The following is a 72,089-nucleotide window of genomic DNA, read 5'->3' as shown; positions in this document are numbered from 1 at the left end:
GCAGAAGGAGATCCACCTCCCTAATGCAATAAACTGGGATTGGTTGGGAAAGATCGGGTCGGAGGAGGAATTGACGCCATATTTGGTAAAGGCTTGTGATGTGGGGGATTCTACCATCATTTGTGATGGATAGTTACAATTACTCAAGATCCAAGAGCCGGTTTTTACGGAGTTGAGTTGGGAATTGTTCTCTACCATCTCATTCTGGGGTGGTAATGAGTGTTATAATTCTAATACTATTTCATTTTCACTTGGTGGGGAGCTGCGACAATGCAGCATGACGGAGCTTGCATGGAGGATTGGCATTTACGATCAAAGTGCCATGTTAGATGAAGATTTTGAAACCTTTTTGGAGCAGTGCCCTAAAGACATCCCTGAAGAGGTAGTTGCTTCCACTTGGTGGAACACTATTGCTAACCAGGTATACATTCCATCTTCCACGCAGGAAGGCCACATCCCTTCACCAGTTCATCGTCTTATTCACCGCCTTATTGCCAACACAATCAACATGCAGAAGGACGATGACAAAGTCCCAACACTTGATATCTTCTACCTTTGGAGCATCATTACTCCCAATGCCTTTTGCAACCTTCCCTACTGCTTGGCCAAATATCTCGCAGATGGGGCGGTCAAAGAAAAAGTGACCTCCAAAATCAATGGAGGGATGTTCATTACTAGGCTCGCGAGATCATACGGGATCTTGGATTTGCAAAAGGCGAGGGAACTAACCGTCATTTATCCCCCTCCTTTCAACAATACTTTATATCGGAGGGCACAAATTGTAGAAAAATTTGGAGATTCTTATGCCATTTTGCATGAGGATGAGGCGGTTAGCAGCCGGGGTGATGGGTAAGTCAAAGGAGCGAGAGGGCCCGAGAAGACCCACCAGTTATTCCGGTGTAGGATGAGAATGATGGGTGGAACCAAGTTGAGTACCGAAGATACTTGGATGATATTGGGAGATCCGTCAATTACAATAATCAATCGTTTGAGTATCTCTTCCAACAAATGAATATCGCCCCGAGACCCAGGCCCGGTTATATCATGAATTGCGATGAAAGGATGCGTAGGAACAATGAATAAGGATGTAGTGGTGCTGGAGGAGCTAACATGGATGAGGAAGATTGAAGATTGGTTGCTTTGTGTTTTTATTTGTTTTTATTGTGTTTGGTTTTGGATTATTGTTGAACTTGGATGATTGTGTTTTTAGGACTTTTATTTGGTTTCTTTCACTCGGGGTTGCATTTTTTTTTTAAGGTTTGAAGGTTAGGATGAATTTAGAAGTCTAAAGGGTCAAGGTTCAAGTGAGGAATGTTTTAAAAGAAAGTGCGAAGATTTTCCATTAAGGTTGAGTCCGTTAGAGTTGGGAGTGATAGAGTGTGTTATTACTAAAGTAATTAGAAGAAGAGTCACTGAATTACCCCAATTCAGTACCTCAGTAGAGAAGTGAACAAGTAGGAAATCTTTCTGGACTCAGCGCCTACTCATCAAGTGCACATAGCCTACTTGGCGAGTACATGGGCAATTACACGACAATACTTCAAGTTGGCAATATACTCGCCGAGTCCATCGACATTTTTCGAACCCCAGAGTTGTTTTGGGCATATTTATTGCAGTCTTATCCATCTTTTTCGTAAAGATTCATTACTGAAGGTTTCTAGGAGCTTTATCCTATATATTTGAGTCGTTTGCAAGTCTACCACACGCGACATAACACATAAGAGATTAATGTGTGAGCTTGTTTGAGGAACCAACAAACAAGAGGTTAATTGAAACACCCACCTGATTAACCAATTTTAAATCTTATTTTATCCAAATAATTGAACTAGGGAATTAATTAGTTTAAACAATTGGCTACTGCTTGAATTAATTAATTGTCTAAGGGTTAGTATTAGTGAACATGAACCTAACCACTATAATTGGTAACCAATAACAATTAATATATCACATTATTATACAAATAACCATAGGAGTGAATTTGTTGGACCTAAACAGAAACTCTTTATCAAAATTTGGTGACTTTTTACTTGTTTTAGCTTTTAGTTAAATCACTTGTTAGGTGGTTTATTTAAGTTTCTAGTTTTATAAAACTAGAGAAAAACCTTTACTTTTATTACTTGCTTAGTGAAAATTAGTTCTTAGTTTAATTTCTGTTCCCTGAGTTCAACACTTTACTTATCCAACTATACCACTAAAAGACAGGTTCACTGTCTTTGTGTACTAAATTTATAATTTAAAAGTAGGATTCAAATCAGTGCATTTTACACACATCAATAACATTCTTCAAACACTTTAAAAAACGATTATTTATATATGTATCAATAAAACATGTTTCAGTTATAGATATATTCTTCTGATGGTGAAGCAATCGTGAAAGCGTTAAGAAGATGAAGCTTTTATAACTGACGAATGATTTAAGGGAATTTCCAGAAGTATTAAATTTTATTTTCGATTATTAAAAAAATTGTATGTAAAGTTCCAATAATACATTTAGATGGTCATTGGTCCACAATTGGTCACACATTCACACAATACTTAGTGTTTATATATGAACCTAACTCTCTCTCTCTCTCTCTCTATATATATATATATATATATATATATATATATATATATATATATATATATATATATATATATATATATATATAAAGGTTATATGGAAAACAAAAAATCCCTAAAAATTATAAAAATATACTTACAGATCACAAATCTTTTTTGTTTTTGATTTTATATTCTTAAAAATCGTAGCTTTTTTATCAATTCGCTGAAAAAAAAATTAAAAAACTGATTTTTTATTTTTTATTTTATTTATTTTATTTATTTTTTTGTCTTATTATTTAAAAAAAATTCAGCGAATTTATATAAAAAAATGTGATTTTAAAGAATATAAAGTCAAAAAAGGATTTGTGTTCTCTATGTATTTTTTTATGCATTTTTATGATTTTCAGGGTTTTTTGTTTTTCATAGAACGTAAACCTATATATATATATATATATATATATATATATATATATATATATATATATATATATATATATATATATATATATATATATATATATATATATATATGCTTGATTTATTGAATTTTAACTAATTATTGTGTGGATATAGATATGATTGTGGGTCAATCATTTTATTTATTTTAAGAAAGTGAATAATACATATTATTAAATTAAAGATAATTAAAAAATACCATCTAGTTTTATTCTAATGGTATTTTAGTCGATTAACATAAATTTAAAAAAGAAAAATTGCATATTTTAAAGGATAATAGATTCTATTAATTCTCTTGATATATATATATATATATATATATATATATATATATATATATATATATATATATATATATATTATTTCAATTTTAATTGTAATGTAATTTCTAAGCAAGACCGTTTTTTATTCTGTTAAAATGATATATATTTTTTCATTCAAAATGTTATTCTATCTAAATGAATATAATGTTAGTAATATACATTTTGATATAGTGAACTTTTAAAGAATAACAGAGCATCTGATTTGAAAACTAAAAATCAAGTCCAAATTCAAAACAAATCAACAATACTTTTATCGAAGGTCAAGATATTGGTTGAATAATTTTTGTAATTAACTTTTTCTCCGATGCAAAATCGTATGAAGTCTGTAACGCCCCGATTCTCAGGTATTGATTTATGTATGAACCTTTTTAGTTTTTGGGTTTACTCGACAAGTTGGCATCCCTACTCATCGTATAGTAGCGGGTTGGTCCGTATGTTTTAATGATCTACTTGCCGAGTCCAAGAGCGGACTCGACGAGTAGGAGTTGGCAGGTGAAACCCTATATTTCGGGGTATTTCAAACTATTTAAAGGATCATTGGCCTCCCCCAACCTCCCCTTTACTGCTTCTTGTCTCTCTCAAACCCTAAATCGCGTGTGTGTTATCTTTTGGTGTGTTCAAGCTTGGAGGAAGAGTTTCGGAAGAAGAACACTTTGGGAATCAAGCAAGTAGAAGCAAGAACTCGTGGGATTCAAGATCTACATTAGTGGACATCCTCTTGAAGGTATTAGACAGTTTTCCTTGGCTCATGTTCATCAAAAATCTATTTTGGATGGGTTTTATGAAAGGCTTTTTATGTTTGAGCTAAGATCTGAAGTTGTAACTTCAGATCTGGATTCCCTTTGACCTCTACATTGATAAAGTTATAAGCCTTGCCTAGTATGAGCTTTCCTTCAAGTGTGAGACTTCATTACAAGCTTAGTTTTGTCATTTAAGGGCTTTAACGCCTTGCGTTCATGTAAAGTTTGCACCTTTACGTGTTAAGCATGCCTAAGGAGGTTGGAGCTGCAATCGAACCTTTGCATGAATTAAAAAGCATCTGTATGGATAAACGATAGAAGGGACTCGGCGAGTCGCATGGTCGACTCGGCGATTCATATGAAGATGGTCTAGAACTCGACGAGTTGGATGAACAACTCGGCGAGTCCGATGAAGATTGTCGAAGACTCGACGAGTGAGTGGAGTGACTCGGTGAGTCGGTTAGGGTTTTCCCAACCGTTGGATGCGTGTGAGCTTGTCGTGTTGCAAGGGGAAAACTTGACAAGTGGATGTGGAGCTTCGACCGTGAGCCTTAAGAACTCGACGAGTCACTCTGGTAATTCGGTGAGTGGGTAAGTATTACAAGGAACTCGGCGAGTAGCTGAGGGTACTCGACGAGTTGAGGTCAACATGGACTGTTGACCTTGATAGTTGACTTTGACTTTGATAATGGGTTAACCAAATGACTTGTGCAGGACATTTTAGAAAGATTGGAAATTTATAAGTATGGTTTTCAATGAATATAGGGTGTGGAGTTCGTGGTAGTGATTCGGGAGTTCGAGCCTATCTTACGAGTTGACAGTTGGAAGGTGAGTGATCCTCACTATATTAACAGGGTCTAAGGCACCAAGACCGACCCTTTATGGATTTTATTTGGTTATGGCGTGATATGTTTATTGATTACATCCTGGTAGTTAAGATGGTGATATGCTTATGCGTAGTGACCTGGTTAGGTTAATGTTCTGGTAATAGGATGATGCTATGTTAGTGACCAGTTAGGTCTATACCCCAGTTAGTCGGGATGTTGCTATGATTAGTCATATGATAGATTGATTTGACTGTAATGTGATATGAGCTACCGTATGATATTTATGTGCACATGTTTGTTTGTTGATTGCGGTTGGGTTGAGGCGGTCATGCTTTATGTTGTAGGCCAACATACCCAATCAGCGGTCCAGATAGGCTGTAGGCCCTGCGAGGCAATCCAGTCTTGCCGAACGCTTGAGAGCATTCCAGATAGGCTGTAGGCCCTGCGAGGCGGTCCAGTCAGGCTGAAGGCTCATCATGCATGTTGTTATGTATTGTTATATGTTATGATTATATTGGTATGGAGTTGGTATTTTGCGGTAGCTCACTAAGCTTTCGGGCTTACAGTTCCAGTTTATTGTTTCAGGTACTTCTGGTGATCGAGGGAAGGCAAAGGCTTGATCGTACTGCTCCTCATGATTTGTTTATGTTTCTGGTGAAAACTGATATTTGTCATGTTTTTATAGATTGATACTAGGATACTCTGATGATTACTATTTTTAAAACAACCTTCGTAATTATGAATACTTTTTAAATGTTTTGAAAAAGTTATAATTTGGCATGAAATTTTTGGGTATTACAAAGCCTGACCTAAATACAAATTCTACGAAAATAATCGATTTTAGCACCCGCATTCATGGTCGTGGGGGATATGGCGTGGCAGAAATGGAACACTGTAGACGAAGCAAATAGAGGCTTTGATGACTTCCAATTTTGCAGATGATTATAGTCTGCGGCTAAGATTTGGTTTTTAGAGAAAGATGGGAACAAATTTAGATATAAATAAGGAGAAATTAGGTTAAAAGTCAATCTATTATACCATGATTATAGGGAGTATTTGTGGAAGTTATTATTCAAATTACTAAATTACCATTATTTACTTATTTAATTATTCAATTATTTATTTAATTTTGATTGGTCCACAATCATTCCAATATCCAAACAATAATTAGTTAGAATACTTGAACCAAACTCTCTCTCTCTCTCTCTCTCTCTCTCTGTATATACTATATATATATATATATATATATATATATATATATATATATATATGAATAAGTTCAAATGAAGACAGTAAATAAAGTGAGGACGTGAAGACACTACTTTTATGTTATTATTCTGCTATGGATCTTCTATATATTGTCTTATGTCTTTATTCGGTAATGAATATATGAATAATCATATTTTAATATTAACATTATAACTTACTACAAATAAATATAGGAATAATTTTACACCAAATATTCACATTAGAGTTACAACAATAGAACATATATGTAAAATTCTTAGCAAAATAATAACATAAAAGTAGTGTCTTCACGTCCGCACTTTATTTACTGTCTTCATTTGAACCATCCCATATATATATATATATATATATATATATATATATATATATATATATATATATATATATATATATATATAGAGAGAGAGAGAGAGAGAGAGAGAGAGAGTTAAGATCAAGTATGAACTTCAAATATTATATGAATGTATAATTAATCAACTGGATTAAAAGAAATGGAATGTTAGGATATTAGGTTATATGTTATTAATACGTGGCCGTATTTATTATATAATTGCATTTAATTAATTATAATAATTGTTAAAAGGTATATATGGAAGGTAAATTTTAATAGGATATCAATTTTAATTTTTATTTATGTACTGTAGTCGTTTTTATAAAGTACTCTAAAAACATGAAACATATTTTATTCTTTAAGAACTAGGTTCTTTCTTTTTCACCACTTATAATATTTGATTTTTTCTTGATCATGAAAAAAATTAAGATTTAACTGTTGTGACTTATTTTATATCATTTTTATGCATGTGAATTACAATCTTTTAACAATTCTCAGGGTTTATACAACATTAAGAATCATTGTTTTAAAAGTAAAACTTTTTCTATATCATCAAAATGGTTAAAAATCGGTTTATTAAGTAAAACTTTTTATATATCATCAAAAGTAAAACTTTTAACAATTCTCAGGGTGACATTTCTATAAGAAATTCATGTAAAATAAGACATTAATTAGATGTCATAATCAAGATTGTAAAACTTGTTACATGGTACCTGTTTGGCCGACTACCGAGTAGCGAGTACTCGGATTCGGTAATTCATGTAGAAATATTTTTAGGGAAATTATATATATCAAATCATAAGTTAAAATCAAAAGTTGATTGAAGTATTTAACAAAATTAGATACATGTGAATACACATACACACACATACAAAAAAAAAAAAAAACCCGCATAATAGTCTCACTTCATGAATAATTGTTGAAAATTTAAGATATATATGTAGTAATAATCACATGTGCATGTTAAATAATAAATTATTAAGTATATTATACATATTAATCACCGAGTTCACAGGGTTTTACAACACTACTCAGTACTGTAAGGGGCCGATCGGTGAGTACTCGAGATTCTGCAACTTGCCTCGGTAAGGGGCTAACTAGCGAGTACTCGAAGGAGATATCGTACAACTCGGCGAGTTTTACAATACTGGTCATAATTGACATTCTTAAAGAATAATTTAACATTTTTGACGAATAATGCATTAATTCCAAACGCATAACCAAAATTCTTGAAATAGTAAAAAATTTGTTAATATTTTTGAAAATTTACATTTGAAATCAAAATTGACATTTGGATCTCTAATCTTCAAAAACCACTTCAATTCTTCTTTCCATTCTTCAAGAATCGGTTTTGGTTAACATTTTAATTCTTCAGGAATTAGTTGTAATTCTACATTCCATTTAAAAGTTAGTTTTGACTCCACGCTTCATTCTTTATGCATAAAATTAAAAAACAAAAAAAAACATATAAAAAATATTATAGATGCCCAAAAGAAAAAGAAATTAAAAATAAACATATTCTAAAAGAATACGATTAGATTCTAAAAGAATGATACAAAAAAAATACCACATGGAAAAACAACATCCCTAAAATTATTATTTTAATTCTTGAAGTCCTTTTGTTTTTTTCTTAATTCATATGTAAAGGCAAATTAATTTAGACTCATGTATCTTTTCTATGTTAGTGGAATATGAAATTCTTTTACTTATATAAACAATTAATAAAAGAAAAGAATATATATATATATATATATATATATATATATGAGACTTATTTGATAATTATCATTCTAGCCTTATGAGTTTTAACCACCAGTATCCTTTTTCCTTCATAATATGATCGACTATTGATTTTCATATGGTTAACGAAGGATGATTGTAGTTCGATTGTAAATATCGATGGTGATGAAATTGATGTATGGTTATGAAACTGATATCCTTAATTTAAAAGGAAATTAAATGTTTCAATTATTTTCTATAATTAATTATAGCTATATTAATTAATAATTTTTTTTCTTAAATTGTAATTGATCCTTACATTCATATAATATTTGTTGGATCTATATGAACCTAGCTCACGCACATAGATACTCTCTCTCTCTCTCTCTCTCTCTCTCTCTCTCTCTCTCTCTATATATATATATATATATATATATATATATATATATATATATATATAGACACACATCCCTCACACTCCACCCTGCATCTTGTGCCATTGTCTCCATAAATATATATATATATATATATATATATATATATATATATATATATATATATATATACACACACTCACTTCACGTAAAATACATATCAAATAGGTACCAAATCCACTACAATATAGTAATAGCTAATCCATAAAAGATCCGTGTGCACAATAAGAATCTGATAACATGAGCAGTAGTCCATTAGAATTTCTAAATGTTCACTCATGTCCCTCCTACAAATAATCTCAACAAATAAAATCCAAATAATTTACAAAATAAACCTTGAACATTAACTAATAAATAAAAAAGGATATACTAAAAGGATATTATCTGTGATCGGTTTGAGACCAAGAATATTTTGTATATTTCAACACCCCACCTCAAACTGAATCAACGATACAACACAACTTTAACGTTTTCCTTGAAATAGATCAACAAGACCCATTCTCCCACTTAATACATTATGTTGCAAAACTGCTAAAGGCTTAGTAAAAATGTCTGAAATATTATGAACATAATCCACTCTAAGAAATTCCAACAACACCCTTTGAAACTTGATCTCAGATGAAATGAGTATCAACATCAAAGTGTTTAGTCTTTTCATGAAAGACTGGATTAAGAATCAGTTTGATAGCATATTCATTATCACAAAATATTGGAATAGGAATTGACTCCTTAATACCAAGATCAAATAGATTTTTTAGTATTCATATAGTTTCACAACATATAATACCAAGAGCACGATACTCTGATTCCATTGAAGAACGAGAAACAATTTCTTGTTTTTTTGCTCTTTCGTGAAATCAAAGTATCTCCAAGAAATAAAGCATAACATGTAACCGAATGACGAGATGCCAAACACTTGGCCCAATCTGCATCCACAAATCCCTTCAGTTTTAAACTTTTAGATTTTAGGACGTAAATACCTTCCTAGGATTAGATTTCAAATATCGAAGCAACCTTAGAGCAATGTTCAAGTATGACTTCCTAGGACTACACATAAACTGACTTAGAACTTGAATTGCATATGAAATATCAGGTCGAGTAATAATCAAATAAATCAATTTTACAATTATTTTTTGAAAAAGAGTTATATTCTATAAAGGAATATCATTATTATCGAGACCATCACTTTTAACAACACCATTGCATTCTAACGGAGTTTAAATCGGTTTTAACCCTAACATTCCAAACTCATGCAATAATTCCAAACAATATTTCATTTGACTCAAACAAATGCCATTTTCAATATCAACATCTTCAATTCCTGCAAAAAAAATTAGCTTCCAAGATCTTTAATAAAATTTTTTGACCTTAAAATAGCCTTTACATCATTAATCTTGTTAATAATGTTACCAGTAAGAATGATATCATCCATATAAACAATCAAAAAAACAAGACAATTGTTTTTACACTTAACAAATAAAGTAAAATCATTAATACTTTGAACAAAACCAAACTGAATTTTAAGGAAATCTAGACTCATGATTAGACATTCTAGAAGAAATAGAACTTTCCCTAGAACTTCTGAGAGTCTCAGAAGTTGCCATATCAGGTTGCAAATTATGCACATTACAATCCTCAGTACCATCTTGACCACAATTAGTTGCATCCATGACTACCATCCTGACTAGTTCCAGTTACATTTTGGGATTGTGCAACAATTAACTCACCATCTCGATTGCTACTATTTGTGTCTCTACTAAATTGATTATCAATAATATTTTTAGAAAGAAGTATATCATCATTTGAAAAATGTCCCATGAGTTATTATTTTTAGAAAAAAGGACTTATGAAACTCAAGAGTTTCATCAGTAAGAGAAGACATTTTGAAAGGAAACACAGTCTCATAAAATTTCACATCCCTAGAAAAGAATAAAACATTATTATCATTATTGAACACTTTATAACATTTTTAACATTTGAATAACCAACATAAATACTTTTTTAGATCTTTCAGAAAAATTTTCATGATTGTTTAATAGTGTTGCAAAACATAAAAATCCAAACACACATATCTTATCATAAACAGGAAGACACTTATATATATATATATATATATATATATATATATATATATATATATATATATATCATTTCCTAGGGAGTTTTTCCATAAAAAAACAGAAAGAATTTTATATGTTAAAAAAACAGCAGTTAACATAGCTTCATGCCAAAATTTCCATGGGTAAGTAGATTGAAACAATAAAGATCTAGACACATTAAGAAGATGTTGGTGTTTTCTCTTCACAACACCATTATGTTGTGGAGTATGAACACAAGAGGTTTGATGAATAATACCTTTATTAAAAAAAAACTTTTCATTCTAGTATTCTGAAAACTCAATACCATTATATGATCTAACAGTTCTAATACTTACCCTAAACTGATTTTCGAAAAAACATAGAAATCCATGAAAACATGAAAAGGCTGCTTCTTTATACTTTAAAACATAAACCCAAGTAAATTTAGTGAAATCATTTACATTATTAAGGAAAAACTAAAACCTCCTGAAGCAACAACCTTATAAAGGCCTTATACATCTAAATGAATTAAAACACCAAGAACACTATACTTATGTTCACTTAAAGGAAAAGGTGTTCTAGTTTGTTTAGCTTTATGACAAAATTTGCGTGGCATAACAGATTCATTCTCAAAATTAAGAACAATTTTTAGAACATTCCAAGCTTGATCAACACGATGTCCAAGTATATTGTTCCATGTGAGTTTATAAATAAAATATTTAGAATTATGATTAACAAATTTAGACCTAGCTATTGATTGGCATTTAAGATAGTATAGACCCCTTAATTTACCAGTCTCTGCAATCTCATGGACAATGAATCCTGAACAGTATAGTGATTTTCATCAAATATGACTTTACATTTGTTTTCCTTGCAAACTTTATGATCCAAAAGAAGATTAACATGAAAATTAGGTATAAAAAAATCAATTAAAGATACAGAATTAGAAAAATTCATGTCTCTAATTTAATTAATCTTAGCAGTTGACCATTCGGATGATCAACTTTAAGATTCAACCTTGAAAAATCAACATCAACAAGTTGTGATTCAAAAGCAGTCATATGTTGACTGACTCTTGAATCAACAACCCATTTTTTTATCTCTAGAAAAAACATTGTTACAAGTAATAGCTGCCATATTGGCATTCCCCGAAACATCTTCATAAAATATTTTTCATTAAGAAGGGCCATGAATTTAGTATATTGATCATTAGTCTGAACATGATGATTTGCCTTATTAGAGGGACCATCCAAAACTACAAGAATCATTAGAAAACAAAGCACTTCCAGAAATAGAACCCGATTTGTTAAATTCAGTTCTTGGTTTATACTCCTTAGGATAACCAATAAATTTATAACACTTTTAAATACTATGACCCTACAAGCCATATTTTTTATACTGAAGAATTAGATTCCTATTCTTGAATTTTTTTAGTATCACTTGTTTTACTAGCAAAAAGCAAAATATTGACTCTATTTGTTATAACATAAACATAACCATTTTTCTTATTAGACTCGTCTCTAGAAACTATATAAAAGCAAACTTAACATCAGGTAATGGTTCTATGATTAAAATATGACTCTTTGGTTGACTAAAAGAATCATCAAGACCACTTAGCAACTATATTAATTTCATTAACTTTGAATGATTATTTTGCTGAGTAGCAGCTTCACTAACATACTTAGTAGATTTAGTCAAATCATCAAATTCTTTCTAAAGAGCATCCAAATTATTTAAATAATCAGACACAGACAAACCACTTTGAGTTAAAAAATTTATACATTGATGCATATTATACACCACAGAACCATCAGCTTTATAAAAAGTTTCACAAAAATCATTCCAAATATCAACAACAAACTCAGAGCATACATGACCAATATAAATGGATTCAGATAGAGAACTAAGAATACAAGAACATCTAATAGCATTTACTCTATCCTATTTAGGAGATCTAACAATATAATTTTTATCTTTAATTTCAGTACCTTCACCAAATCCAAATATATTTCTAGCCTTCAAGTCTATGATCATATAACTCTTCCGTACTCAAATTCTCAGTACCAAGCAGTTTAAAACTAATAAAAGTGGTAATAGAATTATCAGATGGATGCAAATGTAAAGGATCATCAAAATCAACTATCTCATTCTTGTTATAAGATTCTGTTGGTGTTCCAGTCATGATTGATATCGAACACAAAACACAAATGAATCAGCAATCTGAAACCAAATCATGAAGATTCACAAATTAGTTTATATAGTTAAAACCAGATTCTTAGCACATATAAGGCAAGAGCAAGCTAAATTATACATGTGAAAAATCGTGATTAGTAGATAGCTGATAAATCAGGATCATCAAAAAAATAGAAAAGAAATGAACAAATAAGAGAAGTTGTGCGGGAATTACAGTGACCCATAAAAATGCACAACAAGCAACTATTTTATTAGGTGTCTAAGTCCATAACTATAATAGGTATGTACTTAACCTGATAGTAGCATGGTGCTTTTGGGTTGACTTCACCAGAAGAATATGATAGGACAAATATTTGAGAAAGAGATTATTTTGATTTATTAATATATTATGAGTATAATATATTAATGGATAAATCATATTATTTAACTACTATTGATAAAGAATTGTAACATACAAGGTTTAAAATCGTGTTTTGTAATGAATAAAATTGTGAAATATTATGTAAAATTTAGTGTTGAGTTCTAACAGATGGTTTTTACTAGAAATGAAGTAAAACTATGTTTAGAATCACTCAGAAAATATTGGAAGTCTTATGAGATTCCAATTAAAAGCCAAATAGTGAAATTTAGCAAAAATATGATATTTTAAATAATTAAAATTTTATTATTTGATGTTGTAGAGAATCTCGTTAGAAATTTGTAGGCGAAAACCTCGTCAAAATCCGAGTTATAACGAAGAAGTTATGACCAACCGAAGATCCGCGACAAAACCGGCACGGTGCCGAATGACGTAAAAAGTGACTTTTTTGATAAACTACTTTTTAGCCTTAGTAATGTAAATGAAAGTCGTAGTATTCATTAAACCGAGAAATTAGATAAAAAGAACGCCAAAATCTGACTTCATATGAGGAAGTTATGATTTTTCGAAGTTTCAACTTAGCAGTAGACAACTAAAAACTCGAATTTTAGATCGAGCGATATTTTACCGATACATCCTAAATGAGAATCGAAGGTCTCGTCATATCTAGTACAATGGTGAAAAGTCTGACAAAAACGGATGTCGGATGAAGAAGTTATGAATTTTTAACAGATTTTCCTGTCCCGGTCTGTTAAAAATAATAATATTAAAATTAAATTCAAAATTAGCCGACGAAGTCTAAATGAAAGTTGTAGAGCGTGATTTTAGCTATGCGTGCATATAAAGAACGTCAAAAATGGAGCTCATATGCAAAAGTTATGGATTTTAGAAGTTCGGGGCACGAAAATCGAAAATTTTCGCATGAATAGTAACCGGCCACATCACCTCGCACAAAGCAGGTGCATCACAGGAGACGTGGCCAAGACCGAGCTACCTCGCTGCTTTCTTTCGGAGTCCGACACGTGCCGCTCAGTGATTCGACCGAAATGCGAGCCAATCGGCTTCCGACGCGCCTCGCTGCGGTGTCCGAGTCTCGCCCCTCCACGTCCCTCGCATTCGCTCCTCCTGTCGCGCGTCCAAACTTCGTTGGAGCCACGTCCGAGCCACCCGAGCAACTTCGTCACTTCCTCCGGACCGAGCTTCGCAGCCTGCAACGTGGACACCTCCCAGCCCCAAATTCTGAACCTTCGCCCCTATAAATAAGAGGGTGCGAACCCTCCCGGCTAAAATGAGAAAATTTCCATTTTTCACCCCTAAATCCATATATTCACTATTTTGACTTTTCCCGAAGCCCCGGTATCATTTTTAAAGCCCGAAACACGTCCCGAGACCCCCAAGAAGCTCGTAAATTTTATCTTTTCGGTTTTGAAGCCCTACCTTCGTAGAGCCCGATTTTCAATCAAACTCCCGGTTTTCAACATAGAAAGGCATATTTAAAGCCGAAGTGCTGTCCAAATTACTATTTTAACCCCCGGTTAACTTAAGGTGAGTTCAATATATAGGAACAATTGTGTGTTATGTGTTATATGTGCTATGTGATTTTCATTATTATCATTATGAGTTATTTTCTCGTGTTATTCGCTATGTTTATAGCAATTGTAATACCTTTGACCATGTGATCACTGAAAGGGCTTAGATTCACATTGGTACTGGTACATAGCCTCTGGCCATGTAGAGCATGTCTCTGTAATAGAATGACTTCTATTCTATGGCATTGACAAATGGTTAGACAGGACTATAAGCCTGAAATCTAACAAGATGTTAATCAGAAATTGCATGTTTTCTATGCCATTTGGGCCAAAGCTTTATTGATGTATATCAAGAATTGAAAAGAATATCTTTGAATAATGTCTTTGATTGATATGAATGCTTGTCACATGATCTCACATACATCTTGTTGTTCCTCTTTTCTTTGCCATATTGAAGTATATATATGGCATAACATTATATTGTATCTATTTTTGAACTCACTAAGCGTCATCGCTTACCCTATCAATGTTTAACAATTGCAGGTAATAAATAACTTGTTTGTTTACATACTATTGAAAGATGTAGAATAGTTTGTAATAGTACTTTTGTACTACTTTTTATGTTTGTATAAATTACAATATCCTGGGTAGTTATGTAATATATATAACACTTTGTAATAGAAGGTTTGTATCCAATAGTTTGTAAATCCTTTATATCAATGTAAAATATTGCTTTTTATGAATATGCAAATAACATGTTTTGGAGTAATGATAATGTGAAATATGAAAGTTTGGATCTTTCAAAAATACCAAAGTTGGGGTCTCTCAACCATGGTATCAGAGCAGTAGTTTTAGCAAAGTAAATTCCACGAATTGGTATTTAGACTTAAACTATAGGAAGTTCAATATATGAACTTAATCACTGTAAGTATAGGGATACAAACCATAGGAAATATATAAGTAAAAGTATTAGGTAATAGTAAACCCTAATATTCTAAAATACTATCTTACTCCGTATTTCAGATCGATGGTTGAACAAGTAAAGTAGCCATACCCCAGATATTGGTGGAGATCCTCAACCCGAGGAAGTGAATACTCCAGTATCTCCTCGTGAGGAGCGACATCTAGGTAAACTTACCAGTGTTATTCGACAAACTCTCGAAGAACACAAAAAGAATGATGATAAAGGAAAAGAGAAAGTCACTGGAGAATCTTCAAGCGGAAAGGTGAAGCGTCCCTCATTCAAAGATTTGAAGAGTAGTGGTGCTATGGAGTTTTCTGGTGTCCTTAATCCTATAATTGTTCTAACTTGGATTTAGAACACCGAGAAAGTATTTCGTGTTTCTCATGTGGATGATGAATATAAGGCTATTTATGCTTCTACAATGCTCATTGGAGAAGCTTTAGTCTGGTGGGAAGCAACATATGAAGCTCTCGATGGATGTGACCATGAGAACTTATCCTGGGAGTTGTTCAAGACTCGTGTGCTGGAGAAGTATTGTCCTCTAGGTATGAGGAGAAGATTGGAGAAGGAATTCGTCGAGCTTAAATAAGGAGGAATGACTGTGAATGAGTATGAAACTCAATTTAATCAAAGAGCAAGGTTTGCTTCGAAGTATATTCCAACTGAAGACGAGAAAATTCAGTTATTCATGGAGGGACTACGACACGGAATCCATGATTTCGTTGTGAACAGGGATGTTCTGTCATTCGATAAAGCCGTTGAGTATGCTCAAAGGAGTGAGCATGACTTAGAAATACGTGGTGCCACTCTTACTATTCCAAAGCATCCATGTACTGAAAGAACTACTCCTGCTTCCACTATTCCACCAGCTCAATCTATTCGAACTCATCCTAACAAACAAGCACAATCTCAGAGTGCTATTCATGGTCGTGGTAGGTCACAATCTTTTTCTATTCAATCACCATCATGTCGCGTTTGTGGAAGGAATCATCCGGGTTAATGCAAAATAGACAAGGAATCCATTGTCTGTTATGGGTGTGGAGAAACAGGTCATATCAAGCCAGCTTGCCCAAGGAAGGATGTGACTTGTTATGCATGTGGTATTACTGGCCACAAGAAGCGTTTTTGCCCTACTCTTACCAGCCAAGTGACGGGAAGTCAAGCTTCTATTCAACAACTAGTGAGAAGTCAAGTCCCTGTCCAACAACCGAAGAATCCTCCAGCTAAAAAGGAGGAGGTGCCAAAAGCTAAGGGTCGTGCATTCCAGATTACCACAGAGGAAGCACGTGAGGACCCAAATGTCATGACGGGTACATTTCTTGTCAACTCTAGACCTGCTCGCATCTTATTTGATTCTGGTGCCTCGGATTCTTTCGTATCTTATGAATTTGCGCATTCTTTTCAAACTGTTTGCTATGCACTCGCGCAACCATTTCACGTAGATACTGCAGGAAGTATATCATTACTTGCTGATAAAATCTATAGGGATTGTGTCATAGAAATTGAAGGCTATAATTTTCTTGCTAACCTAATCCCTATCTCCTTGCCCAATTTCGATATTCACTACAAGAAAAAAGCCCTTTAATGACGCGCAAACAATGACACTCGTTGATAGAGGACGCACATTTGTAAGTGCCCTAAAAAATACTGTCAGTTTTGCAAAATTTGAAGGATAGAGGGCACGCATTTGTGCGCGCCCTAAAATTGGTGTTAGAAAAGAAAAATAAATAAATGCGGAGGGCGCCTTTCATAAATTGTGCGTCATGTAAGTGTGTCGCTTTATAATTTTTAAGTGAAACACGCGTTTTAGGCGGGAAATGAAATCGACTAAAATTACTGGCGCCTATTGTATCCCAAAAATTAATCGCCTGCCTCTTCTACTTAGCAAGCAAAAGCCCTAGGTCCTTCATCTTCATCTTCAGCGGTGGGAATACCTAGGTCGATTATTCAGGGTTCAACAACAAATTTGTAAACAACAACGTATACGATTCTGGATCTCGGCATGATCATGGCGCTTTGGAGCCGACGACGTGAACATCATTCATGAGAAAAGTTCATACAAAATTCAAGAATTTCAATGGTTTCGATTATTGAGTGGGGTACAGGGAGGTGTAATCATTTTGGAATCTTTACTAATTGAGTTGAAATTGAACCCAAAAAACTCAATCCACACTTCGAACATCTCTAATTCTTTCTTCTTTCGCTCCCCAATCTCCTTGGTGGCGCTCTTTCCATTTCCATTTCCAACCTCAAACCACCGTTAAATGGAACCCAACAATTCAATCAATCAATTCGGCAATCACATCGACGATGATGGTGATCAGAACTCATTTCCAAGCCACCGTTATCAGATCATCACCTATTCAAGAAAGAGAAAACACTCTCAATCTCAGGTAATCACACTAATCGATTCAACACAAGTAAACCCTCTTTCAGAATCATCAGTTCTTGGGCTTGTTCTCCTTGCTCATACGTTCTCATACAATATTCAAAACCTCACTAAGTCTCTCCTTCTCGAAATCCTCGCAAGATTGCCCCTGAAATCAATTTTTAGGTTCAAATGTGTTTGCAAACACTAGCTAGATTTAATTTCTCAGCCTTCATTTTCCTGTTTCTATTGCTTGCATATGCTCACAGCCAGCGCATCGTCATCATCCTTACCTCAAAATTCTCGATCCTTTGCTCTTTCAAAAAAAGTAAGCAGGTATTTTTGTATGTTCTTGTGGTCTCTTTACTTTCTGCTTGTATTGATAATATTGAACATATGTTTTGAGAATAAAATATTTAACCCTAGATTCTGGAAACTTGCAGAAAAGGAAGGAGATGAGCTATGCACTCCAAGTGTTCGAAGAAATGCTTAAAAGAAGAATCTTACCTAATTCATACCTTATAACATTACCTGATATACACAAGACCAAGTGATATGGTACCTAATCACACCTTGCACTCGAATGCATACAGGGCAAGCCTGTATTTATTCTTTTTCTTAATTTGTTGGAGATGGTAACTAAGGATCGTTCTTGTGAACATTCCTTCTTTTCAGGCTGTAGATTATCACAACTAAGAAATAGTTAAACTAAATTTTGTTAGGTGAAACTAGGTATGTTCTTAAATTTCTTTTTTATAAACTTGGTTACATTGGTTGATCTGGTTTTTTTTCATGATCTTATCTAATTTGTGCTCTTGTAGTGCCCATGCACTTCCACCTTCATATCGGTCACTCATGACAACTGATGATTCAAGGATTCTTGATTTCTATGTTGATGGTATGTCCCATTCTAAGCTGTCTAATAGATAAATTTTGTTGCTTAATATCATTATGAACACTATTGATTATATACATATGTTGTTGTTTATACTCAGATTTTGATGTCGACACAGATGGAAAAAGATTTATTTGGCAGGTTAGGGGATATGATTATTGTTCCAAACGCCTATGGATCCCTTCAACAACCATGTTTAATATGCCTATAATTTTCTTATGTTTAAAAAATATCTATTTTGTAGGGTATCTGCAAGTTTCCTTTTATTGATGAAGAGCGCCTTCTTGATTCAACAAAAATGATTAAGAAGGAACTGACTGTACGTAAGGCTGAATTATATACAGGACTTTCAAACATTTGACAAGGAATCTAATTAACATGGTCTTTTATCTTCAGGAGGAGGAAGCTAAAAGAAATCCTGAGAATGTCGATAAGTAGTTCCTACACATTTTAGAAACTCTTGCCTTGCAGATTATCACTTCCTTTAACAATGAAGGCTCCATCGAGCAAAATACATGCTTAAGGTTGTGTTCTCCATTGTTATAATGCAGTGATTATTCTTTTTCCTAATGTAAATATTTTCTTCTCTTGTTTCAATTTCAGTGGAGAATTAATATCATATGTTTGTTGGGGTTACATTGAGCAAAACAGTAGGCGGGAGGCTAATCACATCCACCCTAGTCCAAGTATCTTTTCCACACACACACACACACGCTAAACTTTAAAGATGACTAGAATTAATATTTCATGTAGATGACTTTTTTTTTTGTTAATTTGCCTTTTCTCAGGAAAGATCCCATCTCTCCAACGGATCAATGGATGACCACAATCGTGGTTCGGGGCAGGTTGTGCTTTTTACTTGTTTTTTTGGAAAGTTGATTACCCTTTCTATTTTTTCATTAATTTTCTGCTTTTGTTTTCTGTTGCTTGCAGATGATGGATGGAACCCAGATCAATATAGATGTAACTGCACTTGGGGCTATAATTGCTTTGGGTCTAATGTACTTAAAGGTAACTCTTTGGCAGGAAGGATGACTATATATATTTGTTTATGATTTTATGTCAGCTCTGTTCTCAAGATTTACAACTTTGAAAAAATATTCTAATGACAGACTAAATTGCAAGCGATTCTATCCAGGCTTTGTATCCCATAAACACATTTCGAATAGCAATATGTGAGGCCCCACTTCATAATGCTCCATGTCATTTCCAGTAATTTAATAATGTGGAGCAGGTACTGCTATTTAAAATTCATATGCTACATTAATATTCATGCTGGCTATATGTAAAGAGTAAGAGATCTCTTTAAACACCTTGCATGTGTTTTTAGGATTCATCCATCAGAAGATTGGATTCAGGGTTAGATACCCAAAGTAGTCTTGAATGGCATCAAAGGATTCATCCATCATAAGATTGTGAGTACATCTCATCAAGAGACTAGTGATTACTTTTCTGATGAATCAAGATGTATACATTGCACAAAATGTGACCTAATGCATATATGGAAGTTGAAAAGCTGCTGACTATGGCATACACTGTTGGCCTCCTTGGAATTGTAAAGCTGCTAACTGTGGCATAGACTGCTGAACACTTAGACTTTGAAAAGCTGACTGGTGGCCACATGGAAGTTGAAAAGCTGATTGTGGCAACTACTGCTGCTGCTGGACACCTGGAAGTTGAGAAGCTGATTGTGGCATAGATTGGTGTCCACCTAGAAGTTGAAAAGCTAACTGTGGCATAGGTTGCTGCTGCTGGACACCTTGAGGTGGAAAAGCTAACTGTGGCATAGGCTGCTTCTGCTGAAAGACTAGATGCTTGACCATTTTGAGAAGGAAAAGCAGTTTGCGAGGGTCCAGGTGGAGGCAATATATCAGCTAAAAATGTCAACAGTTGAATCAAAATCAAAAGTATCCCCAAATCCCCCTAACCCTGACATTGGGTCAACTGAAAATGATGGTGGTTCAGCAACAGTTGTAGTGAAGGGTGATGTTGGTGGTTAAGCCGAAAATCCATCAGTAGAAGGAACAGCTTTGAAAGGACCATCACCAAACGGATCATCAAATGCCTGCAATCAATGCATAAAGAGTGTAAATTTACAACATAAACAAACTATCAATATGTGTGTGTAGAATCCAACTTTTAAGACACTCACGCACCCGACTTGTCGATGAGGTATCGAAGGTGAGATAAGGATTAGTATTTGCTGGAGGATGAACTTCAGTGGTTATAGATGAACTAGATGTTACAATAGCCAGAGCATTTGAAGAAGAGAAAGACTCTGATAGAGAACCAAACAAATCCTCCATCTCTCCACCACCTGATCCTTGCAGGGCAAACGCAAGGGCAGGAGCAGGAACAACACCACGGGGATCAAAAACGTCAAACCCATCGTTTTCATTGTTGACTGTCACTGCAGGTGGTGGCGGCGTAGTGGTAACTGGAGGTGGTGTGGCGGCGGCAGCTGGTGGTGGTGGAGCAGTTGCTGCCGGAATTTCTTGATGGTTAATGTTCACCAGTCCTTAAAATGCTTACAAGTTAGACTAGATTCCATTACTTTATATATATATATATATATATATATATATATATATATATATATATATATATATATATATATATATATATATATATATATATATATATATATATATATATTACAATTTACAAGTAAATAAATCTTTTGACTTATTAATTAATTAATTTACCTCTTGGTATCAACAGGGCTATGACCGTCACTCACAGCATCTTCATAACTAGGAGGCCCACCAACATTTTGTCCAGATGACCTTGGTTCAAGCCCCCTGCCCTCACCACTAAAAAAGAAAATTTTAGTTCAATGTATTGTGTGTGTATATATATATATATATATATATATATATATATATATATATATATATATATATATATATATATATATATATAACGAGGGTATTTTGGTCTTTTAATCAAAAAGCAGATTCCTTCGACCCTCTAAATTACCTTCCATATGGAGAAGCATCCTTCAACTATAGCACCCACATAACCATTTCTTGCTATAACAGTAGCATAGTTATGATTCAATTCACGAATCCAAGAATTTAATCTAATTAAACTTTTATCAGATCAGAAGTTCCTGTAAGTTCAGGAGAGTAATGCAAACAATTGTCACACTTGGAAATGCTTTGAATCAAGGAACAACAAGAGGTCAATATTTTCATTTGTTTATTTTATGTTATTAAATATAATAATATTTTGTTATAGTTGATTTTGACTTTGACTTTGACTTTGATTAATTTGGTGTCATTTTAGGCGCTGCTATTTGGTTCAGATTTGATTAATATGTTGTATGGAAAATAATTAAATTTTAAAATAACAAGATAATGTTGTGGATAATTAATTAATTTTTGGTGCTTGTTGACAAACTACCTGAACTCCTTGATTTCTCCAAGGATCTTGACAGTTTGGAACCTACATCAAGGGTGGTGATCACAATTAATCTTATTCAAATATTTAGAAATTTAAAACATGTGTAAATGTAATTAAGAATTTATTGATTATTTATTATTTTTCAGGTACAATTAAAATATTTGGCAGAGGAAATGCAAGCTATTAGCAAAGGACTTGAAAAAGTTGTCCAGGAATTGTCAATGGCTGAAAATGATGGACTTGTCTTTGAAAAATTTCTCAAATTAAGAGTTATTAGTACACAACCGTTTATGTAGGCAACCTTAGCCCTGAAGAAGTACTTTTTCTACAAATATTGCTTAAGGTAGTGGAGGGCCTTTATGTAATGTGATGGATCAACCTCTTTTAAAGTTTCATCTACATCTAGTTTTATTCTTCTGACATGCTTTTTGTATTTGGTTTAACAGCTGAGGATCATAATCAAACAAAAGCCTTGTGTTGGTGTAGGGCCTTTATGTAATTCACAACAGGTTTCCATGATGGCATGAAAGTGATATTAAGTATTTGCATTTTTATTATACTATACCCCTCACATTTTCCTAAATTACCCCTTCCTCTACAATGTTTTTTTTTTTGTTTCTGTGTATTTTCTGCATTAGGTAAAGTTGATGGAAGAAAGGAATATGAAGCCACTTGATTTAAATCTTGCAGCATTATCAGTAAGATGCAGTAAAGACTTGGAGTTGAATTTGGCTAAGTCATTATTGAGTGCGATGGGCCAATGTACAATTGCATATCCATATAATCAGCTGTTTGGAACATTACTTTTAAAGAATTATGAAAGGCAAGATGCAACTTTACTTAGTTGGAACTTGATGTACATAGTAGATTAGATGCAAATTTATATATTGTAAGAAATAGAATTATATAACATTAAATTTATGCAATGGATTCTATTTTTTGTATATGATATTTTATTTTCTATTATGAAACATTAAATAAAAATTTAATTTGAAAATAATTAAATCTATAAATAATATTTTTTTTAAACATTTAAAATTATGATATGCAAAAATGTGTGTCATCTTCATTTATGACATGGCCTTTCTTGATAAGGGCTTTCTTGATACGCATTGCGTGTCATTAACACGCGCATCGTAAGGTTATGACACGCAAATGCGTGTCGTCTTCCTTTATGACAGGGCCTTCCTTGATACGCATTGCATGTCGTAAATGCGCGTCGTAATTGCACGTCATAAATGAGCGTCGTAAATGCGCGTCGTCTATAGATGACGCGCAAAAGCGCGTCGTCTTTCTTTATGACAGGGCCTTCCTTGACGCGCATTTGCGCGTCGTCTGAGTCTTTTACGACGCGTAATGAGCGCCGTAAAAGGCTGTTTTTCTAGTAGTGATTATTCTCGGCATGGATTGGTTGTCAAAGAACCATGCAGAACTCTTGTGTTATGAAAAGATTGTACGCATTCCTATTGAAGGGGAAGATCCTATTCATGTCTATGGAGAACAAAGAATCTTAAAAATAATCTCTTTCCTCAGAGCTCCTAAATTCATATCGAAAGGTTGTCCTATCTATCTTGCTTATACAATTGACATCTCAAGAAAGGAGAATAAAACTATAAATGATATTCCCACTGTTAACGAATATCCTGATGTTTTCCCCGATGATCTGCCTGGACTTCCTCCGGACAGACAAGTAGAATTCCGAATTGACCTTGTGCCCGGTGCTGCTCCGATCGCAAAGACTCCTTATCGTCTTGCACCAGCCGAGATGAAAGAAATGATGATCCAACTGCAGGAATTACTTGGCAAAGGCTTTTTTCGACCGAGTACCTCTCCTTGGGGTGCTCCAGTATTGTTTGTCAAGAAGAAGGATGGATCGATGCGAATGTGCATTGATTATCGTGAGCTAAATAAGGTGACTATCAAGAACAAGTACCCACTACCTCGCATCGATGATTTATTCGATCAACTTCAGGGTGTTAGCTATTTCTCAAAAATTGATTTGAGATCTGGATATCATCAGTTGAAAGTACAAGAGCAAGATGTACCGAAGACTGCTTTCCATACTCGTTATGGGCATTTCGAATTCCTTGTCATGCCATTCGGTTTGACAAATGCTCCTGCTGTATTCGTGGATATGATGAATCGAGTGTGCCGCCCAATGCTCGATAAGTCTATCATCATATTCATTGATGATATTCTAATCTATTCCAAGTCTGAAGCCGATCATGCCGTTCATATTCGTGAAATCTTAGAACTTCTTCGAAAGGAGAAACTTTATGCTAAATTCTCGAAATGTGAATTTTGGCTCCGTCAAGTTCAATTTCTCGGCCATATTATTTCTAGTAGCGGTGTATCTGTAGATCCCATCAAAATCGAAGCCATTCAAAATTGGGAAGTGCCCCGTAATGCTTCCGAAATTCGAAGTTTCTTAGGTCTCGAGGGATATTACCGGAGATTCATTAAAGACTTTTCTCGTATAGCCGTACCTCTCACAAGTCTTACACGGAAGGAAGTGAAGTTCGAATGGGGTGAAGATCAAGAAAAAGCTTTCTCAACTCTAAAAGATCTTTTGACTCATGCTCCCATCTTATCACTCCCAGAAGGTGATGATGATTTCTCCGTATATAGTGATGCTTCAAGATTGGGACTCGGTTGTGTGTTGATACAGCGTGGTAAAGTGATAGCCTATGCCTCAAGACAACTGAAATATTATGAAAAGAATTATCCCACTCATGATCTTGAACTCGACGCAGTAGTATGTGCCCTAAAACTTTGGAGACATTACCTTTTTGGTACAAAATGCCAATTATTTACCGACCACAAGAGTCTCAAGTATATATTCAGTCAGCAAACTCTGAATATGAGACAACAACGAGCCATGGAGCTGATCAAAGACTATGATTGTGAAATCCTGTACCATCCTGGAAAGGCTAATGTGGTTGCAGATGCACTTAGCTGGAAAATTTATCGTAATAGTATGTGTTATACTATTACTCACACTACGGTGAAGTTCACCATTCTTGATGAACTAGAGAAGTGGCAAGTTGAAGCCTTAAAGCCAAAAAATGTAAAGAAGGAAGGAATGGTACATTGTGCCGATGTTTTACTTGATGATCCACGAGGATTAAAAGTATTTAAGAATCGGCTATGGATTCCAAAGATTGGAGGATTAAGATAGAAGATTTTAGATGAAGCACATAAGTCTAAGCTATCAATACATCCTAGTACAAGTAAAATGTACTATGATGTAAGAGCTGATTATTAGTGGCCTGGATTAAAGAGAGACATAGGAAGATATGTACAGGAATGCTTAGTATGCTTACAAGTCAAAACAAAACACCAAAAGCCCTATGGAACTCCAGAAAGCCTTAGTGTTCCTGTATGGAAGTGGGAAGAGCTGTCCATGGATTTTATTACCAAATTGCCAAAGACTGCTAGACAGAATGATAGCATTTGGGTAATCGTCGACCGTCTGACTAAGAGTGCACATTTTCTCGCTATGCGTGAAACGGCTCCAATGGAGAAATACGCACATGTATATTTGGATGAAATTATTGCAAGACATGGTGTGCCACTAAAGATCATTTCCGATCGCGATACTCGTTTCACTTCTCACTTTTGGGAGAGTATGCAACACGAATTGGGATCTCGAGTTGCTCTCAGCACCGCTTATCATTCTCAAACAGATGGTCAGACAGAGAGAACAATCCAGACAGTAGAAGATATGCTTCGTGCATGTGTTTTGGAGTTCGGTGGTAACTGGGATAAATACTTACCGCTTGTCGAATTTTCGTATAATAACAGTTACCACACTTCAATCAAAATGCCACCATATGAAGCATTATATGGCTGCAAATGTCGTACGCCGTTATGTTGGCGTGATGTAGGACAGAAGATCCTTGGAGGCCCTGAAATGATTCAAGACACTACCGACAAGATTCAAATCGTACGAGAAAGAATGAAAGCGGCCCAGGATCGACAGAAGTCCTATACGGAAAAGAGAAGACGACCTATTGAATTCCAAGTGGGTGATTTCGTGATGCTGAAGGTATCCCCATGGAAAGGCCTTATGCGATTTGGGAAGAAAGGAAAGTTGAGTCCTAGATTTGTTGGTCCTTTCAAAATCATCCAGAGAATTGGAAAGCAAGCTTACCGCTTAGAATTGCCTGATGATTTGGCAGGTATTCATGATGTGTTTCATGTAAGTTATCTGCGCAAATGCTTGAGCATCTACGATGAGACAGTTCCATTATACGAAGTGAAATTGGATAATAAGTTAAGATATGTAGAAGAGCCTGAAGAAATCATGAATGAAAGAACAACTAAGCTACGCAATAAAGAAGTAGAATTGATGCTTGTCAAGTGGAAACACCATCGTGGCCCAAACTATACTTGGGAGAATAAGAATGAGATAAAAGCAAAATATCCCCATTTATTTTAATCGATGTAATTTCGGGGAGGAAATCCTCAAAAGGAGGAGGTATTTGTAACATACACGTTTTAAAGTCGTGTTTTGTAATGAATAAAATTCTGAAATATTATGTAAAATTGAGTGTTGAGTTCTAACAGATGGTTTTTACTAGAAATGAAGTAAAACTATGTTTAGAATCACTCAGAAAATATTGGAAGTCTTATGAGATTCCAATTAAAAGCCAAATAGTGAAATTTAGCGAAAATATGAAATTTTAAATAAGTAAAATTTTATTATTTGAAGTTGTAGAGAATCTCGTTAGAAGTTTTTAGGCGAAAACCTCGTCAAAATCCGAGTTATAACGAAGAAGTTATGACCAACCGAAGATCTGCAACAAAACCGACATGACGCCGAATGACGTAAAAAGTGAGTTTTTGATAAACTACTTTTTAGCCTTATTAATGTAAATGAAATTCGTAGTATTCGTTAAACCGAGAAATTCAATAAAAAGAACGCCAAAATCTGACTTCATATGAGGAAGTTATGATTTTTCGAAGTTTCAACTTAGTAGTAGACAACTAAAAACTTGAATTTTAGATCGAGCGATGTTTTACCGATACATCCTAAATGAGAATCGAAGGTCTCGTCATATGTAGTACAACGGTAAAAAGTCTGACGAAAACGGATGTCGGATGAAGAAGTTATGAATTTTTAACAGATTTTCCTGTCCCAGTCTGTTAAAAATAATAATATTAAAATTAAATTCAAAATTAGCCGATGAAGTCTAAATGAAAGTTGTAGAGCGTGATTTTGGCTATGCGTGCATATAACGAACGTAAAAAACGGAGCTCGTATGCGAAAGTTATGGATTTTAGAAGTTCGGGGCATGAAAATCGAAAATTTTCGCATTAATAGTAACCGACCACGTCACCTCGCACGAAGCAGGTGCGTCACCGGAGACGTGGCCCAGACCGAGCTACCTCGCTGCTTGCTTCCGGAGAACGACGTGTACCGCTCAGCAATTCGACCGAAATGCGACCCAATCAGCTTCCGACGCGCCTCGTTGCGGTGTCCGAGTCTCGCCCTTCCACATCCCTTGCCTTCGCTCCTCCTGCCGCGCGTCCAAACTTCGCTGGAGCCACGTCCAAGCCACCAAGCAGCTTCATCACTTCCTCCGGACCGAGCTTTGCAGCCTGCGACGTGGACGCCTCCCAGCCCCAGATTCCGAACCATCGCCCCTATAAATAAGAGGGTGCGAGCGCTCCCGGCTAAAATGAGAAAATTTCCATTTTTCAACCCTATATCCATATATTCACGATTTTGACTTTTCCCGAAGCCCCGATATCATTCTTAAAGCCCGAAACATGTCTCGAGATCCCCGAGAAGCTCGGAAGTTTTATCTTTTCGGTTTTGAAGCCCTACTGTAATGACCAAAAATTTCAACACAATTTAAACTTTTCAAAAACAATCCATTTTAATAACGTTGTTACAAAAAGGTTTTCAACACAATTATTATCAGAGTATTCCCAGAATCGTGCCATCAACATAAACACGAGGAGCGGTACGATCACGCCTTCGCCTTGCCACGGTCTCCTGAAGAACCTGAAAAACATTTAAACCACACTGTAAGCCCGAAAGCTTAGTGAGCTACCCCCAAAATACCAACCACATATACGCCCTTCCAGGCGACGACCTTCTGGTCCAAAACATATTGCCTTCCGACCCATAACATATTGCCTTCCGGACCATAACATAAATAGCATACATAATATAACAGAACATAGAACAGCCACGCATATCGGGTCTACTGTGTGACTGGTCCGCCGTATCGGCTTTCAGTCCACCCTCTGTGTCTAGTCACGTCCTTCGAGTCTGCAGTGTGGTTGGCCCGCCCGCACCGGGCCTTCAACCCACCTGGTCCACTCTCTGAGTCTACAGTATCACTGGTCTGCCCGCATCGGGCCTTCAGTCGGCCTGGTCCACTCTCCGAGCCTCGGCACGTCTGGTCCGCCCTCGTGGGGCCTACAGCCTATCTGGACCGCTCGCTGGACCTTCGGAACAACCGGTCCTCCATGGGTATCTTGGCCTACAACACAAAGTAGGACCCGCCTTAACCTAACTCGAGTCCAAACAACCATGTGCACATAACATACAATCATAAAACAGTTCATAGTCCACAAACCGATCAAGCAGATCACATAACATATCATTACCCTAACCAGGATACCAACCTAACCGGTCACTAGCATAGCATCACTCTACATATCGGGAAATCGACCTTAACCAGGTCTCTAGCATGTAGCATCCTAGCTACCAGGATGCAAACATATCAAGAAATAACATAACAACCATATTCGAATCTCAATCCAATAAAGGGCCGACCTTGGTGCCTTAGACCCTGTCGATATAGTGAGGATAACTCACCTCGCGAATGCCGATACTCTGAATGGAAGAAGCAGACTCTCGAACCACCAATTCACCGCAAATCCCGAACTAACCAACATAACAAGCATAAGCATTAGGTCAAACATACTTCCACTTATCGGGCCAAGGCCAAAGTCCAAATCTCACACAAAGTCCAACATTGGCCCAATTTACCAAATTGGGGCCACCTCACCAAATGGGCCTGGATCCAATTTCCATAACATTAATTGGGCCCAAAATACTCTATTTATAATTTCCAAACTTGGCCCAAACACCAACAACCCACAAATAGCCCAAACTCAAAAGGCCCGAAATTAAAGTCGACAGGAGGAGTATGTTGGGCGTACCCTCCTTGGTACGCTGGGCGTACTACAATGATCACCAAAAGAAAATAGGGCACTGGCCCGCTACGCGGGGCGTAACTACGAGATTCCTTAAGTCTTTCTACCCTCTTAATGGCTTAAGCTCTTAAGCCTAAACTTCAGATCCATAGGTCAAATATGATTAGAATTCATAAAGTCTCAGACTTTATCACTTGGGACGTCCTTAAGCTCTTAATCCAGGGTCGTAATCCATTAAGACCTATATATCTCATACATGGAACAACTACAACCCTTGGGACCTCATTTTTATCACTCAAGACCTCTCCAAAGGTCTGAAAGGATAGATAATCTTGACCAAATCGAAATATGCAACAAGGTGAGGACTTTTGGGACAAGAATGGTGACAAAGCTTCAAAATACATAGATCTATGCAATATGAAGGTCAAGCAAGAAGCTTTATACCTCAAACAAGCTCCAAAGGGTGGTATCTCTTCAGATCTACAAGCCCCACACGTTCTTCTTCTTCTTTGACAACTTCTCTTTTCTCCTTCAAGCCTTTCTTTAGCCAAAAAGAGTTTTCCAAGGTCAAACACACCCTACAATGGAGGAGTACGAGTCTTCTAGGGTTTTCTGAGGTTAAGGATGAGTGTAAGGAGGCTAAGGGGTGAACCAACATGTTCCTTATATAGTGGTTGACCCTAAATTAGGGTTTGGAGTTTCTGAGAGTACGCTAGGCGTACTCACCCGGCCAACCCGCATCATTCTGTTGGGTTATGAGCATTCTAACACTCCTAAGTGTACATGAAACCCTAAATACCTTGGATCTATGTTTTCTCTATTATACATGCAAATATTAACATCCAAGGTATTATCCTAATCTAGCATACAAAACTATCAATATAACAAGATAGAATACATACCTCTTTGATAGTGCTTGTCTTCATGAAGCTTGAGTGCCTAGTGCCCCAAGTGTAACACCTCAAATGGTTCACACAACACCATAAGCACTTGGAATAACTTAGAGAGAATTCTACACTTCATGAAATCGGCTAGCCCTTTCTTACTCTTTCTAGTGGCCGATTTTCCTCAAGAATAAGATGCTTATATAGTTATACAATTAGGGTAAACTCTAATTGACATGACTTTCCATTTCCTTGGATCCATGGGTTCAAATATACCATAGAGCATCCATGGAGCATCAATGGGTTTTGGCCCAACTAGATAATCCATGGAGCATTAGCCCACTATACAAGTATAGATGATTTACACAATCAACCCATATATTTAATTAGTCTTCTTTTGATCACTTAATTAATCCTAGATTAATTCTTGATCAATACTAATTAAATATTCTTATTATTCTTATTATTAATATACTAGAACTTATAATATATTAATAACCATAAGTGTCTTATTTCTCTCATTATAGTCTATCCAAGTGCATGATGCCATGCAACCCAAATGGACCATGCCGGGTTGGGTCAAGTCTTACCAATTATAGTTATGGACTTAGACATTAATCCAACAGTCTCCCACTTGGATAAGTCTAAAACTATTATTGCGTATGACTTCAGGAACCAACTGGCAATCGTAGCTCTCAAAAGCTTCTGTCGAACTCTGACCTTGTCGATAAACTCTGACCTTTGTCAATGACTTGTCCATTAGATAAGGGATCATATATTCCTCCATTCTAGATATCATATGGACTGAGACATGGATTGCAATCATTCTCTCTGTCCATTTGTTGTTTTCCCGATTTCCGATTTATGACGACTGACTAATTGAACAAATCAAATCAGTCCTGGCCCGGCCGAGCACTTCCATTTGTCATCATCAAATCATCGAGGGGCCCACAGATATCGCTTTTACCCCGAAGGTAAAAGGAATGGATAAACTTCGACTCATATGGCTTGTTCTACTACTTGTTGAATCATACACAATGACACGTTTTATAGCACCGAGTTACCAAATGTGGTTTCGTGCAATCAATGTACAACCAACTCATAGTAACAACTCATATCTCTAGGTTTGAAGAATATAAGATATTATCGTCTCATGATCACTCGTGATAAAATCCATGAAGTGATTCCAATGAGCGCGGGTTGAATCCAATACTCAGAACTTATGAGCACTCATGAGTGTTGTAGCCCTTTGTCCAACACCTTAGACCTCTACAAGCCAACCCATGACAGTCTTAATTCATATCTACTTCCAACATATGACCGACTGTGGATGGTTTGAATAACTTAGTCATTCCGGAAGAATAACCTAGTTTATTCGGGAAGTCAAAACATGCAAAGTGAAACACAATAATAATTGAATCCAATATGGTATCAAAACCTATGAACATAAATAAAACACCTTTTATTTATCACCATATGATTACACATTATTCATTGTATACTGTTTCAACTATCAACTTTATTCTTGAATTTAAAACAATAGTTGTCCCATGCTCCAAGCATGTACACTATGTTTTCTAAACACTAGTCATGCCATACACCAAGTATGCATACTATGTTTGTCTATGATCTTTACTTTGTGAACTAGATCAATTGAACATAACTTCAATGATTCTCTTTTCACACTCCCAAATCCTTACTGCAAATGCAAGAATTCCAAATTCATGTCATTTACTGAAATCTGTTAGATTCTAAACTTATATGCATTGATCCTCTTGTAATGATTATGCACAAAGTCATAAAGACTTGACAACAAACATTACAGAGCATTCCAAAGGAGATCAACTCCTTGGAAACATCCTTCTTGCATTAAGTTTCCTTAATCTTACGTAGATTGAAAAATCTAACTTTGAAACATTTCCAGATTCATTTTGACTATCACTTCTGAACAAGAGTTGCCTCCTTACAGATTATGTCAATATGGTCCTTCCAGAATTATCACTATACTTCCAGTTGTCCTTGAGCAACCAATCTTTGGTAAACCTTAGATTGTCCTCGACAATTGTTTAATCCTTTTAGTCATATCCAGTTCTAAACCTTTTCCTTTCTTAACGCCCCAGGCATTTGGAAAATTTTAGAAAGGATGAATATAGCACATGTAATCAATCCTATATCTGAAGCATATGGGACACGATTCATGATGTCTCACATAAAGACTAAACCAGTCTTTTGCTATAACATTTCCATTTCTATTTGCCAAGTTCTCATAATTCAGATTATGAAAAGGGATGTCGTAATCATAATCGAATTTTAGAACGCAAATAATGGACCCCTATACAGAATTTCCTTATGTTGAGCCATTCCAACATGAAATTCATATATATCCTTGACTAAATGATTAAAACCTCACGATCTAAGCTAATAGATTTGAGATGAAGTATAATTTCCTCTCCCTTAATTATAGCAAAACAACTTTTTCTCAATTGAAACCTTTTGTTTTCTATAATTAACATTGCTAACTTGCAATACTTATCATAATTATCATGATCCCACTAACATGATGATTATTAGCATAACACTTATGCTCCCACTAGCTTTGACATGTATTCAGAAAGCTCGACTTCTAGAAATCAATACTTTATTGACTTTCTTACCAAAGTTCAGATTTCTGATACTGGATTGTTTTGATAGAACTTTATCAAAATCATACACCTTCCCTTAGATAGCACACTTGTGTGTCTAAACAATTATGAAGAGGGATGCCGTAATCATAATGGTTAGACCTTTTTGCCACTTCTCACAAGTCAGTGTGCCGGTAAACCACACACGCTCCATTAACGACTTTGAGAATGCAAATATCACAATTGCTATCTAACTAAAATCTACTTAGTGAAAGTGTTTCCTCACCATCATTTTCATGAATCAGAGAGAAACCTTATGACACTTAGATTTAATGGTGTATGTGTTCTTATCCATGTGAATTGTCAAAACCATAGTCACAAGACAAGGATAATGACAAATCCAAACTCATATGGACTGAACTCAATCTTAATTTCTTGCCACCTGACAGCTCAAGGGCCTGCCATTGCTTCCAAGTTGTTGTGCAACCAATTGATAACTTTAAGACCTCATATGCAAAGCCAACTTTAATTGGAATGGGCACAGAATATGTCAACACGATAGGTTATAAACCTTAAGTCGTGTGCTAGAGAAGAACTTTAGGTTATATTCTTGATTAGTTCTTGAAACTTTCAAGACCTTTAAGACTCCCACTGTCCTCTTGACCTATAAGACTCCCTTGTCAAACATCCAAGAGATAGTTTGGATTCTAATCAAGACAAACACTTCACACAATTGGCCTAAGTTGGTCTTTGTTTTATCCAAAACATCACAACTTACCAATTTCAAATGTACAAGAGTAGAAAACTTTTACTCTTACATTTGACACGTGTTTTAAACCTTCTTAAAGACATGTCACTCAAATTACAATGTTGGAGTATGACTCTAAGACTTGTATTGGAACGAAGTATGACTCATCTTCTTGATTTAACCATTTCAACAATTCAAGATCCCTTCTTCTTAGTCATAAGAATGCACTAAGACTTCCTTAGAGAACTAATTTTGATATGGTTTCTTAATCATTAAGATGATCACAAAACTGATACTAAAGTACTCTCCCATCTTTTCAGATTGAGAAACTTTTATCCTTCTGCCTAATTTGATTCTTCTTATCCACTCTGCCATGCATTGGAACCTTTTTCCAATGTCTCAGAGTTACACTTAAGCTTGTAAGTATAATCATATTTACAGAGCTTTAGTAAACTATGACGAATAGCCTTATATCTTTTGTGGTGGACTTAATCAGTGCACATGACTATGTACTCGATCCCGTAGTCCATTACTTGACTCACACATCCATGTGAATAAGTAATTAGTCTTAATTTTTCCAATACTTGAAAGTTCTCATTCATCATGCTATACAACTTGCATGATTCCAAGTCCTGGTCCAATTGAGACTTTGGATGATGAGAATCTTTCCTTATTTGGTAAATTTAGACATTACCACAAATGAAGGAATCAATTTCATATTTCCACTCTTGCTATTAATGGAATCATATAAGCAACAATTTTTCCTCAAATGCCATTGTAAGGATATTTTAAAATAAATAAAATCAAAAAATTTTCTTTTATTTTAAAACTATGCGGAAAAACTTATCCTTACAATCCATATGAAAACTTGTTGTTATCTATTCCTAAGCAATACCTCATAACTCCTATGAAGTAGCTCAAGAATCCGATCTTCAAACTACGCAATAGAAATCCATCTATGAGATCAGATTCAGCATATCCTTTCTTTAAGTTCCATCACTTTTCTTTGATTCATAAAACATCAACATGTGACCCAGTCACATCATGTAATAAGAATCTCAGAATAGAAACTTAGAAGAGTTAGATAGTGGACTTTACATGAAGTAGAGTCAAACTTATTGACTTTAACATCCTTTGGCAATATAAACATATGGACCCTTTGATAATGGTACACGGGACTATCACAAACTTAGCTTTTCTCTTTACCATTTGGTCAACCTAGTTGACTATGTTCAATCCCTTTCCTTGGGAAGAGAATGCTTTTTCTGTATTTCCAGTGTCACCATTATCAATGTCCATAAAGTTTCAGGAAGTTGATCTTAGCAAATAGATAAGATCATTAAGGGTCTTGTCATAGTCTGTTTCATAGGTGTTCCAAAAGAACTCACTATGTGACTTAGAAAGTGATTGAACCACCAACTTTCCCAAGACTTTGACACCCAACTCTCTCGGCTTGTCAATATGTGACTACATCTCCAAGATGTGATCACACCTAGACCTTGCGTTGCCAACAGGGCTTGAGTGACCTTAAACTTTTCAACAACTTTTAGGGTAGGGAGAATAATTGGAGGAGGTGAAAGAAGTATGATTTCCATTGGAACATCATCTTCATTTGTTTCAAGAGATTTGGGAAGATCATAAATGTCTAAACCAGACATGTTTTGGGAGATATTCAAGATAGTTGATCTTAAAGTCCTTAATATAACACCCAATATGAAATATTAAGGCTAGGACCCATCAAACTATTTTATAACTTAGAAGAGGTATGCCGTAATCCAAGCTATCAAACAATTTGAAAGTAGGTGAATGACGATTCACCAATTTCCACCAAGATAAACGAAATGTATTATTAGGTTTTAATTGGTTTTGAAACTCCTAGATCTTTTGAGATTCATTGAACTGTTCAATGGCATGTTTCAATCTCGAGTGTGCCCTTCAGGTTTTGTGACTGGGATCCCGAGGATCACAAAACAAGGTGTGAAGTAACCATGCAAATTACTTGGTACCCTTAATAAATTACCCCGCAATCGATGTGCTAGTTAACCACACACGCTCCATCGATACTATGATAAATATTAAGTCACCCTTTACCTACCTTGTTAAATCCAAGTTAGTGTGTCAGTTAACCACACACGCTCCACTAACGACTTAGACAAAGTGTAAAGTGTAATTTCATGGATTAGCACCTTATTCACATTTTCCTAAATAACTAAGATTGAGAATTATTAAGAGTTTAGTTACTTAGTACTTATCATTAATACTGTTAATGAAGGGAGAATTCTAGTCCTGTCAAACCCGTTCGGCTAACGACCCTCCACCAGTCAAGTAAGCGGTGGGTGAGAGTGGACACCCATTAAGTTGCCATTTTATAGGAAACAACCTTATACCCACCTTATAGACCGGCTTCGTGAATGAGGCGTACTAGCGGTAAGACTGACTTTACTCTTATATATATATATATATATATATAAATATTATTAACTTATAATATTATAAAGTATAAGGGTTGAATTTTAACTTTTAAAATTCTAAGGGCTAACTTGGAATTAAAGTATTCATATGAGAAAACTTTACAAATTCCAAAACTTGAGGGCAAGTTTTGAAACTATTCAAAACTAATTAATTCCATAACTTATGTGTTTAAAGTAGTTTTAATCCAAAAACTCTTCAAGTTCCATAACTTGTGGAAGACTTTAAACTAATAAAAGAATTAACTTTTCTTTATTTTTATAACTTATGGAATTAATTAAGGTTACATTATTTTTTTTATTTATTTAATGAAGAGACTCTTGGTCCTCCATAACTTGAGGACAAATTATGGAGTCATAACTCCAATTAATTAGAACTAGACTCTTCATTGTTTGTAACCTTTGCCAATTTTATGAGTTTTATGAGTCTTTAATGTGACTCTTCATGTAACTTGAGGACAAGTTACACAAACACATTTTATAGTCAACTCTTAGATTAAAATGTATTGAAAACAACTATTTCAATTAACTTTTCTATTAATCTAAGCAACTCATAAGAACAAGATAATTCAAATCAAACTTTTTCATGTAATTAGTCTAACCTTTAAACTAATACAAAACATGAATCTATTGACAATTATCTTTGAAAATGGATTAGCATGAACATTACCACATTAAAAAAAACAAGTTTATAAGTTCAAAAAGAACTTAGGGTAATGTTCCTAGTCCATTTCTAGCCAAAAACCTCGAAAATATGCTGTATGGGGTCCAACTCGTCGAGTGCATGAACATAACTCGGCGAGTTGGATGCATTTTGCCTTGGACTCGTCGAGTCCCTTCATGGACTCGGCGAGTCTGCTGGGCTGATAGCACCAATTTCGATTTTTCAGCTTTTATTGTAGGTATAACAAGAAAACAAGCCTAGGCTCTGATACCACTGTTGGGTTATGAGCATTGTAACACTCCTAAGTGTACATGAAACCCTAAATACCTTGGATCTATGTTTTCTCTATTATACATGCAAATATTAACATCGAAGGTATTATCCTAATCTAGCATACAAAACTATCAATATAACAAGATAGAATACATACCTCTTTGATAGTGCTTGTCTTCATGAAGCTGGAGTGCCTAGTGCCCCAAGTGTGACACCTCAAATGGTTCACACAACACCATAAGCACTTGGAATAACTTAGAGAGAATTCTACACTTCATGAAATCGGCTAGCCCTTTCTTACTCTTTCTAGTGGCTGATTTTCCTCAAGAATAAGATGCTTATATAGTTATACAATTAGGGTAAACTCTAATTGTCATGACTTTCCATTTCCTTGGATCCATGGGTTCAAATATACCATAGAGCATCCATGGAGCATCATATGGGTTTTGGCCCAACTAGATAATCCATGGAGCATTAGCCCACTATACAAGTATGGATGATTTACACAATCAACCCATATATTTAATTAGTCTTCTTTTGATCACTTAATTAATCCTAGATTAATTCTTGATCAATACTAATTAAATATTCTTATTATTCTTATTATTAATATACTAGAACTTATAATATATTAATAACCATAAGTGTCTTATTTCTCTCATTATAGTCTATCCAAGTGCATGATGCCATGCAACCCAAATGGACCATGCCGGGTCGGGTCAAGTCTTACCAATTATAGTTATGGACTTAGACATTAATCCAACACATTCACCCTATTATGCTGGGCGTACATCCAACTTATGCTGGGTGTACCCAGCCAAACTTCACAATTAAAAAAAAAACATGCATGCATGGGACCATTTCCCTCTTATTCCACAAAGAGCTACAACAATGATCAACTTCAAAACACCGCAGCTCCTCCAATCTAAACCTGCTCCCAAACAACTTTACATTCATACGGGGGAGATGGAAGCCCAAAGCTTCTAACACATATACCAGCCCGAAACCTTCTCGGATGAAACTCATTTCTCGCAAAAGGACCAGAATTACCCTTTCTCTTAAATCTCAGGGACTTATAATTAAATCCTTAAAGAACGGGGTGTTACAATTCTCCCCCACTTAATTTAGGCTTCGTCCTCGAAGCCCACGACCATTCTACTGCGATACTACCCCTGCAATGCACCGACTAGGATTCACCAGACCAAGCTACCCAAGACTCGATCATCGAAATCCGCACCTAACTTTACCTTTCTTGCCGATAGGATGAAACAAGATTCAGCCCTAGAGCAACTCCCATGAGTTCTCCACCGCAATCTCATAACGACACCGAACTGGCTCTAGTGTCCTCGGGTTAGGAAAACCCCGATACACTGCTGACACTTCCAAACATCCTTCCGGATGCATTTTCACCACATAAACAAATCTATCTGGAATTCCGAAGTTCCATCCATGCATTCCTGTCAAGCCTCAACAACCATCCAGCCCGGATGGGCTCCCATACCATTGCTGCAATCACGCTGCTTAATGACCATAATTGGACCACTCCCATCATAACCCTACGCTGCTACTTCCACTTCTGTGGATTTACATTCCCTTAGCATGACCGCTAACCATGCGACACACATGACCTGAACCTGCTCGTAAGGACTATCGAGTCCATGCACCACCTCCACTAATCACAATCAATACCCGGGGCCAGACCTTCTAATGCTAACACATCAAAACATACCCAACCTATTTCCTCGAACCGATCCGATAATACCTGCAGAGTCTTCAGCATGACTGGGCCACCTCACCTGGTCTTCATTCAATCTGGACCACTCTCAAAACCTTCAGCCAATTTGGGCCGCCCACCAGGGCCTTCAGTCTGGCTGGACCGTCCCCCGAGCCTTCGGCCTGATTGGTATGCCTACCGGCCTTCAGTCTATACGGACCGCTCAACTAGCATTCATCATTCCGAGTTATCTCTCCGGGAAATCCTCCCATTCATACTGTTCTAGCCCTCTAGGGGTTCCAAACTCTATCTCCATCATACATACTCAATCCCGATCCCAGGCCCTTCACAATCAATTCCATAGGTCTGTATCCTGCTTCGCACGCCTGCTACTCACCCATACTGGCCAGCTCTCGGCTGAAAGAAATGTCTCTGAAACCCAAGCAACTAAACAATCTCTCAAGCCTATCGATCATCCGGAGAATTTCCAATTCTCCCCAACTTAGGGAACCGACTATCAACCACCAGTCGCTATCACTGACCTCCCAAAATAACCTTTCACAAAACCCAACACTTACACGCGAACTGATTCCCACTAGCACTAGCAACCTTCGCAAGAACACATTGCCACACTGATCAACCCGCTCGAAAGGAACCCAATCTTCAATTATCCACTCCTCAGACTGCAGATGCTACCCCACATTCAAACCAACGCCGCATCCACTAATAACCCTCACAAAAGATAACCAGCGAAAACCCGAAACACTAACCCATAACCATACCAAAACCTCAAGGAACAACGGATACCAAAACGAAAAACCCATACAATACGACTAGCAGAGAATTACACACCACATTAATCACAAGATAACAAGATAACAAGAAGGGAACATACCCGTAGTTGCATCCGACACTGCTCTGACCTCCTCTGCTGAAAGTTGAAAAGCACGGCCCTAAGCCCTTGGGGGCTCCGCTCCACCCTGACCTCCACCTGTGATCCTTAAATTGGCCGGTGCTGGAGCCTGCACCGGTACTGCAACAAGCTGTGGGCTGTTGACCCTCAAGTGGCCACCCTGATGACAATGATAACAAATTCTCAAATCCCGAACCGGCACTGATTGCCGACAATCCGTCGCATAGTGCCCCTGCTTTCCGCACTTGCGGCATGCACCACCGGACCGACAAACTCCGGCGTGACGCCTACCACACTTTCCACAAACGTGGCTGCCCTGATCTCCCATCTTGGAATCAACGGTCTTAGACCATTTCGTCGCCGGCTGCGACTGAACCGGAGCTTGCCTCAACTCACGCAACTGTAGCCCAATCTCTAACTCACGCCGCCTGGCAGCCTCTTGCAACTCCAACAACGTCTCGCACCTCTTCGCGGACACAAACTGTCTGATGTCTCTCTTTAGCATACTCAGATATCGGGACATCTGAGCCTGCTCCGAAGCGAACTCAGGGCAAAACATCGCCCTCTCAGTAAACATCCTGGTGATTTCCGTCACCGACTCCGAATCCTGCTTCAGCTCAAGGAACTCCTGAGCCAACCTCTCCCTCTCGGCCTGCGGAACATAACGAGTGCTAACATCTCTCTGAACTGATCCCATGAAACTGCAGCCCTCTGCACATCCGAGTATGACCCCGTGGTCAATCTCCACCAATCCTTTACCCTGAGCCTTAACAGGTTCAGAGCACACCTCACCCTCTGATCAGCAGGGCATGAACACGTGAAGAAACACCCCTCCACGTCTGATAACCATCTCATAGCAATGATCGGATCCTAAACTCTATCAAAGGTGGGAGGCTTCGTATTATCGAAGTCCCGATATTGAAAACCTCTACTAACTCCTCCCCCTACCGCTGCTAGAACCGCTGTAGCTGGCGCGGTAGCCGTCTCCTTGAGAGCCGCATAACGCTCATCAAAATATTCCACCATGGTGGTCTTGATCGACCCAAACAGTTCCGGCAGCTCGGCCCGGAACAATGCAGCAACCTCATCATGCAGGATCTCACGAATCCTCGCATCCAACTCGTGCGTACTCATCTGACCGATAACCTCGGGCGGTACTAACCCGTCCGAACCTCCCTCTCCTGCACCCGATCCTGACCCAGATCCGCTCCCTGCATGCCTCGAAATCTCCATACTGAAAATAAACCACAAAACCTCAGACACTTCCCACTATCCCGGGAACTAACTCTCAACCCAATTCAAGAGGTCATGGTTTCCCTGATACGCATATGGGTCATGTGCTTTCAGTAGTACGGGCCCATACTACCTTTCACACGTACCCATATTTGTATGAAGTACTACCGCAACACCCTAGCGACAAATATATATAGCAAGCACTCGATCCTCACTCCTAGAGGAACACTGGAAATCTTATACAGAGGAAAACCCTAAGCTAGCAGGCATCATAAAACAGGCAAGATTATCATGATATCCTGAAGATCCCTAGCCTAGTACTAGCATGCTGTTCTATCAAAGCTCGACAACAAATATCATGTATGGTAATCTAGGGTTACTTACTGGCTCCGGCTGATCGTACCTCCGCGTCCTGTTTTTACTTAATTTGACAACCATTTTTATTTCTCTTTTTAAAACTTTCCTTGATTTGAGACTGGATTCACAAGAATGTTCCTCCAATTCACTCAAACCAAGGCTCTGATACCAACTTGTAACGACCAAAAATTTCAACACAATTTAAACTTTTCAAAAACAATGCATTTTAATAACGTTTTTACAAAAAGGTTTTCAACACAATTATTATCAGAGTATTCCCAGAATCATGCCATAAATAGAAACACGAGGAGCGGTACGATCACGCCTTCGCCTTGCCACAGTCTCCTGAAGAACCTGAAAAACATTTAAACCAAAACTGTAAGCCCGAAAGCTTAGTGAGATACCCCCAAAATACCAACCACATATACGCCTTCCATGCTACGACCTTCCGGTCCAAAATATATTGCCTTCCGGCCCATAACATAAATAGCATACATAACATAACAGTGTTGGATAAGGTGTCTAAGTCCATAACTATTTCTGGTATGTACTTGACCCGACCCGGCATGGTCCATTTGGGTTGCATGGCACCATGCAATTGGATAGACTAAATGAGAGAAATAACACTTGGAGATTATTAATATATTATAAGTTCTAATATATTAATAATATTATTTGATTAGTTTGATCAAGAATTAATTTAGAATTAATTAAGTGATCAAAAGATAACTAATTAAATATATGGGTTGATTATGTAAATCATCCATATCTTGTATAGTGGGCTAAAAGGCTCCATGGACTATCAAGTTGGGTTCCACCCATAGGATGCTCCATGGATACTCCATGGGAGTTACAAACCCATGGGTCATGGAAATGAAGAGTCATGAAACATTAGGGTTTAACCCTAGATGTGTCAACACTATATAAGTAACATGTTCTCCACCCAAAATCGGCTACACTAAGAAACAAGAGGGCTTGGCCGATTTTGAAGAAGTGTGTGTTCTCTCATAAGTTCTTCCAAGAGCATTTGGTGTTGTGTGAAGCATTTGAGGCATCACACTTGGGGTGCTAGGCTCACAAGGTTTCAAGGAACACAAACAACAACAAGGTAAGTTATTCTATCTATACTTTATGTTAAAATTGTTCCCCATGTATGCTAGATAGGAATATAACCTTGGAATTCAACTTTGCATGACAATTAGAAAAACATAGATCGAAGGTTATTAGGGTTTCATGTACACTTAGGAAGTGTTAGAATGCTCAAAACCCATCAGTGGTATCAGAGCCTAGGCTTGTTTGCTCTTATTTGTGCTTAAAAGTTGAAAACAGAATCGAAAATCTTGCTGTCTGCGAATGGACTTGTCGAGTCTATAGGGGGGACTCGTCGAGTTCATGAGTATCTTCAACCAACTCGGCGAGTCAGTTCATGCACTTGGCGAGTAGGGTCGATTGATTGCAGAACTTCGATTCAGTTGCTGGAAATGAATTAGAAACATTACCCTAAACTGTTTTGGTAATTGAAAACTTGTTTTTTGGTGGTGTAATGTCTTTGCTAATTCATTTACAACAACTAGTTATCAAAATTACAAAGTTTTAAATGTAATTTTTGATTGTGTTCATATTCATGTTCTTGTTCTTATGATGTTTTAGATGATCATAGGAATTATTTGTAACCTATGTGGTAGATTAATTCTTGATCATAATGTGTTTTAATGGAGTCCATAACTTATCCTTAAGTTATGGAAAACCAAGAGTCACACTTGAGTTAAAACCATTAAAACAAATACAAGAGTTAGAAAAATGAAGAGTCTTCATTTTATTACTCTATTAAACTCATAAGTTTCAAGAAATGAAAAGTTTTGAAAGTTACAAAACTTGCCCTCAAGTTTTGGAACAAGTAAAGTTAAGTTAAAACTTTAAGTTCCAACCCCTAGAATTTTAAAAGTTAAAATTCAACCCTTATACTTATATTATGATGATTTAATAATTATATATATATATATATATATATATATATATATATATATATATATATATATATATATATATATATGTATGTATAAGAATAAAGTCGTCTTACCGCTAGTACGCCTCATTCACGAAGCCGGTCTATAAGGTGGGTATAAGGTTGTTGCCTATAAAATGGTGACTTAATGGGTGTCTACTCTCACCCACCGCTTGCTTGACTGGTAGAGGGTCGTTAGCCGAACGGATAAGACAAGGACTTATAAATTCTCATTCAAAGTATGATAAATATAATAAAGTAACTAAATGTTTATTAAATTCCCAATCTTAGTTACTTTAGGAAAATGTGAATAAGGTGCTAATCCATGAAATTACACTTTACACTTTGTCTAAGTCGGTGGTGGAGCGTGTGTGGTTAACCGGCACACTAACTTGGACTTAACAAGGTAGATAAAGGGTGACTTAAGGTTTATTATAGTATCGGTGGAGCGTGTGTGGTTTATCGGCACATCGATTGAGTGATAAATTTTAAGGGTACCAAGTGACTTGCATGGTTACTTCACACCTCGTTTTGTGATCCTCGGTATCCCAGTCACAAAACTTGGAGGGCACTCTCGAGATTGAAACATGCCTTTGAAAAGTTCATTGGATCTCAAAGAATCTAGGAATTTCTAAAACCAATAAAAACTAAATATCTAATATTTCGGTTTTTGTGGTGGAAATTGGTGAATCGTCATTCACCTACCTTTCAAATATGGTATAACTTAGATTACGGCATACCTCTTCTAATTTATATTATATTGTGATTGGATCCTAGCCTTAATATTACATTTGGGTGTTTTATTAAGGACTCTCTTAAATCTAAACTAAACTTGTTCTTCTCTTTCAGATGTCTTCAAATAATGCTTCTGGCTCGAATCCTAATGGCTCCTTTACTCTTATGAGTTTGTGTGGGAAAGTCACCTTTGACGGATCCAACTTCAATAAATGGATCAGAAACATCAGGATGATTACCCGCTACGAGGACAAAGAATATGTCCTTGACAAGGAGCTTAAGGAAATTGATGAGTCCACTGCAACTCCCCAGGAGATCGCTGACTTTCATACCCATGAAAGAGATGCAACCAAGGTGGCTTGCATCATGTTGGCCACAATGACAGCTGAACTCCAAAAGTCTTATGAAGATTTCTACCCTTATGAAATGCACCAAGATTTGATGGAAAGATACCATCAAAGTGCACGACAAGAGAGGTACGAAGTCATCTGCTCCATGATAACAACCATGATGAAGGACGGAGAGTCCGTCACGAGCCACATGCAGAAAATGCAAAGGTATGTGGATCGTTTGCTGAAGCTTAATGTGAACTTCCCTGAGGAGCTTGCAATAGATATCATTTTGCACTCCTTACCATCGTGCTATGATCAATTCCGCATGACATATCACATGAACAAGGAAGAGGTCACCCTCAGCTAACTTCAGGGACTTCTCAAGACCGCAGAAACAGGTCTTAAGGGGAAGTCGGTTGCTATCACTCCTACTCCAGACTCAACTCCGGTCTTGGCAATCGGGCAAAGTCGAGGGAGGAAGAGAAAGAGATCTTCAAAGGGTACCAAGGCTCGGACCCTTGATGGCTCTTCTTCAAGTGGAACCAAGAAAGGTTTCATTACTCCTTCTTCTGACCCAAAAGAGGCTGAATGCTTCTATTGCCATGAAAAAGCTCATTGGAAGCGGAACTGCCCAAAGTACCAGCAGGATGTGAAGGATGGGAAAGTCAAACCCAACCATGCAGGTATTTACACTATCATTTCTAATAACTCACCCCATTCGAAATCTTGGGTCCTTGATACCGGTTGCGGTATTCATATTTGTTGTGACTTGCAGGGACTAGGAAGAAGTGAGAATGTGGAGCAAGGAAGAATAAACTTAATCATGGGGAATAGGAAAGTTACACCTGTCACCAAGATTGGAGTTTATACTTTATCGCTAAGTAGTGGGTTAAATTTAGATTTGAATAAATGTTGTTATTCGCTAGAAATGGCAAGAAATATTATTTCCTTTCATGCATTGTACAAACAAGGTTTCACCTCTTCGTTTGATAATGAAGTTGGTTCGATTAATGCTTTCTTTAATAATGTACTTTATTTTAAAGCATTACCTTGTGATGGTGTGTATGAAGCTGTATCTGTTGTAGATAACTTAGGAAATAATGTTTTTTGTATTGATTCTACTAATAATAATAACTTGGATAAAGCATCATTATGGCATTGTCGTCTTGGACATATAAGCAAGAAACGCATAGGCCAACTCCAAAAGGATGGAGTCTTGGAGTCGTTTGACCTAAAGTCAAATGATAGTTGCGAATCATGCTTACTTGGAAAAATAACAAAGTCACCCTTCACAGGCTCGTGTGAAAGGGGTGAAGGTTTGTTGGACCTTATACACACGGATGTGTGTGGACCATTCAAACATGCCACAAGGGATGCTAATCGTTATTATTTGACTTTTACTGATGATTACAGTAGATATGGATATGTCTACTTAATCAAGCATAAGTCAGAGACTTTCGAGAAGTTTAAGGAATTTAAACAGGAAGTCGAGAATCAATTGGGCAGGAACATTAAGATGCTTCGATCTGATCGAGGTGGTGAGTATCTTAGTTCAGAGTTCCTCGACTATCTAAGGGAATGTGGGATTGTCTCATAATTGACACCTCCCAGGACACCACAGTTGAATGGTGTGGCTGAGAGGCGTAATCGAACCTTGTTGGACATGGTTCGTTCCATGATGAGTTGAGCTTCGCTACCAATCTCATTCTGGGGGTATGCCTTAGAGATTGCCGCCCATATCCTTAATCTAGTCCCTACAAAGAAAGTTGCCAAAACTCCTCACGAGATGTGGACTGGTAAAGTACCTAAACTAGACCACATCAAGATTTGGGGTTGCGAGGCTTTCGTGAGACGCGAGACTCATGATAAGCTCGAACCCCGAAGCGAGAGGTGTATTTTCATCGGCTACCCACAGCAATCCTTTGGTTACCTCTTCTACAGACCTAGTGACAATGTGGTCTTTGTAGCAAGAAGAGGAGTCTTTCGAGAAAGAGAGTTTATAAGCCAAGGAGACAGTGGGAGGCAAGTTGATCTTGAAGAAATTCAAGAGTCAAGTGGTGAAGGAACTTCAAACTCTAGCCCTCAACTTGAGGAGGAAACTCCTGTTGAGCCAATTGACGAATCTGTACCTCTGAGGCGTTCCACGAGAGTTAGGAGTGCACCTGAGCATTACTATGGATTCCATATTACTGCAGAAGGTGAGACACTTATTAGTGATGGAACACTAGTAAGTCAAGATGACCCTAACAGCTACGAGGAAGCCATGGCAGGCCCCGAGTCTGCTAAATGGAAAGAGGCTATGGATAGCGAGATACAATCCATGTATGACAATCAAGTTTGGAACTTGGTTGAAAATGTACCAGGTCGAAAGACTGTAGGGGGCAAATGGGTCTTCAAGAAGAAGACCGACATGGATGGTAAAGTACACACTTATAAGGCTAGACTAGTTGCAATGGGCTTCTCTCAAATTCCTGGAGTGGATTATGATGAGACCTTTTCTCCGGTAGCCAAGATTAAGTCTATTCGGGTTCTGTTAGCCATAGCCGCATTTCATGACTATGAAATTTGGCAAATGGATGTCAAAGCCGCTTTCCTTAATGGGAAGTTGGCTGAAGATGTTTACATGAGTCAGCCAGAGGGTTTTGTCAGCAACGAGTACCCTAATAGAGTGTGTAAGCTTGAGAAGTCCATTTATGGATTAAAGCAAGCACCTCGCAGATGGAATCTTTGCTTTGATGAAAAAGTCAAGGAATTTGGCTTTTCTAGGAGTGAAGATGAATCTTGTGTATATGTCAAGGCTAGTGGGAGTATAGTTAGCTTTTTGGTATTGTATGTGGATGACATACTACTCATAGGAAACGACATTCCAACCCTGCAGGAAGTAAAGTCATGGCTTGGAAAGTGTTTCGCTATGAAGGACCTTGGTGAAGCTGCCTATATTTTGGGGATAAGGATCTTCAGAGATCGGAGTAAAAGACTAATTGGACTTAGTCAAAGTACCTACTTGGATAAGGTTCTGAAGAGATTCAGAATGCAAGATTCCAAGAAAGGAGAATTGCCCATCCAGAGTAATGCCAAACTGAGTAAGACACAAAGCCCTAGCACTGAGGCTGAGATAGCACAAATGAGTCGAGTACCTTATGCTTCGGTTGTAGGATCGATCATGTATGCTATGACGTGTACTCGACCTGATGTAGCTTTTGCCCTGAGCATGGTTAGCAGGTTTTAGGGTAACCCTGGCAAGGCACACTGGACTGCGGTAAAGAATATTCTCAAGTACCTACGAAGGACTAAGGACTGGGTCCTTACCCTCGGTGGGAGTGATGACTTGAGAGTTGTAGGGTATAGTGATGCTAGCTTCCAGACTGATAGGGATAACTTCCGCTCTCAGTCGGGCTGGGTCTTTACCCTAAATGGAGGAGCAATTTCTTGGAAGAGTTCCAAGCAAGAGACAGTGGCAGATTCTACTTGTGAATCAGAGTATATTGCAGCTAGCGAGGCGGCAAAGGAGGCGTTATGGCTGAGGAACTTCATTGGAGATCTTGGAGTTGTACCAGCTATTAAAAAGCCAATGGAAATTTTCTGTGATAGTGAAAGTGCTGTTGCCTTAGCCAAGGAACCAAGGGATCACGGGAGATCCAGACACATCGACAGAAAATACCATTTCATCAGACATCGGATCGAAGAAGGACTCCTCGTGGCAAAGAGGGTATCATCAGATGAGAATCCGGCAGATCCCCTCACGAAAGGACTGACTCGGGTTAAGCATCTCCAGCATGCTCGGAGCATAGGGCTGAAGGATGATATTAGATTTAGTAGTTAGATAACCTCGAAATTTGTAAAGTGTAATTGACATTTGATGATGAATAAAAGTGTTTTATTTATGAGTAAAGTGTTGCTATCTCTTGTCGATCGTTTACTATATTTCTTTTGCATGTTTTGACTTCCAGAATAATTTTGTTTGGTATAACATATTATTCAAACCTCCACAGTCGGTCATATGTCGGAAGTAGGTATGAATCAAAACTGTCATGTTTGGTTGTAGAGGTCTTGGACAAGGCTACAACAATCATGAGTGCTCATAAGTTCTGAGCATTGGACTCAACCCACGCTCACTGGAATCACTTCATGGAATTCTATCTCGAGTGATCGTGAGACGGTAATATCATATAAGTCTTTAAACCTAGAGATATGATTTGTTACTTACAAGTTGGTTATGCATTGATTGTACGAAAAATGCATTGGTAACTCGATGTTATAAATCGCGCTCTTGTGTGTAATTCAATGAGTAGTAGAACAAACATATGTGTCGAAGTTTATCTGTTCCTTCTTGGATTAGAAGATGATATCTGGGCCCCTCGATGATTTTGTTTTGACCTATGTACCGGGCCCGGTCAGAACTAAATTGATGTGTTCAATGAAGTTCTTTTTCAAACAAATCGGAAATCGGGAAACAAATTGTTGGACAATAAGTAAGACATTGTTCCATGTATTTGTCCGACTGATATCTAGAACAGAGGATTATATGATCACTTATCTTAAATGGCGTACCATCATCTTCTCAGTTTCGAGAAACCTTGAAAAGAGCTACGATTGCCGATCGGTTCCTGAAGTCATACTTGCAGTAATAGTTATTAGACTTATCCAAGTGGGAGACTGTTGGATAAGGTGTCTAAGTCCATAACTATTTCTGGTATGTACTTGACCCGACCCGGCATGGTCCATTTGGGTTGCATGGCACCATGCAATTGGATAGACTAAATGAGAGAAATAACACTTGGAGATTATTAATATATTATAAGTTCTAATATATTAATAATATTATTTGATTAGTTTGATCAAGAATTAATTTAGAATTAATTAAGTGATCAAAAGATAACTAATTAAATATATGGGTTGATTATGTAAATCATCCATATCTTGTATAGTGGGCTAAAAGGCTCCATGGACTATCAAGTTGGGTTCCACCCATAGGATGCTCCATGGATACTCCATGGGAGTTACAAACCCATGGGTCATGGAAATGAAGAGTCATGACACATTAGGGTTTAACCCTAGATGTGTCAACACTATATAAGTAACATAAGAAACAAGAGGGCTTGGCCGATTTTGAAGAAGTGTGTGTTCTCTCATAAGTTCTTCCAAGAGCATTTGGTGTTGTGTGAAGCATTTGAGGCATCACACTTGGGGTGCTAGGCTCACAAGGTTTCAAGGAACACAAACAACAACAAGGTAAGTTATTCTATCTATACTTTATGTTAAAATTGTTCCCCATGTATGCTAGATAGGAATATAACCTTGGAATTCAACTTTGCATGACAATTAGACAAACATAGATCCAAGGTTATTAGGGTTGCATGTACACTTAGGAAGTGTTAGAATGCTCAAAACCCATCAAACAGAACATAGAACAACCATGCATATCGGGTCTATGTGAGACTGGTCCGCCGTATCGGCCTTCAGTCCACCCTCCGTGTCTAGTCACGTCATTCGAGTCTGTAGTGTGGTTGGTCCGCCCGCATCGGGCCTTCAACCCACCTGGTCCACTCTTTGAGTCTACAGTATGACTAGTCCGCCCGCATCGGGCCTTCAATCGTCCTGTTACACTCTCCAAGCCTCGGCACGTCTGGTCCGCCCTCGTGGGGCCTACAGCCTATACGGGCCGCTCGCTGGGCCTTCGGAACAACTGGTCCGCCCAGGGTATCTTGGCCTACAACACAAAGCAGGACCCTCCTCAACCCAACTCCAGTCCAAACAACCATGTGCACATAACATACAATCATAAAACAGTTCATAGTCCACAAACCGATCAAGAAGATCACATAACACATCATTACCCTAACCAGGATACCGACCTAACCGGTCACTAGCATAGCATCACTCTACATATCAGGAAATCGACCTTAACCAGGTCTCTAGCATGTACCATCCTAGCTACCAGGATGCAGACATATGAAGCAATAACATAACAACCATATCCGAATCTCAATCCATTAAAGGGTCGGCCTTGGTGCCTTAGACCCTGTCGATATAGTGAGGATAACTCACCTCGCGAATGCCGATACTCTGAACGGAAGAAGCAGACTCTTGAACCACCAACTCACCGCAAATCCCGAACTAACCAACATAACAAGCAGATTCTCGAACCACCAACTCACCGCCAAAGTCCAAATCTCACACAAAGTCCAACATTGGCCCAATTTACCAAATTGGGCCTGGATCCAATGTCCATAACATTAATTGGGCCCAAAATACTCTATTTATAATTTCCAGACTTGGCCCAAACACCAACAACCCACAAATGGCCCAAACTAAAAAGGCTCAAAATTAAAGTCGACAGGAGGAGTATGTTGGGCGTACCCTCCTTGGTACGCTGGGCGTACTGCAATGATCACCAAAAGAAAACGGGGCACTGGCCTGCTACGCGAGGCGTACTCGAAGGTTACGCGGGGCGTAACTGCGAGATTCCTTAAGTCTTTCTACCCTCTTAATGGCGTAAGCTCTTAAGCCTAAACTTCAGATCCATAGGTCAAATATGATTAGAATTCATAAAGTCTCAGACTTTATCACTTGGGACGTCCTTAAGCTCTTAATCCAAGGTCTTAATCCATTAAGACCTATATATCTCATACATGGAACAACTACAACCCTTGGGACCTCATTTTTATCACTCAAGACCTCTCCAAAGGTCTGAAAGGACAGATAATCTTGACCAAATCGAAATATGCAACAAGGTGAGGACTTTTGTGACAAGAATGGTGACAAAGCTTCAAAATACATAGATCTATGCAATATGAAGGTCAAGCAAGAAGCTTTATACCTCAAACAAGCTCCAAAGGGAGGTATCTCTTCAGATCTACAAGCCCCGCACGTTCTTCTTCTTCTTTGGAAACTTCTCTTTTCTCTTTCAAGCCTTTCTTTAGCCAAAAAGAGTTTTCCAAGGTCAAACACACCCAACAATGGAGGAATACGGGTCTTCTAGGGTTTTCTGAGGTTAAGGATGAGTGTAAGGAGGCTAAGGGGAGAACCAACATGTTCCTTATATAGTGGCTGACCCTAAATTAGGGTTTGAAGTTTCTGAGAGTATGTTGGGCGTATCTCTAGTACACTGGGCGTACTCACCCGGCTAACTTGCATCATTCACCCTATTACGTTGGGCGTACGTCCAGCATACGCTGGGCGTACCCAGCCAAACTTCACAATTAAAAAAAAAACATGCATGCATGGGACCATTTCCCTCTTATACCACAAAGAGCTACAACAATGATCAACTTCAAAACACCGCAACTCCTCTAATCTAAACCCGCTCCCAAACAACTTTACATTCATACGGGGGTGACGGAAGCCCAAAGCTTCTAACACACATACCAGCCCGAAACCTTCTCGGATGAAACTCATTTCCCGAAAAAGGACCAAAATTACCCTTCCTCTTAAATCTCAGGGACTTATAATTAAACACTTAAAGAACGGGGTGTTACACCTACCTACACAAAGCCCGGTTTTCAATCAAACTCCCGATTTTCAACATAGAAAGGCATATTTAAAGCCGAAGTGCTGTCCAAATTACTATTTTAACCCCCGGTTAACTTAAGGTGAGTTCAATATATAGGAACAATTGTATGTTATGTGTTATATGTTCTATGTGCTTTTCAGTATTATCATTCTGAGTTATTTTCTCGTGTTATTTGATATGTTTATAGCAATTGTAATAGCTTTGACCATGTGATCAGTGAAAGGACTTAGATTCACATTGGTACTGGTACGTAGCCTCTGGCCATGTAGAGCATGTCTCCGTAAAAGAATGACTTCTATTCTATGGCATTGACAAATGGTTAGACAGGACTATAAGCCTGAAATCCAACAAGATGTTAATCAGAAATTGCATGTTATCTATGCCATTTGGGCCAAAGCTTTATTGATGTAGATCAAGAATTGAAAAGAATATCTTTGAATAATGTCTTTGATTGATATGAACGCTTGTCACATGATTTCACATACATCTTGTTGTTCCTCTTTGCTTTGCCACATTGAAGTATATATATGGCATAACATTATATTGTATCTATTTTTGAATTCACTAAGCATCACCGCTTACCCTATCGATGTTTAACAATTGCAGGTAATAAATAACTAGTATGTTTACATACTTTTGAAAGATGTAGAATAGTTTGTAATAGTACTTTTGTACTACTTTTTATGTTTGTATAAATTACAATATCCTGGGTAGTTATGTAATATATATAAGACTTTGTAATAGAAGGTTTGTATCCAATAGTTTGTAAATCCTTTATATCAATGTAAAATATTGCTTTTATGAATATGCAAATAGCATGTTTTGGAGTAATGATAATGTGAAATATGAAAGTTTGGGTCTTTCAAAAATACGAAAGTTGGGGTGTTTCAAGAGTTAATTTGGAATTAATTTAGTGATCAAAAGAGACTAAATAAATTAACAGGGACTAATTATGTAACTTAGTGATACATATGCTTCGGGCTATTGATTCATGATGGGCTAAGTTTATGTGAGTGTCCATGAAGAGTTAGTCCATATGAAATATGGATCATAAGCTTAAGTGTAATAATTAGTGTTACAAATGACTCTTGGGATTCTAACACTATATACGTGACCCCCTAGAGCCAAAATCGGATGACACAAGTGTTGTTGCAAGAGTATAGCCGATTTTGGTGTTCCCATGATCTCTATCAAGTCATCCAATTGTTGGTGGTGTTTGTAACTTATTAGAGGCATCACACTTGAGGTGCTAAGCTCTTGAAGGGTCAAATTCAACATGCTACAACAAGAGGTAACTCAATAACTAGTTTTATGATTCGTATATCAATTTGTATGCTAGTTAGGATTCATGCTTTGGAAAAATTGGTTATTACATGTATAACTAGAGAAAACTTAGATCCAAATCATTAGGGTTGTATGTGCACCACAGAACTGTTATAGTGCTCAAAACCTATTAGTGATATCAGAGCCTAGGGTAGTATTATGTTGTATTGATGCATGGTTGTTTCTCAAAGTTGACAAAGTCATATTTCTGGCCTCTGACTGATGAGCTCAATGAGTCAATGATATGACTTGATGAGTTCACTCACAGACTGGCAACTCGCGAGTCCAGTTCATGCACTCGACGAGTGAAAATTATGCTTGTAGATTTTCGATCCTTTTGTCTAGAATTGGATTATGATCGTTACCACAAACTGTTTTGTATCACAAAAACCTATTTTTTCTGATATGGTAGTGATGATCCTCATCCAATTAAAGGAAAATTGTCAAATTTTAAGATAATAAGTTGATTATTTGTATTATTTGATTTGAATTGTCTTACTATGTGAGTTAGATTATATCAACTTGGTAAACATTAAATTATATGATAATTTAATTAGTATTATTTGATCTAAATGGTTCACGAAGAGAGTTTCATAACTTTTCCTCAAGTTATGAAATATGAAAAGTCTCATTCATGAATATTAAACTCATAAGTTATGGAAACCAAAAGTTTTGAAGAGTTACAAAACTTGCAATGAAGTTTTAGAATTTGTAATGTCTCACTTATGAAACATTTAATTCCAAACCTTAGAATTTTAAAAGTTTAAAATTCAACCCTTATACTTTTATAATATTAAATGTTAATACTATATATATATATATATATATATATATATATATATATATATATATATATGTATGTATGTATGTATGTATGTATGTATGTATAAGACAAGTCAGTCTTACCCTTAGTAGGCCTCATTCATGAAGCCGGTTTATAAGGGGTATAGCGAAATTGCCTATAAAATGACGATTGAATGGGTGTCCACTCTCACCCACCGTTTCTTTAACTAGTGGAGAGTCGTTAGCTGTACGGGTAGGATAAGATATTAATTCTCATTAAAAGTATAATGATAATTATAAAGTAACTAAATGTTTTATAAAATTTCCAATCTTAGTTAATTTAGGAAAAATGTGAAAATGATGCTATTCCATGAGAATGCACTTTGCACATTGCCAAGTCATTAATGGAGCGTGTGTGGTTAACCGACACATTAACTTGGACTATTAAGGGTGACAAAGGGTAGCGTGATGTTTATCATAGCTCAATGGAGCGTGTGTGGCTAACTGACACATTGATTAGGTGATAATTGAAATCGATAGTACCAAGTATATTTGCATGGTTATTCACACCTTGTTTGTGATCGTCGATATCCCAATCACAAACTTGAAGGGCATAATCGAGATTTAAACATGCCCTTGAAAAGTTCAATTGATCTCAAAAGAATCTAGGTATTTCAATGCATTTAAAGCTTAATAATCAATTTCGTTTTTCATGGTGGAAATTGCTAAATCGTCATTTACCTACCTTCAAATATTTTGCAATCGGATTACGACATCCCTCTTCCGAATTGTAAAAAATGTGTTGGGTCCTAGCCTTAATGTTTCATATTGGGTGTTATATTAAGGATTCTTATCTAATCTAAACTTTTTTCTTTCTTTTTTAAATGTCTTCCAACACTACTTCTGGCTTAAGCCCTACCAGATTTTTCTCCCTCATGAACTTGTTTGGTAGGGTCATCTTTGATGCTTCAAACTTCAATGATTGGATTTAGAACATTAGGATGGTCACTTGATACGAGGACAAGGAATATGTCCTCTATAAAGAGCTTAAGGATATTGATGAAGCAACTGCTACTCCTAAAGAAGTTGCTAAACTTCAAAAGTCCTATGAAGACTACTACCCTTTTGAGATGCACCAAGACTTGATGGAAAGATACCATCAAAGTGCTCGACAGGAAAGGTATGAAATCATTGCATCCATGATTACAACAAAATGAAGGATGGAGAGTCCATCACGGCCCACTTGCAAAAGATGTGAAGGTTTGTGGACCGCTTGCTGAAGTTGAATGTCAACTTCGATGAAGAGTTGGACATTGATGTTATCCTACACTATATCATTCCTTGTTATGATCAATTCCGTATGACATATCATATGAACAAGGAGGAGGTCACTCTAAGCAAGCCTTAGGGTATACACAGAACTGTTGAAAGTAGTTTGAAAGGCAAATCTATTGTTCCTACTCCTACTGCTGCTGCCTTTGTTCTGGAAATTGGACATGGGAAAGGAAAAAAAAAAGTAAGGCTCCTGCTAAGTGCCACAAGGGAAATTCCCATGATAGATCCTCTTCAAGTGGGACCAAAGGTGGTTCTACTATGCCTTCTAACAACCAAAAGGAAGCAGAGTGCTTCTACTATCATAACAAAGGGCACTGGAAGTGAAACTGCCCCAAATACTTGCAAGACATCAAGGATGGGAAGATAAAACCCACCTATGCAGGTATTTACACTATTCTGTCTAATAACTCATCACATGTTAATTCTTGGGTCCTTGATACATGTTTTGGACTTCATATTTGTTCTGATATGCAGGGACTAAAAATAAGTAGGGATTTGGAGTACGGGAAGATAAACTTAATTATGGGGAATAGGAAAGTGTTGTCTGTCACCAAGATTGGAGTTTATTCTATATTTCTTAGTAGTAGGTTATAATTAGATTTGAATGTTTTTTGCTACTCGTCCGATATGACGAGAAACATTATTTCCTTTCATTGTTTGTATAAACAAGGTTGTAGATTTTAAAGCGTTGCCGTGTAATGGTATATATGAAACTGTGATGGTTGTAGACAACTTAGGAAATAATGTTTTGCACATCGATTCGTCCAATAGTTTGGAAAATGAATTCTTGTAGCATTGTCATATTGGACATGTCAACAAGAAGCGCAGAGCCCAACTCCAAAAGGATGGAGTCTTGGAGATTCGAATGACACTTGCAAATCTTGTTTGCTTGGAAAGATGACCAAGTCACCCTTCAATGGTACTTGTGAAAGGGGTGAGGGATTTTTGGATCTCATTCACATCGATGTGTGTGGAACCTTCTGATCCGCCACAAGGGATGCTAACTGCTTCTATGTGACTTTTACTGATAATTGCAGCAGATATGACTATATCTACTTAATCAAGCATAAGTCGGAAACCTTTGAAAAGTTTAAAGAGTTTAAATAAGAAGTGGAGAATCAGCTGGGCAGGAAGATAAAGATGCTCCGATCCAATCGAGGTGGTGAGTATCTTAGTATCGAGTTCCAAGACTATCTTAATGAATGTGGAATTGTTTCACAATTGACGCCACCTAGGACACCACAACTTAATGGTTTGGATGAGAGGCACAATCGAACCTTTTTAGACATGGTTCATTCCATGATGATTCGAGCTTCGTTACCTATCTCATTCTGGGGGTATGCCTTAGAGACTACCACCCATATCCTCAATCTAGTCCCAACGAAGTAGGTTACCAAAACACCTCACGAGATGTGGACATGGAAGGCTCCATCATTAGCACATATTAAGGTTTGGGGTTGTGAGGCTTTCGTAAGATGAGAGACTTACGACAAGCTCGAACCTTGTAGTGAGCGATGTTTTTTCATCGAACTCCCACAGAATTCCTTTGGATATCTCTTCTATAGACCGAGTGACAATGTTGTCTTCATTGCGAGGAGAGTAGTTTTCTGCCAATAAGAACTCATATGCCAAGAGGATAGTGGGAGGCAAATTGACCTTGAAGAGCTTTAAGAGTTAAGTGATGACGGAACCTCAAAAACTAGCACTCAACCCGAGGAGGAAACTCCTGTTGAACTGATTGACGAATTCGTACCTTTGAGGGGTTCCAGTAGAGTTAGAATGGAACCTGAGTTTTATGGTTTCCATATTACTATAGATGGTGATACATTTATCAGTGATGGCACACTGATGAGCTTGGATGAGCCTAATAACTACAAGGAAGCCATGGCAGGCCCCGAGTCTGCAAAATGGAAAGAGGTTGTGGATAGCGAGATTTAGTCCATGTATGACAATTAAGTTTGGAACTTGGTTGACAACATACCAGGTCATAAGACGGTCGGATGCAAATGGATCTTCAAGAAGAAGGCCGACATAGATGGGAAAGTACACACATATAAGGCGCGACTGGTTACGAAGGGCTTTACTTAAACTCGTGGAGTTGACTATGATGAAACCTTATCACCAGTAGCGAAGATTAAATCTATAAGGGTTATGCTAGCCATAGTTGCATTTCATGATTACAAAATATGGAAAATGGATGTCAAAACTACTTTCCTTAATGGGAATTTAGCTGAAGATGTTTACTTGAGTCAGCTAGAGGGGTTTTTCAATGCAAAGTACCGTAATAGAGTGTGTAAGCTTGAGAAGTCTATTTATAGATTGAAACAAGCATCTCGTAGATGGAATCTTTGTTTCGATGAGAAAGTATAGGAGTTTTGGATTTTCGAGAAGCGAGGATGAGTCCTGTGTATATGTCAAAGCTAGTGGGAGTATAGTTAGTTTTATGGTGTTGTATATGGATGACATACTTCTCATAGGAAATGACATTCCAACCTTGTAGGAGGTTAAGTCCTGGATTGGGAGGTATTTCGCTATGAAGGACCTCGGGGAAGTTGCTTATATTCTAGGGATAAGGATTTTGAAAAATAGGAGTAAAAGACTATTCAGACTTAGTCAAAGTAACTACTTGGACAAGGTGTTGAAGCGTTTCAACATTGAAAATTCCAAGAAAGGTGACTTACCTATCCAAAGCAATACCAAACTGAGTAAGACTTAGAGTCCGAGTATAAAGGGCGAGATAGAAGAGATGATTTGAATACCATATGCTTCCGCGGTTGGCTCGATCATTTATGCTATGAGATGTACTCGCCTGAATGTGCCCTTTGCTTTGAGTATGGGTAGCAGATATCAAGGGAATCATGGTAAAGCTTACTGGATGGCGGTAAAGAACATTCTTAAGTACCTGCGGAGGACTAAGGACTGGGTCCTTACCCTCGGTGGGAGTGATGACTTAAGAGTTTCAGGGTATAATGATGTCAGCTCTCAGAACGACAAAGATAATTTCCGCTCTCAGTCGGGCTGGGTATTTTACCCTGAATGGAGGAGAAATAAATTGGAAAAGTTCCAAATAGGAGATTGTAGCTGATTCAACGTGCGAATCAGAGTACATAGCAGCAAGCGAAGTGTCGAAGGAGGCGATATGGCTGACGAACATCATTGGAGTCCTTGGAGTTATACCAACTGTAAAAGAGCCTATGGAGATTTTCTATGACAATGTAGGTGCAGTCGCCTTAACCAAGGAACCAAGGGATCATGGTAGATCTAGGCACATCGATAGAAAATACCACTTCTTAAGACATCAGGTAGAAGAAGGACTCGTCGTAGTAAAGAGGATATCGTCAGAGGAGAACCCATCAGATCCCCTTACGAAGGGACTGAGTAGGGTTAAGCACTTGCAACATGCAAGGAGCATTGGGCTGAAGGAGGATATTAGTTTTAATGATTAGATAGCTATTTAGAAACTTGTAATAGATAAAATGTAATTGAAATTTAATTATTAGATAAAAGAAGTTTTATTTATGAGTAAATTTACTATCTTGTGTCAATTGTTTACTATTGTTTCATCTTGCATGTTTTCACATCTAGAATAATAATATTATTCAAACAATCTACAGTCGATCATACTTTGGAAGTAGGTATTGAGGCAAGACTGTCATGAATTTGGCTTGTAGATTGTCTAAAGAGTTTAGACGTAGTAAAAGTTTTCTACAACATTAATGAGCTCTCTTGAAATAAGATTTCAGTATTGGAGTAAAACCACAATCACATGAATCAGTTCATGGAATTTATCATGAGTGATTGTGAGACGATAATATAAGATAGTCTTCAAACCAAGATATATTAGTTGTTGACTATGAGTTAGTTGTACATTGATAGTGCGAAAACACATCAGTAACTTGATGTTATAAAACGTGTTGTTGTGTATGATTTAATGAGTAGTTGGTACAAACATATAAGTCGGGGTTTAAGTGTTCCTTTTAATCCTTAGATGATTAAAAGAGATATCTTGGGCCCCTAGATGATTTTGTTTTGACTTATGTGTAGGGCCTGGTCAGGACTCAATTGATGTGTTCAGTTAAGTCCTATGTCAAACAAATCGGAAATCGGGAAACAAAGTGTTGGACAATAAGTATGACTATGTTTCATCTATATGTCCACATGACATCTAAAAGAATAGAGGATTATATGATCCCTTATCTAAAGGATGTTTCAAAGTTCGACAGCGGCTTTTAAGAGCTACGATTGCTAATCGGTTTTACTTACAGTCATAGTTATTAGACTTATCCAAGTGGGAGATTGTTGAATTTGGTTTCTAAGCCCATAACTATAATAAATATGTACTTAACCTGATAGTAGCATGGTCCTTTTGGGTTGCCTTTGTAACATCCGGATTTTACCAGGTATCTTGTAAATTTAATTTTGTTAAATTGTGAGGGGGACTCGGCGAGTTGGAGCTCAGACTCGCCGAGTAGGGACGTGGATTTGGGCAATGGAGCGCGCCTGGACTTGGCGAGTCCAGGATATGGACTCGGCGAGTCTGCGCTGTGTAATGAAACCCTAAATTTTCGGGTTTGAGGCCTATTTAAAGGGCCTTATGGCCGTCATTTGTGTTCACCCAACCCTCAGTGAGACACCCATGTGTTCTTGAGCGATTTGTGAAGAGAAAGGAGCATTTCTTGACCTTGTGTGTGTTATTTAGCAAGAAGAAGGAGACTCTAGGCAAGAGGAAGCAAAGGAGGTTGCTATTTCGTGGATTTGGGGATTAGATCATCACTCTAGAGGTATGATCTCGGACTATTTTTTGTTTGGTGAAGCATTATGCAATTTAGGGCTTATGATGGTCATTTATGGGATGATTTGGTGCCCATTGGTTCCCTCCTTGAGTTGAGGTTATGGATCTGGATCCATAGAGGTCCAGAGAGTCTCACTCATCAAGCTTTATGTATGAAAATGGAGTCCATGACCTTGTGTTGTAGTAAATGAGTCAAAAACAGCATATATGGTCATATAGAGGTTGTATGTGCATCAAGATTGTAACTTTACGTGCTAAATGAGCTTGGAGGGACTGGATCTATGGATTAATGGACTGGATCTGGCCTTTAGAGCAAGATTGAGTCAGTGCATGGCACGGACTCGCCGAGTCCGAAGAACAGACTCGGCGAGTAGCATGAATGTTGCCCGACCACATAGTGAGTGGCCTCGCCGAGTTGGGGAGGGTGGACTCAGTGAGTCAAGGGGGAGTCAGAATAGACCGATGGATTGAGTCAAACTGGACTCGCCGAGTTGTTTTGAGACTCGGCGAGTTGAGTCGTGGTGGCCCCACAACTCATGCCAGGTGGAACTCGTCGAGTTGAGTGAATGCTCGATGTGTCAAGGGAGGATTCCAGGGAAATTGGTGTATACGCCCAGACTCGCCGAGTCGCCTTGGTACTCGCCGAGTCCGGTGAGAGTTGACCGTTGACCAGAGTTGACCAGTGTTGACTCCTTATTGATAGTCAACCTTAGAGATATAAAGTGTTAATTAGAAGCATATAATGTTATAGGAGGATTAGAGCTCGGAGGATCGAGCGCGAGGGATTTCCAGGATTCGTGAGATACCGAGACACACGAGGTGAGTCTTCTCACTATACTTTACCTTGAGTAGGTAACCAGAGTTATGTGATAGAGTGTTTGTATGCTATGTATGTTATGTGTTGTACTGCATTATTTCTATGTGATTTATGTTGTGCATGTTTACAGAGTTAGAACCTGAGGGTTCACAGAGTTTGGGTGCACGGACCCACAGAGTTATAGCCTCGAGTGGCTAATATGTGTTATATATGGTATTTTGGGGAACTCACTAAGCTTTGTGCTTACAGTGTTGATGTTATTTGTTTCAGGTACTAGTGACGACTGCGGGAAGGTGCCGGCTTGATCCGTATACACACACGTTCAGAGCTTGATATTATGATCTTGGGATTTTGTACTGTTTTGTTGGATAATTAAAATGGCTGTTTTTATGAATATCGATGGAATTATGTTTTATAAAAATTGAAAAATTTGTTTGAAATTTTCGGTGTTACAGCCTTCACCAGAACAATCTGATAGGATGGATATTTGAGAAAGAGGTTCTTTGTGATTTATTAATATATTATGAGTATAATATATTAGTGGAGAAATCATATTATTTAATTGGTATTGATCAAGAATTGATTTGGAATTAATTGATTTGGGCTATTGATTCATTATGGACTAAGTTTATGTGAGAGTCCATGAAGAGTTAGTCCATATGAGATATGGATTATAAGCCTAAGTGTAAGAATTAGGGTTACACACGACTCTTGGAGTTCTAACACTAGATGTGTGACCCCTTGGAGCCAAAATCAGATGACATAAGTGTTGTTGCAAGAGTATAGCCAATTTTGGTGTTCCTAAACTCTCTCTCAAGTCCTCCAGTTGTTGGTGGTGTTTGTGACTTATTACACGCATCATACTTGAGGTGCTAAGCTCTTGAAGGGTCAAATTCAACATGCTACAACAAGAGGTAATTATATAACTAGTTTTATGATTCGTATATCAATTTGTATGCTAGTTAGGCTTCATGCTTTGGAAAAATTGTTTATTGCATGTATAACTAGAAAAAACTTAGATCCAAAGCATTAGAGTTGTATGTGCTCCACAGGAGTGTTATAGTGCTCAAAACCCATCGACAAAAAAGTAGTCCCAATAAATTTGATACTCATATCTATCACTAAATAGGATAGAGGAGAAGAAGGAATATTTTCAGATTTGAGGCTCTCGGAATGATGAATCTAAAAATCTAAACCCTTAGGGTTTTATATAAGTGTTAGGAAGTTTGTAGATAAGGTAGGTTTCCTTTTAGACAACCCTAATCCTATTGCTTCCTCCCTAAGGCATTCTAAGCTTCCTTAGAGCCCAAGAATACCTCTAGAAAGCTCCTCTAGAACTGTCCCCCTCTTGGGAGGTTCTAGAATAGGTCAATGCTTCAAAACATTGTCACCTTTATTCCTTATATTTTTAATTAATCCAATTAATCCCAAAATTAATTTCATTTAATTTCCAATTAATTATTAATTAAACAATATAATTTCTAGTTAATATATTATCCTTATAATATATTAATAAATTATTTATTTTGATTTCTAATTAATTTATTAATCATATAATAAATTAATAAATACGTCTATATCTCCAAAAAGCATTCAAGTCAATTACTAGGTTTGAGAGGAACCGACAACGACTTTGCTAATAATTCAAGATTATACCAATTTACTTATTGACTTAGACACCTAATGTAACGTCTGTGTTTCTGGGCTTGCCATTTTTAGTAATGTAATAGACTTGTTTAACCTTTGTAACCCAATTTGAAATAATAAGAACGTATTATTTGAGTATTATGTTAGGCGAGAACGGACGTCGGACGAAGAAGTTATGAATTTATAATGAAGTTTTTCTGTCCCGGCCTCCTAAAAATATACATAATAAAAATAAAATTGAAATTAGCCGATGGAGTCTAAACGAAAGTCGTAGAGTGTAGTCTCACCTACGCATGGATATAAAGAACGTCAAAAACGGAGTTCGTATGAAGAAGATATGAATTTTCAAAGTTTATTAAATAATTAATATATAAATTTATCTATTATATCCGATATTATCCGAAAGGGAGTCACCGGACTCATCCGAAGTACGCCCAGCGTACTGCTCGAGTGTTTGGAGTTCGTATGTGATGATGAAGAGGGCCGATGACGCACACAGTGACGCCTCCGGAGGAGTACGCCCCGCGTAGCTGAGTACGCCCAACGTACGCACACGGCTCAACCTCTATAAAAGGCATGCGGAGGCAGCCGATTTTCTATTACAAACCCTTCCATTTTCTCTCGTCTTTTGCCTCGTTTAGCGTGCCATTTATACCCCGAAGCCCCGGTAATATTCCGGAGCCCCGAAGCAAGTCCGGAAGCCCCGAAGATCTCGAGAAGTGCGATTCCCGAGCCGAACCTCTGCCCGCGAGGAACCCGTTTTTGTGAAGATCTTCCAGATATACGGAGAAACACTACTTCTGCAAGCCGTAGTGCTGCCCGATCATCTTCTGATCAAGTGAGTGTGTAGTTACCTTCTTCTAACGCATAATTATGAAGTATATTATACGAAATACATGTTATGTGTATATTTGGTTGTTATATGCGTGAATGTATATTCACTTTCTTCTATCTCATAGATCCAATTTATTCTCTATAAAATATGTGTTATGTGTGTGTGCCTCATCTGTTATGTGGAATATGTATTGATTGAACATGCTATACAAGTTTTAAACTATGTATAAAATTATATATTTTTGTCTATTAATATGTTGGGTAGAACATGGGTAGATAGTTGATGTGTGATAAACATATGAGAGGCCTCGATGTTGTTATTGTTGACCTAGTTATTCAGTGGAGTATGGATAACGACCACAGACTCCTTCTAGACAGTCTTGTGGAACTCTAGCAAGTTCATAACCTGTAGGTGTTGTGAACGATGTGTTCACCAATGTTCTCTATCCCCCTCATGGTTGCCTTTAGGATATCTATTGTTGAGGAAACCCCTTAGCAGTAATGTCCGTCCCGATGAAAATCCTATATTAGGTCCCTTGAGATAGATGTTGTTTTAGGGACGTAAAGTGAGGATAACGGGAATGGGTAATTGGGTTATTGTTGGTTGGTGAAATTAAATATAATTTGTTTATTGTGGGTTGAAAACCCTATCTGCTCACCAGGCTCCCAAGCGTGAGCCACTCAATTTTATTTTTATTACAGGAAGTGGCGCAAGGGCATAAAATGGATGAAGCATCGAGTTGTTTTGTTTACAAGTCTTTATATGTATATATTCGTTGAATGACTTGTAATGTTATCGTTTATGCTTTATGGTCTGTATCGGAACATGACATCCCGAGTTTGATTTTATAATGAAAATGCATCTCTTGATGAAATGCTTTGATAAATATTATTTTATCATATTTTGTTTTTGGGAACAAATTCCGCAACTCCTTTAAATCAAAAGGACTTACTCTGAAATAATTTTAAAAGCATAAATGAAATCGGTCTTTTCTGGCTGTGATTTTGGTGATGCCACAGTTGGTATCAGAGCATTAGTTTAAGCGAACTAGGAATTGGTAGGATTTCTAGACTTAAACTTAGAATGCTAAGTAGAGATTGTGAGGTGTGTGTCCGTTAAATTTTAGACACAAGCACTAGTTTATTTTAGGAAAGATGCCTAAAATGATTTTATGTGCTAAATGCTATATGTTTTCATATATGATAGTATTTGTTCGGATCTATGGTCTGTTACCGACCGGATCTGGAAACCTTATGTGTGTAGGGTTCTAAGCGTATGTCTACGGTATTAGAAATAACATGTAAACGTTTGAGAGTGATATTGATGATTTAAATATCTATCGTGAATGAGGATCTAATTTACCTTATTCGGTGTATAGATAAAAAATGGTGAGAAGAAGAAGCGGTGTTGGAAACGCGGATGAAAATAGGAATCAACCGCCAGTGATTGAGCAAGCACCTATTGTAGCAGCAACACCAGAACCAATAATGATGGCTGGGGTGCAAGCCATGATTCGGGGTATGTTAGCCGAACAAAGGGATGAGATGCAACAGATGTTGCATAATAATAGGGTCGAACCTATCATACCTATTGAGGAACCTAAATTGATTCCCGAGCAATCGGAGGAAGGGAACAATAGTCGCATTATGATTCAAGTTGGGACTCAAGGAGAATGAAAGGACGATCAGGAAAGGAGAAACAACAAAGATGGATGAATGTACAAGAATTTCTTGGGCGCCAAGCCGCCAATTCTTTCTGGAAGCCCGAAGCCTGTTGAGATAATGGATTGGATCTCTGAAATGGAGATGGTATTTGAAAGTTGCGACTGTAGCAACAAACAGAAGACTGTTTTCGCAGTTAGACAACTGAAGACTGGAGTCTTGATGTAACAGCCCGGAATTTCAGGTATTTCTTTAAATTATTTTTGGGGCATATTTAGGAGGGGACTCGGCGAGTTGGTGCCTGACTCGCCGAGTAGGACCACGGTCTTGGTCACAGATTCACGACTGGACTCGACGAGTCCATTAGGGACTCGGCGAGTCGACGCTGTTCAGCTGAAACCCTAGCCGTTTTGATTCTGAATCGTATATAATGTCTTTAGGGCCGTCATGTCTCGTCTTTTGGCTGATTGAAGATAACTTAGGAGTCTGTGGGCATCTGGAGCAAGGGTGAGGGCTAGTGGAAGCTTGAAGAGGTTGTTAGACAAGGAGAGGCAAGGTGGTGATCAAAGGAGGTTCAAGGGGTCGAGTTCTGAAGGTTGGGGACACAGGGAACACGTTTTCCAGGTAATCCTCGGATCATATCTGTAGCTTTTACATTGTATGCGAATCTAGGGTTTAGGAAACCCATTTAAGGATTTGATAGATTATAGTGTTGTTACAAGTGTTTAAACCCCTGTAATAGTAAATGTGAAGGTCCAGGAAGCCCCATATCTGTATATTATGGAATCATGCGAAGTACAGGAGGCAGTTGATTGATTGCATGGCGAAGACTCGCCGAGTCCAATGATCAGACTCGGCGAGTAGCTTGAAGATTTACTAGGACTCGCCGAGTTGTTCTTCAGACTCGGCGAGTAGCTTGAAGACCTACTGGAACTCGTCGAGTCGTTCTTTAGACTCGGCGAGTGGAGTCGGGGTGTCTAGACTCGCCGAGTTGCCTTTGCACTCGACGAGTCCGGTCAAGTTGACCGTTGACCTGTATGTAATTTAGTAGGGTCAGTTGTCTTGTTTGATAAGATCATTAATAAAGGTATGTGGTATTATAGGGAGCCTGCAGATTAGCGGATCGAGTGCGAGTAGCTCGAAGGGTTTATAGCTTGCATACTACGAGGTGAGTCTTCTCACTATACTTCACCCGTAAGGGTTTGACTGCGTGACCGGAAGGTTGTATGTGTTATATTTATGCTATGTCGAGAGAGGTAGATGCTTTATTTGTGATGTATGCTTATATGTGATGTATGCTTATACGGGCCGGAAGGCGTGACTTTATGTGATAGAAAGAACGGTATGAAGTATGACTTATGTGTTATGTGTGATATGTTATATGTGTTATATTTTATACTATTATGGGCCGGAAGGCAAAATATTATGGGCCGGAAGGTAATGTAATATGGGCCGGAAGGCGATATGTTATGGGCCGGAAGGCGATTATGTTACGGGCCGGAAGGCAATGTTATGTGGACCGAAAGGTCCGGGCCGGAAGGCGTATGTGGGTAAGTCGTATACTGGGGAACTCACTAAGCATTTATGCTTACTAGTTGTGTTTATGTTTTTTTTTCAGGTACTAGCGATGACCGTGGGAAGGCGCCGGCGTGACACGTACACACTGCCATTGTTGAAGATCCTTGAGGATTCGTTATTTATACTTTTTCAACAAAATTGGAATAAACTCTTTTGTCGAATAATGATGTTTTATTTTAAATGAAAAATTTATTTGAAAATTTGAGCTGTTACAATTGGTATCAGAGCCTTGGTTTGAGGGATTCGGGTGTACTTTCGGGTGCAACTGAACTCAGACCGGGGATTTGAGGAAAAACCTTTTTAAATAATAAGGACACAGCATTTCATAAATGGTAAGGCGGTAAAACAAGAATGGAGCAGTGTGTACGATCAGCCAGCGCCCGAACGGTAAAGATCCCCAGAATACCTTACAATGTTATGTTATGCACTGAATTATGAATTGTTATGCATGCTAGAAGACTAGGTATACATGATAGTACTAGAATTGCCTGTTTTGTGATGCCTTAGTCTAGGGAGATTGCTTATATGAGATATTTGGTAGCGTGCAAGTAGATAGTGCATACTAGAGGTAGAGTACTCATTATTCGGGATTTGGGGAGGAAGATTTGGGACGAATACTGATACGGTGTGGTCGGTAGTATTGGGCCCGTACTACCGAAGGCACCGGATCAGTGGAAGACCCAAGTAAGAATCCCTGGAAATCGGAGACTGAGTAGGGCGTGTATCGAGTACAATTGTACTTGGTGGAGTCTCTGATGATTTTATGTTATATTTCAGAGACATCATGGTCATCACACGCAATGGGGCGAGTTCGAGCGGTGCGAGTGACGAGGAGATTCGTCAGATTATTCAGGAAGAGGTAGCTGAGGCGGTTCGGGCTGAGATCCCGGAGATGTTTGGGTCTATTAAGACCACTCTGATGGAGGAGTTTGAGGAGCGGTACGCCGCACTTACTGAAGCTGCAGTCGCTGCCGCTACCGCAGCTGTGGCTGCTGCTAGGCCGCAAGGGGGTGATTCATTACTATTCAGGGAATTCAGCAACACGAAACCCCCTGAATTTGATGGGACGCAGGATCCGATTGCGGCTATGAGGTGGATCGCCGACATCGAGGGGTGCTTCTATACTTGCTCATGCCCGGAGCACTTGAGGGTACGGTTCGCCTTGAACCAGCTCCGTCTGGGAGCGAAGGATTGGTGGAAGTTCGTGACGGCGAACTTCACTCAGGCGGAGATTTCAGCGGTAACATGGGAGAGGTTTACGGAGATGTTCAGGGACGAGTACGTTCCCCCGGTGGAGAGGGAGCGATTGATTCAGGAGTTCTTGACCCTTAAGCAGGGTACTGATTCCGTGGCAGTGATCACGCGGAAGTTTCATGAGAGGGCAATGTTCTGTCCTGAGCTGGTATCTACAGAGCAGTCGCGGATGAGCCGGTACTTGGGCGTTTTGAAGAGGGAGATCCGGGAGTTTGTGTCAAACTCCACCTATCGTACCTTCACTGAGCTTCAGGCGAACGCCAGGAAGCGCGAGATCGAGTTGGAGACTCAGGCGAGGGAGGAGGCTGAGTCTCGGCAGGTGGATCGACGGCCGGCTCAGTCTCAGCCGGCAGCCAAGCGGACTAAGTTCGCTGATTCGAGGATGGGAGGTCCGAGGGGTCGCACTTGTGCGAAGTGCGGCAAGAGTCACGAGGGGGTGTGTCGAGTTGGTGGTTGCTACAAGTGTGGCAAAGAGGGACATATTGCCAGGGATTGCCCTAAGGGGTTTATGGTTTGCTTTCACTGCAACCAGACAGGCCATCGGAAGGCCGAGTGTCCGCAGCTTCGTCAGGGAGCAACACCTACTACCAGGACTACTGAGACCCGACCGGCGAAGGTCGAGGCCCCGAGGGCTCGCGGAAGAGCCTTTCAGCTGACTGCAGAGGAGGTCCGCGCTGCATCCGATGTTGTGGCAGGTATGTTATCACTCACGTATTCACTTAAAGGTCGAAATGTTATGCTTATGTTAATGTATGTGTAGGTACTTTTCTTGTGAACTCTATGCCTGCTCTAGTGTTATTTGATTCGGGTGCGAGTAGATCGTTTGTATCGTTAGCCTTTAGTCAGCATATCGGCACTAGTCGTGAGCCGTTAAGTCGACCTTTGAGTGTTTCTATTGCGGCCGAGAGGGTGGTTTGTGCTACGGAGGTCCTTCGGGGATGTGTGCTAGAGATCTTCGGGGTCGCGTTCCCGATTGACCTAGTTCCTATTGCGATGGGGGACGTCTGTGTCATCGTAGGCATGGACTGGTTGAGCCGATTCAGCGCTGTCATCAACTGCGAGCGTCAGCTGGTGATTATACGAGACCCTAGTGGGGGAGTTCTTACGGTATACGGCGAGGGTACCCGTTCGGGATCAGCTTTTTGTTCGGCCGCTAGGGCGAGGCAATGCATACAGAGGGGATGTAACGGTTTTGTGGCGTATGTGATGGATACGCGGGAGACTTCCGAGAGGCCGAAGACAGTGGAGGAGGTTCCAGTGGTGCACGAGTTTCCAGATGTTTTTCCCGAGGATTTGCCGGGAGTGCCTCCTGCGAGGCAAGTAGAGTTTGGTATCGACCTAGTTCCAGGGGCTGCGCCTATTGCGAAGGTGCCTTATCGTCTTGCACCTCCAGAGATGCAAGAGTTTTCCTCGCAACTTCAGGAGTTGTTGGGAAAGGGATTTATTCGGCCGAGTAGCTCGCCGTGGGGAGCACCGATTCTGTTCGTCAAGAAGAAGGATGGTTCACACCGGATGTGTATCGATTACCGGGAACTGAACAAGGTGACGGTCAAGAACCGCTATCCGTTACCGAGGATCGATGATCTATTCGATCAGTTGCAAGGGGCATCTTGGTTTTCCAAGATTGATTTGAGATCAGGGTACCATCAGGTAAGAGTGCGGGATGAGGACGTCCAGAAGACAGCATTTAGGACGCGGTATGGGCATTACGAGTTCGTGGTGATGCCTTTTGGGCTCACCAATGCCCCAGCAGTGTTCATGGACCTCATGAACAGGGTATGCAGGCCGATGCTGGATCGGTCTGTGATTGTATTTATCGACGACATTCTGGTGTATTCGCGGTCTAGAGAGCAGCATGAGGGACATTTGAGGGAGGTCCTTGAGGTACTGAGGTCAGAGAAGCTATATGCAAAATTCTCCAAATGCGACTTCTGGTTACGGGAGGTCCAATTTCTGGGGCACATTGTAAATCAGGCAGGGATATTGGTCGATCCGGCCAAGGTGGAAGCGGTGATGAGTTGGGAGGCACCGAAGTCACCTTCTGAGATCAGGAGTTTCCTTGGGTTGGCGGGGTACTATCGGAGGTTCATTAGGGACTTCTCCAAGATCGCGGTGCCGCTCACCAGATTGACCCGGAAGGGTGTTACATTTTCATGGGGACCCGAGCAGCAGACTTCCTTCGAGACACTTCGTCAGAGACTGTGCGAAGCCCCAGTACTAGCTCTCCCGGAAGGGATGGAGGACTTTGTCGTATATTACGACGCATCGATTTCAGGACTGGGTGCAGTGTTGATGCAGAGGGGCCATGTGATAGCCTATGCATCGAGGCAGCTGAAGCCTCACGAAGCGAGATATCCCACGCATGACTTAGAGTTGGGGGCAGTAGTGTTCGCCCTCAAAATTTGGCGTCACTACCTGTACGGGGTTCGTTGTACCATATACACGGACCATAAGAGTTTGAAGTATTTGATGGATCAACCCAACCTAAACATGCGTCAGAGGAGATGGTTAGACGTGGTTAAGGATTATGACTGTGAGATCCTATACCACCCAGGCAAGGCTAATGTGGTAGCCGATGCATTGAGTCGTAGGGCGGAGAGCACTCCATTGCGGGACGTATGTTTGAGATTGACGGTGATGACTCCGGTATTAGATGCTATTCGTGGGGCACAGGCCGAGGTTGTGAAATCTGGGATGCAGAAGCAGGAGCGGGTCGTCGGGTTGATTTCAGAGTTCGTTATGGATGGGCGGAGACTTCTGACGTTTCACGGTCGGATCTGGGTACCATTCGTGGGCGGTACGCGTGTTACTTTGATGGAGGAGGCACACAGATCGAAATTCTCGATCCATCCCGGTGCTACGAAATTGTATTTGGATTTGAGAAAGGAGTACTGGTGGCCTTGCATGAAGAGAGACGTCGCCTGGTTCGTTGAGAGGTGTTTGACCTGCCGTAGGGTTAAGGCCGAGCACCAGAGACCACACGGTAAGTTGCAACCCTTGGAGATTCCTGAGTGGAAGTGGGAACAGATCACGATGGATTTCATCACCAAATTGCCGAGAACTGCCAGGGGAGTCGATGCAATTTGGGTGATTGTGGATAGGCTAACAAAGAGTGCACACTTCCTTGCCATTAGCGAAAGTTCATCAGCAGAGAAGTTGGCAGAGTTATACGTGAGAGAGATAGTATCTCGGCATGGAGTGCCGACCTCGATTGTTTCGGACCGCGATGTACGTTTCACTTCCAGGTTCTGGAAGAAATTCCATGAGGAGTTGGGTACTAAACTGCATTTTAGTACCGCATACCATCCCCAGACCGACGGTCAGAGCGAGCGGACGATTCAGACATTAGAAGACATGCTTAGAGCGTGTGTGTTAGACTTCGGGGGTAGCTGGGATGCGCATCTGCCGTTGGCTGAGTTTTCCTACAACAACAGCCATCATTCGAGCATTGGTATGCCACCTTTTGAGTTGTTGTATGGTAGGAGGTGTCGGACTCCCATTTGCTGGGGAGAAGTGGGATAGAGAGTGATGGGCAGTACAGAGATCGTACTTCAGACGACCGAACAGATTCAGCGGGTGAGGCAGAGGTTATTGACCGCCCAGAGCCGACAGAAGAGTTATGCGGACAGACGCCGGTCCGAGCTCGAATTCCAGGTCGGCGACTTCGTTCTCCTAAAGGTTTCTCCTTGGAAAGGAGTGATTCGGTTCAGAAAGAGGGGCAAATTGGGGCCCCGGTTCATAGGTCCATTCCGGGTAATTGCAAGGGTAGGTCGGGTAGCTTATCGGTTGGAGTTGCCAGCGGAGCTGAGTCAGATTCACAATACCTTCCACGTATCACAGTTGAGGAAGTGTATAGCCGATGAAGCGGCAGTGGTTCTGTTAGGGGATATTCAGGTGGATGCAAGCCTGAATTACGCTGAGAGACCAGTAGCTATCAGGGATCGGAAGATCAAGGTTCTACGGAACAAGGAGATACCCCTGGTGTTGGTTCAGTGGCAACATCGGAAGGGATCGGA

Source organism: Lactuca saligna, chromosome 8 (genome assembly GCF_052625555.1).
Source record: "Lactuca saligna cultivar CGN05327 chromosome 8, ASM5262555v1, whole genome shotgun sequence".
NCBI lineage: Eukaryota > Viridiplantae > Streptophyta > Magnoliopsida > Asterales > Asteraceae > Lactuca > Lactuca saligna.
The sequence above is the reverse complement of the archived record's forward strand: the minus strand, read 5'-3'. Positions refer to the sequence as shown.